Consider the following 72,089-nt stretch of genomic DNA (forward strand, 5'->3'; position numbering starts at 1 on the left):
TCAAGATGAAGGAGGAGATCGCCATCCACGAGGAGCTATGCACGTCCCTGGAGCTATTCAACCTGGCGACCAAGTGCGCAAGAGCTGAAGAGGGGCGCCTCTCCCTCCTCGAGCTCCCGGCTGCGGACCCGAAGGAGAAGAAAGCCAAGGCCAAGGACGTGAAGCGCAAAGGAGCAGCCGTGCTCGCGGCGGAGCCGGACACCAAGCATGGCAGAGACCAGCCCGAGTCATCCAAGAGCAGCCGACCGTTCTGCGCCTTCCATAACCTGCATAGCCACAACAACAGCGACTGTCAAGAGCTTAGAGCCATTCGAGAAGGACGCTTCGGTCGATGCCCCGAGCGCAACGACCGGGGCTACGGCCGAGGAGGAGGACGTGGTGGCGGACGCTGGGATGAACGCGGCCCGCGCCAGGAGTGGCGCGACCGGCCTCGTGAGGACCGCTGGCAGGATCAGCCTCGCGAGGGCGCCTGGAGGGACCAGCCTCGTGAGGATCGTCCTTAGGGCAACACCGGTCTTCCTCCACTACCGCCACCACCAAGAAGGAATGACGACCACCATCAAGACGAGCAGGCTGGGGGCTTCCAGGAGCCGCGTGCTATCGCCTGCATCTCGGGCGGAGCTCAAGCCCCAGCCTCGCAGCTTATCTTCAAACAGTTTGCTCATGAAGTGAATGCAGTCCTCCCCAAGCTCGAGGCCACGCGCCCGCTCAAATGGTCCAAGTGCGCCATCACGTTCAGTTCGGCAGATCAGCTCAAGTGCGGGGCTACCGCAGGCGCCCTCCCGATGCTTTGTTCCCCTGTCATCAGCGACGTACAAGTCACCAAGACCCTCATCGATGGCCGCGCTGGGCTCAACGTCCTGTCCGTCGACACGTTCGACAACCTCCAAGTGTCGTATGACCAGCTTCAGCCCACCAAGCCTTTCTCAGGAGTGACCGACGGTTCCCCCACACCGATAGGGCAGGTCCGCCTCCCTGTCACCTTCGGAGAACGCAACAACTACCGCACCGAGCTCATCGACTTCGACGTCACACACATCCGTCTGCCGTACAATGCCATCCTCGGGTATCCAGCCCTGCCAAGCTCATGGCGGTGACCCATCAAGGCTACAATGTCCTGAAGATGCCAGGAAGTGGTGGAATCATCACAGTCCCGTGCGAAGAAAGAGATGCGGTGTGCTCCCTCGAGCGTGCCTTCCAAGCCGCAGCAATCGACGACCCCGACAGCAGGAGGGTGGCGCCGTGAGTGGTACCTCGTCAGGATCCTCCAGCGCATAGGAAAGCGCGCCCGGCGCCCTTCTCGGGCAGGGCTCGGGGGCTCTCTTCTGGAGGGCCTCAGACCTTGCCAACATCACGAGGGAGGCGCTCGGGCACCACTTGGAGGCATGCTTCATGGCACGTTTCCCTCAGGAGAACACGGGGCGAGGAGCGCCCACCACTCAGGAGTTCATCACCAGGACCACTCAGGAACTGCAAGACGCAAGGGCCATGCGCGGCGACCGCCGCTCACCAGGTGCAGCTCCCCATCCAGGCGAGGATGTCGGGCTGTGCTTCTGCATCGACGTCCCAGGGCTCAACAGGGCCGCATCTCAGGAGCCCTTCTGGCCTTCGCGCGTGGGACGCTGTGAGGGGCCACCGCACAGCTACGTTCACATGCCTTTTGGCCTGCCGAGCGTGGCGTCCGCTTATCAGCGCGACTTGCGGCGCGCCCTGGCGACTCAGGAGGCCAGGCACCACGCCGTCCTGACGGAGATGGATACGGTCCTCAAGGAACCGCCTGGGGCTCCGGTGGCTCGTGAGGAGCAACCCCTTCGTCGCGTACCTTCAGCTGCTCCAACATCCCTTCATCAACAAAACCAAGTGACATTTTCCAAGTTTATTTAAGCTGGGAGCGCCCCCTGGGCAGCATCATTCCCAGGCCACGTGGGTCCGACCCTGTGGCATGTATCCCTTTTCATGTCTTTAGCTTACCTTGCTGGGGGCTCCCCTCAGGCTGCATCATCCCCAAGCCGCTCGGGCCTGACCCAGTGGCATGTATCTTCCCTGCATTTACTTAAGCCAGTTTGCTTTCCATGCTTAATCTACCTATAACCATTACCTACTTGATCGTCAACCATCATGGGAGCCGCGCGCCGGTCGTGTTTCTTCAGGATCCTTCGCATGAGTAGGTTAAGCATGGCATCTGTGCTCGGGCCCGTCCCTACAGCGTCAATAAATCCAGCGGCTGAGCTCTGTCTGGCGGGCCGGCCCCGTTCACGTCACCTCCTGGGGCCGTTGGTGCTTGGCCTCCTCACGCGGTAACCTCAGGAGATTCGTTCGGCGCAGGCTGTCTGACCACTTCCCAGGACCAGCGCAGCGAACAAGAACCAAGACCAGGCGCAACCCGCCTTGAGGTAGGGCCTCGTGAGTTTCGCGCTGGCTCACGAGTGCCCAGATACACCTCGTCTAGCCCTGCCGTGCAAGCCACGTGTCAGGGCGGGGCTGTACACGCCCCGGGGGCTCTCCGCAGTAGGGAGTACCCTCCCATCCACCAGCGGAAGCACCATGCTCTGCGCTGGCCGTCGACACTGCCAAGGAGCGGCTATGCCCGTGCACAAGCAGAAGCAATATGCTCCGCGCTGGTGATAAACAACTGAGGGCGGCCTCACGGCCGCACAAACCTCAGGGAGCCCCAGAGCTCAGTGTCCGGCCTCACCGCAACACCCTCCCCTCGGGAGAGTCACGCAAGGGGGCTGGGCACGGGGGCTGCTCTCGGGTCACACCGAAGCGTACGCCACCCAGCCAGGTCCCCCGGACTTGGTCGTCGCGGCCCCTCCCGAGCCGAGCCTCGGCGAGGGCAAAGGTATGAAGGTTGTTTGCACGTCAAGGGGGACTCCTGAGCATCGCGACTCAGGAGCCTAAATGGTCACGTAGCCCCTCACTCCTTGGGTCTGTCCTGGTCTCCGGTCGGTCCAACAGCGGTTGAGGTATGCGTGGGGCCGGGCTCTACCGACGTAGAACACTAATCCTATCATCGCGTCTCCTTCCTATAAGTTGTTTGCGCGTCAAGGGGGACTCCTGAGCATCGCGACTCAAGAGCCTAACTGGTCACGTAGCCCCTCACTCCTTGGGTCCGTCCTGGTCTCCGTTCGGTCCAACGGCGGTCGAGGTATGCGCGGGGCCGGGCTCTGCCGACGCAGAACGCAAAGCGAATAGGAAGAAAAATCGCAAAATCTCAAAGCAGATATTACAAGACATATTGTTCTCACAATATCAAACACAAGTTTAACACCTCCACGAGACATGATGCATGCTGCAGGAATAAAACAGGAAAGGAGCCGCAGGTCATCCCTGAACACAATCGACGCCCGCGAGAGGCACTCCTCGCTTGATGATGTCGCCTTCGTCTTGGTCACCGGCCGGAGCTGCAGGAGTGGCGGCGCCTCCGGTCGGAGGCGCGGAAGTGCGGAAGCGAAGCCGCGGAACTTCTTCAGCAGAGCCTCCATCTGACCTTTCACGGCTGCGGCGGCAGCCGTGCAGTGTTCATCAGCCACAGGCACCAGCAGCTCGTCAAGACGAGCGCTGGGGTCATGAAGGTGCAGATGGCTGAAGACACGCGTCAGTGCAGCTAAAGAAAGGACACGAGCCTCTTCCTCTGCCATGGGACCGATGCCCTCCACGACTTCCTCGAGCGCCTTCACTAAGTAGGAAAGCAGCTGGGCGGGGCCTTCCTCATCGGTGTTCAGCGGCCTCTCCAAGCCCTTCTTGTAGAGTGACTTTAGAGCCTCGCGGGACCTCTTCTCGAGAAGCGCGAAGGCCGCGCGGTCCTCTGCCATGACCTTTGCCTTGGCGTCAAGATCGACCTTCTTTGCCTCCACCTTCCGCTCCAGCTCCTCCAGCCGGCCGCGTTTAGCGGCCTGCGTCTTCGCCAACTCCCCCAGCTCGGCGTCGCGGTTCTTGATGGCGTCCATACGGGCCCTCATCTCCTCTTCCTTCGCCTGGCGGCCGCGAGCCTCTTCCGCGCGCTCATCACACAGACTCTTCAGCTCGTCCTCCAGCGCCCGGCAGCGGTCGTGGGTGGCTATGGTGTCCTTTAGCGCCGCCTCGCGGGCGGCCACAGCTTGAGCGGCGGCCCGCTTCTCCTTCTTAAAGGTCGTCGCGGCCTGGCTCAGTGTCGCTCGGACTGCTGCGTCAGACTAAAGCCAGCCGGAGGCCAGCTCCAGGCGCCTGGCTACCACGGGTGGATCCACGCCAAGGAGATCTTTCCACAGCTGAGTCATCTCTGAAAGGGCATGCTCCAAGATAGCAGAGGAGGCAGAAGAACCTGGGAACAATGGCGCGGCAGGAGAAGGAGGCGACGCCGTCACCAGGGCCTGGGAGACCAAGGGTTCCTGAGCCTTTGGAACCTCGGCAGACGAGCCAGACATCGGCACTTCCGGAGCCAGCGGGACCTCGGGGGCTGACTCCTCGTGACGACACTCCTCCTGGTCTCGCGAGGGTGACCGGGCCGGGGAGGCGCGAGAGCTGACGTTTCCTTTCCCCACGGAGGGGGGCGCGGCCACTGAAGAAGGTTCAGTCCCAGGCGTGGGTACTGCATTCTCCTTCCTCTTCTTCGCCGAAGGCGGCGGCCTGGTCGAACAAGGATGAACGTCAGGAAGCAGCAGTATAAGCAAGAACAAGATGGAGCTCAGGCACTTATTGGTCCACAGCAGTGTAGTCCACCCTCCGCTTGGTGAGCTTGAAGCCTGAGAGCCTCGAGGCTTGAGGTATGAGCGCGCCGGCTTCAAGAGCAGAAACTAGGGCAGCGGAGGGGCTAGAAGCGGCACCAGTCGGCGCCAGAATAGAAGTAGCATCCCGGGAGATCAGCGACGATCTACCCCTCGTCGCGATAACGGGCAGCTCCCCCTCTTCCTGGCGGGTTCGTCGTCAGGAAAGGCGCGAAGCATGTCAGCTTTGCTCAAGGGGGAGGTCTCCCCCATCCCTTCGGGAGTCACCTCCGAGTCTTCGTCCTCCCCCTCTTCCTCCCCGTGGGACTCACCTGAAGACAGCTCCACCGGCTTCAGTGTTGTAGGGGCCCCGGTAGGCACCGGCGACACCAGCCCGCGCCCGTCAAAAGTCGGCCTGGAGGCCACGACCTGCGCCCCGTCCTCACGATGAAACAAGGGGGTGAAGATGCTCGGCGGGTACTCCTGGTCATCCCCAACCAAGAGGCGGAGAACTGTGGCCAGCTCACCGTCGGACAAGGCTTTCGGGCTCAGGCGAACCTTGTCATGTTCGTCCCCAACCTCCCACAAGGGGCGCGTACGGGCGTGAAGCGGGGCTACGCGCAGCTCCAGGAATTCCCTCAAGAGCATGGCCCCTGTCACCTTTGCCGCCTTCGCGTTGCCCGGCTTCAGGTCGGTCTTCATCTGCTCCAGCACCAACGTCACTCGCTCGTCGGTGAGCTTCGCGCAGGACCACCCCTTGTCAGACTGGGGCATCTCCATCGGTAGCGTCAAGCGTGGGTGGACGCATTTAGCGTCCATCATGGCCCACTTGCTCCGGAAGCCTTCAGCTTTCTTCCCCGTCTTCGAGATCGAGTTGGCCTTGCCGGCCGCGATGAAGTTGGCACACCCGGAGGCGTGACCCTGCTTGACGCGGAGGAAGAAGAAGTGGCGCAGAAGAGCCACGGACGGCATCACGCCGAGGTACGCCTCACAGTAGTAGGCGAAGATGGACAAGAGAAGAATTGAGTTGGGATGAAGATGCAGCATGTGCAGCCTGTAGTGGCCAAGGACCTCGTAGAAGAAGTAGGAGAAGGGGGGACCAACCCGGCGGCGATGGCGCTTGTGAAGAAGGGGAAGAAGGTGCTTCCCTCGGGCTCCGGCAGGTCGGAGGCGACCCGAAGCCCCGTCTTCCCCCTCTCGTTGCTTTCCCCCGCCGTCAGCACACAAGTGGCGGCGAGGCTCTTCTCCGAAACGTTGGGGGCTTCGAGGGCTGGCTCGTACCAAGCCGGCGGTGAAGCAGACTTGACCTTGCGCGGCGCCATTACTCGCTGATGCGGTAGAAGATGGAAGCAGATCTGGAGATTTCGGAGGCAGGGCGCAAGAAAGGGGATCTGAGCAAGGCGAAGGAAGCAGTGAAGGCAATCCCAGTCTACGCCAGCCTTTTGACAGTCGGGCAGTGGCCGAGGCAGCGTGGGGAAGCGGAGACGCCCACGTCCAATCAATCGCCATGCGTCGACCGAGGCCGCAGGCTATTGGGGCCCACGGCGCTCCGCACTTGACCTTTGGCTTCGCCTCGAAGACAAGCCCGAGCGCACCTTGGGCCCAGGGGCTATTGTCGGCATTCTGGGAACGGGGGTCCCCAGACTTGCCTGCCTGCGGCCCACGGCGTGGCTCTGCGAGCGGGCCCATACGGCCCATCTTCACCAACAAGCATTCAAGACCCTCGCGAGGGGCCAAGCCTCGCGAGGCGGACGACAGAAGACCTCCTCGGGAGCGGCCTCACCAGGTTGGCTCACGAGGGGCGGAGAGATCAAGGCAAGGCAAACCTCGCGCGGTTCTCGTGACGTGAGCAATAACGACCGAGACAAGAAGGGCGCGAGGCGAGCGCCAGCGCCCGCAGTGTCCTTGTTTCCTCTTTGGTGCTAAAGGGGCAAGCGCAGGCGTGGGGTACCGAGGCGTCAAGCAAAGGTTTCCATATCAGTGCAACGAGACCAAGACCAGCAGGACGGCAGGACGGAGGTCACCATGGAGCCCAAGGCGGCGTCACCACCAGAGCCTTTTACAGGCGAAGACTGCTTTTGTCAGGATAAGCTGTACTAGTTGTCTCTTTTCAAATTGGCAGTTGTTGGCTCCCTTCCCGCTCAATATTTGGGGAGAGGACCAGGGCCTCTATAAATAGGACTGGCCACCACAGTAGGAGGGGGACGGAGCCCCAGGCATCTTATCAGAAGCCAACCCTTAGCCACACACCGAGCACAAGAACACCTCAACCTCAGGAGGCTATTCTTCCCTTGTAACTGTTCATCCTCAGCCCGAGAGGCAATCCACCACCACCACACTGGAGTAGGGTATTAAACCACAACGGTGGCCCGAACCAGTATAAATCTTGTGTCCTTTGTGTTGCGAGTTCGTTGAGTTAGTCCTTGAGATCTTAGCGAAGCTAGGACGTGGATCGATAGGGGGAGATCTTCGTCCGCACCCCAGTGTTCGAACCTTAAGGGTTTTGCTGGAACCCGTGATCCGACATCCTGTTCATCCAGCTCCACCGACTACTGTTGAACCAGCCCTCCACACGGGGTCCTGTTCAACCAGCCCTCTACGGGGTCATGTTCATCCACCCCCAACCAGCTCGGGTGTGTGGCGGCCTCCTCTCGATCGGGGTCATGTTCATCCAGCGTCAACGGCCTCTACTACCACGGGGTCCTGTTCAGCCAACCCCCACTGGGAGCTATTCATCCAACCCCCAACAACGCTCACTGTTCATCAAGAGGCAGCAGGTTCGATCGGCTTCAGTTAGCAGCAGTAGCGAAGGAATCGCTCGATCGGGTTCAGTTAACAGCCAGGGATCGATCGATCGCTCGGGTTTAGTAATGAGTAGCCAGTGCAATCGGTCAGTTTCAGTAGGCAAACGCCTCGCTCGGGTTCAGTTAGAGCCCAACGCTTCGCACCCACGCGCGTACGTGTACGAGAGAAACTCGCAATCCCTCCGTGCATCGCTCGGCCCCGAGCACCCACCGTAACCAGGAACTCCCTAATATTTTCCTCGCCCTCGCTTCTACCATGGTTTTTTCTATCATGGACGGCCCAAAGAATGTCTTGCAGCTGCGTCTCCAGCCCGCCCAGGACGAAAAGCCCATTTTCTATCATGATTTTTTGTCATAGAAGTAGGAGCCCACCACATCTATGATGATACCTGGTTTTGTCACAATTATCATCGTAGAAGTGTCATAAGCATGACAGAAAAAATTTCATTCGGCCCAAAATGTCATGGATGTGTCTTTTTTTGTAGTGCAAGTTTATCCCTTTTCGTCTTCTACAGGAGAACAAGCAAGAACTATGCAAAAAGATATTAATACTAGAGCAGGAGGTCGGTGACCTGAAGGAGGAAAATTCCATCCTCAACCGTAAGCTGAGGAAAAAGGGCAAGCCTAAAACATCATCAACTCCATTATCACCACCTCTGAAGAAGACGCTCTAAATACATGGGTATGGGCACTCCCCTTGGCAAATGCCAAGCTTGGGGGACGTGCCCTGGTATCATATCACCATCACATCTTTACCTTTATCGTTTTTCTTAGTTTGATCCTTTTGGTTATATCCTTATCTAGTAGAGTAAAAGTTTTTAGTGTGATCTAGCTTTGAGTTTTGCTTTGAGATCTATCTATGTAATCGAGTCCGTGAGTTATATAATAAAGAGTAGTTTTGAGTCGAGGGCTTTGCTTCCTTGCTATGATCTTGACGGAATAGAGAAAAGAGGAAGAATAAAAATAAATAAAAACATCATATAATGATCTTATGGAGAGTGATGAATTCACATATAGAGTATGATGAATAAAAGTTGTTGAGAGTTAACAAACATTGTTTTGGTCATAGTTGCAATTAATAGGAAGTAATAAAGAAAGAGATGCTTCACATATAAATATACTATCTTGGACATCTTTTGTGATTGTGGGCACTCATTAAAATATTATATGCTAAAGAGTTGGTGTTGGACACGGAAGACAACATAATCAGTTATGTTTTCTTATATCCGAATAGAAGTTAAATTGTCATGGATCCTCCAGCAGTTGAGCTTGCTAGCCAAATCTTCCGCACCATGTAGAGATACTACTTCGTGCATTCAAACATCCCTTAAACCAGTTTTGCCATGAGAGTCCACTATACCTACCTATGGATTGAGTAAGATCCTTCAAGTAAGTTGTCATCGGTGCAAGCAATAAAAATTGCTCTCTAAATATGTATGATCTTTTAGTGTGGAGAAAATAAGCTTTATACGAACTTGTGATATGGAAGAAATAAAAGCGACAGACTGCATAATAAAGTTATTTATCACAAGCGGCAATATAAAGTCACGTTCTTTTGCATTAAGATTTTGTGCATCCAACCATAAAAGTGCATGAAATTACAACCTCTGCTTCCCTCTGCGAAGGGCTTATCTTTTTCTTTTACCTTCTACCCTTATACAAGAGTCGTGGTGATCTTCACCTTCCCTTTTTATACTTCTTATTTTTGGCAGGAACTATGTGTTGGAGAACGATCCAGATATATATATATACACTCGGATGTAGGTTATCATAAAGTATTATTGTTGACATTGCCCTTGAGGTAAAAGGTTGGGAGGCAAAATTATAAGCCCGTATCTTTCTCTGTGTCCGATTGAGGCGTTGAACTCATAAGTATCGCGTGAGTGTTAGCAATTGTGAAAGATTAAAAGATGGTTGAGTATGTAGACTTTCTATACAAAAAGCTCTTACATTGACTCTTTCCGATATTATGATAAATTGCAATTGCTTCAATGACTGAGATCATAGTTTGTTAGTTTTCAATAAAGTTTCTGATTCATCCTTTACCTTGTGAACGAATTGTTACTTTAGCATAAGAGATTATATGACAATATATGTTGTTGTTCTAAAGATGATCATGATGCACTCATGTCCGTAATTTATTTTATTGATACCTCCATCTCTAAACATGTGGACATATTTATTGACTTCGGCTTTCGCTTGAGGACAAGCGAGGTCTAAGCTTGGGGGAGTTAATACGTCCATTTTGAATCATGATTTTATATTGATATTCATTGCATTATGGGTTGTTATTACACATTATGGCACAATACTTATGCCTTTTCTCTCTTATTTTACAAGGTTTACACAAAGAGGGTGAATGCTGGCAACTGGAATTCTGGACCGGAAAGGAGCAAATATGAGAGACCTATTCTGCACAACTCCAAAAGTCCTGAAAATTTACGGAGAATTATTTTGGAATATGTAAAAAATATTAGGCGAAGAAAATACCAGAGGGGACCCACCAGGAGGCCACAAGCCTGGGGGGCGCACCCTACCCCCTAGGCGCCCCCCTGTCGGTTGTGGCCCCCCTTGGCAGGCCTCCGGTGCCTATCTTCTGCTACATGATGTCTTTCGATGTGGAAAAATCAAGAGGAAGCTTTCAGGGCGAAGCGCCGCTGTCTCGAGTAGGAACCTGGGCAAAAGCAATCTAGGGCTCCGGCGGAGTTGTTCTGCCGGGGAAACTTCCCTCCCGGAGGGGGAAATCGAAGCCATCGTCATCACCGATGATCCTCTCATCGAGAGGGGGTCAATATCCATCAACATCTTCACCAGCACCATCTCCTCTCAAACCCTAGTTCATCTCTTGTACCCGATCTTTGTCTCAAAACCTCAGACTGGTACCTGTAGGTTGCTAGTAGTGTTGATTACTCCTTGTAGTTGATGCTAGTTGGTTTATTCGGCGGAAGATCATATGTTCAGATCTTTAATGCTCTTCAATACCCCTCTGATTATGAACATGAATATGCTTTGTGAGTAGTTACGTTTGTTCCTAAGGACATGGGAGAAGTCTTGTTATAAGTAATCATGTGAACTTGGTATTCGTTCGATATTTTGATGAGATATATGTTGTCTTTCCTCTAGTGGTGTTATGCGAACATCGACTACATGACACTTCACCATGATTTGGGCCTAGGGGAAGGCATTGAGAAGTGATAAGTAGATTATTGGTTGCTAGAGTGACAGAAGCTTAAACCCTAGTTTATGTGTTGCTTCGTAAGGGGCTGATTTGGATCCACATGTTTCATGCTATGGTTTGATCTAACTTAATGGTTCTTTCGTAGTTGCGGATGCTTGCGAGTGGGGTTAATCATAAGTGGGAGGTTTTTCCAAGTAAGGACATCACCCAAGCACTGGTCCACCCACATATCAAATTATCAAAGTGACGAACGTGAATCATATGAGCATGATGAAAACTAACTTGACAATAATTCCCATGTGTCCTCGGGAGCGCTTTGCTTTATATAAGAGTTTGTCCAGGCATATCCTTTGCTATGAAAAGGATTGGGCCACCTTGCTGCACCTTGGTTACTTTTGTTACTTGTTACCCATTACGAATTATCTTATCACACAACTAACTGTTACCGATAATTTCAGTGCTTGTAGAGAATACCTTGCTGAAAACCGCTTGTCATTTCCTTCTGCTCGTCGTGGTTTAGACACTCTTACTTATCGAAAGGACTACGATAGATCCCCTACACTTGTGGGTCATCGATAGCCACTATCGAAGACTTAACCGACATGCTAGACTATGCCTCCGAGGAGGCCGATGACATGGATGACGACAACGAGGCTAGCCCACAAGGACACCGCCCCTCTCGTCACTGGCCGATGGACGGCCACATCTATCCACCTACAACATCTACATGGTGGACACCCCAAGGACAACGGTGGTGGTGCTAATGGGGACGACACCCCCAGAAGGGATGGTAACAAGCCCAGAGAGTTACAGTTGTGCTGTGAACAATTGCCAGCAGGAGGAAACATTACAACATCTCTTTTGGACCTGCCCCTTTGCAGCTCAATGCTGGGATCTAGTCTGTCCCTCAAGACAAGCCAATGTTTCAGTTCTGGAAGCTTTTGCTGACCTCAGACAGAAATTGCATGTGCCTTTCTTCATGGAAGTTATTATATTAGCATCTTGGGCCATCTGGATTTCAAGAAACAACCTCATCTTCCAAGCCATCCTTCCTAGCATTCAGAGGTGGAAAGCCATTTTCTTGGAGGATCTCAACTTGCTCAGGTTTAGGATTAAGAAGAGCTATGGTCGGGCTTATTGCTTCTGGCTAGATAACCTAGTCTTGTAATTTTTGGGTAGTTAGCCCTTTTTTCCGATTCTTTTTATTCTTTCTTGGCTTATCTCAAGCCTTTTGTAATTTAAGACAGTGGTCTATTTTTCTCCTTTAATAAATGAAAAAAAATGTAGTGGGGTTTTCCCCTACTTTGTATAGTAAAAAAACAAGCCCGGAGAGGAGCCCCCCCAGACACCGAAGACAACGCCGACGATCTAAAGGGAGATGTAGCAGGGAAAGCAACACGGGCACCGGAGAAGGCGACACTCCAGACAACGCGGAAGACCTCGGCGACCCCGCCCCGAGCACTAGTCCGATGGCTCAAAGGGGCATGAGGATCAGTACAACCCCGAGGACCCCAGCGATTCTGAAGACATCAAGTACATGCCCCTCTCCGAAGAAGAGGCCAGCCTTGGAGCTGAAGATTTTATCGTCCCAGAAGATCCACTGGAACAGGAGAGCTTCAAGCAACAGCTCATAGCCACTACGCGAAGCTTAAAGAAGTAGCATCAAAGGATAAAGGACGAACAAGAAACCCTCAACAACAGATGGACCAAGGTCCTAGTAGCTGAAGAAGCATACGGCTATGAACGGCAAACAAACAGCTACCCCAAACGCAAATTGTTATCGCAATTCGACGACGAGGCTGTCGAGCCCACACCACCCAAACGAACTCAAGGCAACCAGCCTGATCGCCCCCCTCGAGGAAGGGACAGACCGGCTGGCGGGGCCGAATACCCACCTGCCCCTCCTCGTCGTAAAGACAAGGAGGCGGCACAACCAGAATATCAATATGATCTTCGACACGACCTGGCCGCTAGAGCCGGTGAGTCAAGGTCCATTTATGGATCAAAACGTTATCCTCCCGATAAAGAGATGCGTACCAGGCATGGCTCGACCGAGACAATAGAGTTCGGGATCAACACCGGGCTAGGATGGAATCCGACGTCTGACACGATGTCGCCCGAATAAGGGGCGCCGCTCACCCAATGCGCTTCACCGATGAGGTCATGCAACACCAATTCCCAGAAGGGTTCAAACCCTTGAACATCGAGTCGTACAATGGAACTACGGATCCGGCTGTGTGGATTGAGGATTTTCTTCTCCACATTCATATGGCACGAGCAGATGACCTCCACGCCATCAAATATCTGCCATTAAAGCTCAAAGGACCGGCCCATCATTGGTCGAACAGCCTCCCCAAAGACTCCACAGGGAGCTGGGACGAGCTCGGGGATGCTTTCCGAGCCAACGTTCAAGGCACATATTTCCGGTTTCCAGATGCCAATGACTTGTGCCACGTGGTCCAATAGTCCGGTGAGTCGGCCAGGCAATTCTGGAACCAGTTTTTGACCAAAAAGAACCAGATAGTCGATTGCCTGGACGCCAAAGCTATAGTCGCATTCACACAAAGTATCAGGGACGAATGGCTTGCATGCCAGCTTGGCTAGGATAAGTCGAAGACAACGGCCGCTCTCACATCCCTCATGACCCGCTTTTGCGCGGGCGAAGATACTTGGTTGGCTCGTAGAAGCACCAACCCAGAAGACCCCGCACTTCGGAAGTCCGAGATGGCAACGGAAAGCCACACGACAATAAAGATAAGCGTCAACACAATGGCGCCGAGGCCGACAACACGACAGTAAATTCCGAATTCCATAATTCCAAGTCAGGGCCGCAGAAGAAGCCCTCTAAAGGAAACCAGGACGGACCCACTAAGTTGGATGTAATCCTGGACAGGCCATGCCAGATACATGGCACCACAGACAAGCCCGCCAACCACACCAACCGTAATTGTTGGGTAATTAAGCAGGTCGGCAAGCTCACAGCCGATGACATGGGCAAAAGCCCCCGCAATAAGGACGATGAGGAACCCCACAGACCGAACAGTGGAGGCCAGAAACAATTCCCTCCGAAGGTTAAAATAGTGAACATGATCTATGCCACTCATATACCCAAGAAGGAGCGGAAGCGCGCACTTCGGGACGTCTACGCCATAGAGCATGTAGCCCTGAAATTTAACCCATGGTTAGGATGTCCGATTACCTTCGATCGGAAGGACCACCCGAACAGTATCCATCATGGAGGATCGGCGGCCTTGGTCCTAGATCCCATTATCGATGGATACCACCTTACCAGAGTCCTCATGGACGGAGGCAGCAGGCTCAACTTGATCTATGAAGATAGAGGCCGAAAAATGGGTATTGACCCGTCAAGGATCAAACCCAGTACCACCAACTTCAAGGGGATCATCCCCGGCATTGAAGCCCCTTGTTCGGGCACTCTCACTCTGGAAGTAGTATTCGGCTCTCCGGAGTGAAGACTTGATCTTCGACATCACCCCCTTCTGCAGCGGCCATCACGCCCTCCTAGGCCAAACGGTGTTCGCTCGTTTCAACGTCATCCCCCACTATGCCTACCTCAAACTGAAGATGCCCGGACCAAGAGTCGTCATCACAGTCAATGGTAACATGGAGCGTTCTCTTCAGACGGACGAACATACCGTGACCTTGGCGGCCGAATACGAAGGACCGGAGTGTCAACCTGCCATCAAGGTGCGAGAGGCGAACAAGCGAGCACGGGCCCTATCTCCAGCCAAGGGGCCTCCCTGCGTTCGGTGTACATAGGAATATGCCTCCCATGGCCTGCCCAACCCATCAGCACACTACGTGCCTCGATATCACAACTTCGCTATCAACATACCATGGGTAGCTATAGGGCTTAACTACCAAGAGTTCGGTTCGACCGTACCATGGAACAATGCATCTTCGGGCGACAAACAGGTACCATCTAGGACCTATGCGGCATTAAGCCTCACCAATGCAACGGTCTCTCGGAGACTCCTCATCAAGTACATGCCGCCGGACAACTGATGACCCACAACCGATTAGTAAGAGTGTCAAACCCAACGAGGAGTAGAAGGAAATGATAAGCGGTTTTCAGCAAGGTATTCTCTGCAAGCACTGAAATTATAGGTAACAGATAGTTTTGTGATAAGGTAATTTGTAACGAGCAACAAGTAATAAAAGTAAATAAAGTGCAGCAAGGTGGCCCAATCCTTTTTGTAGCAAAGGACAAGCCTGGACAAACTCTTATATAGAGAAAAACGCTCCCGAGGACACATGGGAATTATCGTCAAGCTAGTTTTCATCACGTTCATAAGATTCGCGTTCGGTACTTTGATAATTTGATATGTGGGTGGACCGGTCCTTGGGTGCTGTCCTTACTTGGACAAGCATCCCACTTACGATTAACCCCTATTGCAAGCATCCGCAACTACAAAAGAGGTATTAAGGTAAACCTAACCATAGCATGAAACATATGGATCCAAATCAGCCCCTTACGAAGCAACGCATAAACTAGGGTTTAAGCTTCTGTCACTCTAGCAACCCATCATCTACTTATTACTTCCCAATGCCTTCCACTAGGCCCAAACAATGATGAAGTGTCATGTAGTCGACGTTCACATAACACCACTAGAGGAGAGACAACATACATCTCATCAAAATATCGAACGAATACCAAATTCACACGACTACTAATAGCAAGATTTCTCCCATGTCCTCAGGAACAAACGTAACTACTCACAAAGCATATTCATGTTCATAATCAGAGGGGTATTAATATGCATAATGGATCTGAACATGTGATTTTCCACCAAATAAACGAACTAGCATCAACTACAAGGAGTAATCAACACTACTAGCAACCTACAAGTACCAATCCCAGACTTAGAGACAAGAATTGGATACCAGAGATGAACTAGGGTTTGAGAGGAGATGGTGCTGGTGAACATGTTGATGGAGATTGGCCCCCTCCCGATGAGAGGAGCGTTGGTGATGACGATGGCAATGATTTCCCCCTCCCGGAGGGAAGTGTCCCCGGCAGAACAGCTCCGCCAGAGCCCTAGATTGGTTTCGCCAAGGTTCCGCCTCGTGGCGGCGGAGTCTCGTCCCGAAAGCTTGCTTATGATTTTTCTTCGGACGAAAGACTACATATAGCAGAAGATGGCCACCGGAGGGCCAACATGGGGCCCACGAGGCAGGGGGGCGTGCCCAGGGGGTAGGGCGCGCCCCCCACCCTCGTGGCCAGGGTGTGGGCCCCCTCTGGTATTTCTTCCGCTCAGTATTTTTTTATTATTTCCAAAAATAACTTCTGCGGAGTTTCAGGACTTTTGGAGTTGCGCAGAATAGGTCTCTAATATTTGCTCCTTTTCCAGCCCAGAATTCCAGCTGCCGGCATTCTCCCTCCTTATGTAAACCTTGTAAAATAAGAGAGAATAGGCATAAGTATTGTGACATAATGTGTAATAACAGCCCATAATGCAATAAATATCGATATAAAAGCATGATGCAAAATGGACGTATAAACTCCCCCAAGCTTAGACCTTGCTTGTCCTCAAGCGGAAGCCGATAACGATAAATATGTCCACATGTTTAGAGGTAGAGGTGTCGATAAAATAAAATACGGACTTGAGGGCATCATGATCATTCTTATAACAGCAACATATATGGATATTGTGATATGATTTTGTTATGCTCAAGTAATAATCTATTCACAATGCAAAGTATGAATCAGAAACTTCATTGAGAACTAACAAACTATAATCTCAGTCATTGAGGCAATTGCAATTTATCATAACATCAGAAAGAGTCTATGTCAGAGCTTTTTAGCAAGTCCACATACTCAACTATCATTTAGTCTTTCACAATTGCTAGCACTCATGCAATACTTGTGGTTACGGAGTTTAATCGGACACAGAGAAAGATAGGGGCTTATAGTTTTGCCTCCCAACCTTTTACCTCAAGGGTAATGTCAACAGTAATAGTTCATGCTAACTTACATCCAATTAGATATATATATATATATATATATATATATATATATATATATATATATATATATATATATATATATATATATAAGGATCTTTCCAACACACCGTGCTTGCCAAAGGATAAAATGTAAAAAGGAAAGGTGAAGATCACCATGACTCTTGCATAAGGTAGAAGATAATAGTAAAAGATAGGCCCTTTGCAGAGGGAAGCAGAGGTTGCCATGCGCTTTCAGGGTTGGATGCACAAAATCTTAATGCGAAAGAACGTCACATTATATTGCCACTTGTGATATGAACCTTTATTATGCAGTCCGTCGCTTTTATTTCTTCCACATCACAAGATCGTATAAAGCTTAATTCTTTCCTCCACACTAATCAATCATACATATTTAGGGAGCAATTTTTATTGCTTGCACCGGTGACGACTTACTTGAAGGATCTTACTCAATACGTAGGTAGATATGGTGGACTCTCATGGCAAAACTGGGTTTAAGGGTATTTGGAAGCACAAGTAGTATCTCTACTTGGTGCACATAATTTGGCTAGCATGAGGGGGTAAGGCAAGCTCAACATGTTGGATAATCCATGACAATATACTTTATTTCAGATATAAGAAAACATAACCCATTACGTTGTCTTCCTTGTCCAACATCAACTCTTTAGCATGTCATACTTTAATGAGTGCTCACAATCATAAAAGATGTCCAAGATAGTATATTTATATGTGAAACCTCTCTTTCTTTATTACTTCCTATTAATTGCAACGATGACCAAAGGTATGTTTGCCAACTCTCAACAACTTTTAATCATCATACTCTTTCTATGTGAAGTCATTACTCTCCATAAGATCGATATGATCTCTTTGTTTCTTTTTATTCTTTTCTATTTTCTTTTATTCCCTCAAGATCATGGCAAAATAATCAAGCCCTTGACATGACACTAATCTTTATTATATAGCTCACGGACTCGATTACATAGAGGGATCATAAAGCAAAACTCAAAACTAGATCATGCCCTAAACTTTGTTCTACTAGATCAAGATATTACTAAAAGGATCGAACTAAGAAAAACGGTAAAGATAGGAGTGTGATGGTGATACGATACCGGGGCACGTCCCCCAAGCTTGGCAGTTGCCAAGGGAGTGCCCATACCCATATGATTATGTCTCCCTTGCTGGTGAAGAAGATGGTGGTGATGATGGGTAGTCGCACATTGAGTGTAAGAGATCCTCCAACTTGCGGATAATGCCCTTGAGTGCCACGATATGCTCCTTCAACAAAATATTTTCACGTGTGAGATACTTGTTTTGTATACGAGCTAACTCAATCATCTCGAAAGCTTTGATCTCCGTTGGGGTAAGAAGATTGTGATCAAGTTGAAGGATGTCTTCTGTTGCCGGAACATGGTCCTCCGTGGCCTTCTTGATCCCTTCATCCTTATTGATCTCCATGGGTTCTTCCCTCTTCAGTTCTATCTTCATTAGCCAAGCATCGTTGTCACCATTGTTGGAGGAGGGGGACGACATGATGCCTGGCCTTCACAACACTGACAGAAAACAGCTCCAAACAAGAATAGAGGACAATTGCGTGATACAGGAGTCAAAACCTTCAGGAGATTATATAGTGAATTTTTACTGACCAAAATACGTATCGTGCAAGAAAACGGAGTCCGGAGAGCACACGAGGTGCCCACGAGGTAGGGGGCACCCACAGGGGGGTAGGGCGCGCCCTCCACCCTCGTGGAGCCCTCGTGTCCTTCCCGGACTGCTTCTTATTTTTCTATTTTTCTAAATATTCCAAAACGGAGAAAAATTGCCTTTAGAACTGTTTTGGAGTCGGTTTACTTACCGTACCACATACCTATTCCTTTTCGGAGTCTGAAACGTTCTCGAAAGTGTCTCTTATGTATTCCTCCAGGGTTACGGTTTCAATAACATTAGTTTCAACATTTATAGGGTTACCTGAGATATAATGTTTGATTCTTTGACCGTTCACCACCTTCGGATTTGTGCCTTCGAAGTTGTTGATTTTTATGGCACCAGAGCGATAGACCTCCTCGATAACGTAAGGACCTTCCCATTTAGAGAGAAGTTTTCCTGCAAAAAATCTTAAACAAGAGTTGTATAGCAATACATAATCACCTACATTAAACTCACGCTTTTGTATTCTTTTGTCATGCCATCTTTTAACTTTTTCTTTAAACAACTTGGCATTCTCATATGCTTGGGTTCTCCATTCATCAAGTGAGCTAATGTCAAATAACCTCTTCTCACCGGCAAGTTTGAAATCATAGTTGATCTCTTTAATAGCCCAATAAGCCTTATGTTCTAGTTCGAGAGGTAAGTGACATGCTTTTCCATAAACTATTTTATACGGAGACATACCCATAGGATTTTTATATGTGGTTCTATAAGCCCATAATGCATCATCAAGTTTCTTGGACCAATTCTCTCTAGATCTATTAACAGTCTTTTGCAAAATTAATTTGAGCTCTCTATTACTCAATTCTACTTGACCACTAGACTGTGGGTGATATGGAGATGCAATTCTATGATTAACATAGCTTCTACCCACTTAGTAACGTAATCAACAACAACTAAAATATGTGTATATCCATTAGAGGCAGGAAATGGTCCCATATAATCAAAGCCCCAAACATCAAATGGTTCAATAACAAGTGAATAATTCATAGGCATTTCTTGACGTCTACTAATATTACCAATTCTTTGACATTCATCACAAGATAAGGCAAACTTACGGGCATCCTTGAAGAGAGTAGGCCAATAAAAACCGGATTGCAATACCTTATGTGCAGTTCTGTCTCCAGCGTGGTGTCCACCATAAGCCTCGGAGTGACACTTGCATAGGATCTGTTCCTATTCATGCTCAGGTACACAACGTCTAATGACACCATCTACTCCTTCTTTATAAAGATGTGGGTCATCCCAAAAGTAATGTCTCAAATCATAGAAAAACTTTTTCTTTTGCTGGTATGTGAAACTAGGTGGTATGAATTTAGCAACAATGTAATTAGCATAATCAGCATACCATGGAGTAGTACGAGAAGCATTTATGACATTTAATTGTTCATCAGGAAAGCTATCATCAATAGGTAGTGGGTCATCAAGAACATTTTCTAACCTAGACAAGTTGTCTGCAACGGGGTTCTCAGCTCCCTTTCTATCAATAATATGCAAATCAAATTCTTGTAGCAAGAGAACCCATCTAATAAGTCTAAGTTTAGCATCTTTCTTTTCCATAAGGTATTTAATAGCAGCATGATCAGTGTGAATAGTTACTTTAGAATCAACAATGTATGGTCTGAACTTATCACAAGCAAATACTACTGCTAAGAATTCTTTTTCAGTAGTAGCATAATTTCTCTGGGCACTGTCTAGAGTTTTACTAGCATATTGAATAACATTTAATTTCTTATCAACTCTTTGCCCTAGAACAGCACCTACGGCATAATCACTAGCATCACACAAGATTTCAAGGGTAAATTCCAATCAGGTGGCTAAACAATAGGTGCAGAGATCAATGCTTTCTTAAGTATTTCAAATGCTTCCACACAATCATCATCAAAGACAAACGGTATATCTTTTTGTAATAAATTAGTCAAAGGCCGAGAAATTTTGGAGAAGTCCTTAATGAACCTCCTATAAAATCCGGCATGACCAAGGAAACTTCTTATACCTTTGATGTCCTTGGGACATGGCATCTTTTCAATAGCATCAACTTTAGCTTTATCAACTTCAATGCCCCTCTCAGAGATTTTGTGCCCCAAGACAATACCTTCATTAACCATAAAGTGGCACTTCTCCCAATTCAAGACAAGGTTAGTTTCTTCACATCTCTGCAAAATTCGATCAAGGTTGCTCAAGCAATCATCAAAAGAGGATCCATAAACGGAGAAATCATCCATGAAAACCTCACAAATCTTTTCACAAAAATCAGAGAGTTTAGCCATCATGCATCTTTGAAAGGTAGCAGGTGCATTACATAAACCAAAAGGCATACGTCTATAAGCAAATGTACCGAAAGGACAAGTAAATGTGGTCTTAGCTTGATCATCAGCTGACACAGGTATTTGAGAGAAACCAGAATACCCATCTAGAAAGCAAAAATGTGTATGTTTGGATAATCTTTCTAGCATTTGATCAATAAAAGGTAAGGGGTAATGATCTTTTTTAGTGGCCTTATTTAATTTGCGGAAATCAATTACCATCCTATAACCTGTGATAATTCTCTGCGGAATCAAATCATTAGGAACGACAGTAATACCTCCCTTCTTAGGGACACAATGGACAGGACTTACCCACTGACTATCAGCAACGGGATAAATTATACATGCCTCAAGGAGCTTTAGTATTTCCTTTCTTACCACTTCTTTCATCTTAGGATTCAGCCGTCGTTGATGATCTATAACTGGTTTGGCATCTTTCTCCAAATTTATTTTTTGTTGGCATAGAGTGGGACTAATGCCCTTAAGATCATCAAGAGTATATCCAATAGCAGCACGGTGCTTCTACAGAGTTTTCAATAATTTTTCTTCCTCCTTCTCTGAAAGGTTAGCACTAATAATAACAAGATATATCTTCTTTTCATCCAGATAAGCATATTTAAGAGTATCAGGTAATGGTTTAAGCTCAAACACGAGATCACCCTTGGGTGGAGGAGGATCCCCTAAGATTTCAACAGGCAAGTTGTGTTTCAGAATAGGTCCCTGTTTAAAGAACACTTCATCTATTTCCGTTCTTTCATTCATAAACATATCATTTTCATGGTCTAGCAAATATTGTTCTAAAGGATCACTAGGAGGTACGGCAATAGAAGCAAGACCAGTAATTTCATCCTTACTAGGCAATTCCTCTTCACGGTGTTGTCTACAAAATTTAGAGAAATTAAACTCATGATACATATCACCCAAACCAATAGTAACAACATCCTTTTCGCAGTCTATCTTAGCATTAACAGTGTTCAAGAAGGGTCTACCAAATATAATGGGACAAAAGCTATCTTGTGGGGAACCAAGAACAAGAAAATTGGCAGGATATTTAGTTTTCCCACACAAGACTTCATCTCTAACAATTACAATTGGTGATATAGTATCTCTATTGGCAAGCTTAATAGTGACATCAATATCTTCTAACTCAGCAGGTGCAATATCATGCATAATTTCTTTGTATAAGTCAATAGGTATTGCACTAGCACTAGCACCCATATCACATAAGCCATGATAACAATGATCTCCTATTTTAACGGAAATAACAGGCATGCCTACCACAGGTCTATGTTTATCTTTGGCACGAGGTTTAGAAATTCTAGCAGTTTCATTACAGAAATAAATAACATGCCCATCAATATTATCGGCCAAGAGATCCTTAACAATAGCAATATTAGGTTCAACTTTAACTTGCTCAGGAGGTGTATAAGTTCTAATATTGCTTTTGCGAACCTTAGTTGAAGCTTTAGCATGATCCTTTATTCCAACCGGGAAATGTGGTTTCTCAACATAAGCAGTAGGAACAATAGGATCATTATAAGTGATAGTCTTTTCTTCAACTTTAATAGGTGCAGCTACTTTTACTTCTATGGGAGGATGATATTTAAACCACTTATCCTTAGGGAGATCAACATGTGTAGCAAAAGATTCACAGAAAGAAGCTACTATCTCAGAGTCAAGTCCATATTTAGTGCTAAACTTACGGAAAACATCGGTATCCATAAAAGATTTAACACAATCAAACTTAGGTGTCATACCTGACTCCTTACCTTCGTCGAGGTCCCAATCTTCAGAGTCGCGTTTAATTCTTTCCAATAAATCCCATTTGAATTCAATAGTCTTCATCATAAAAGAGCCAGCACAAGAAGTATCGAGCATGGTGCGATTGTTGTCAGAAAGCCGAGCATAAATTTTTTGAATAGTCATTTCTCTTGAGAGCTCATGATTGGGGCATGAATATAACATTGATTTAAGCCTCCCCCAAGCTTGAGTGATGCTTTCTCCTTCGCGAGGCCAAAAATTATATATATAATTACGATCACGATGAACAAGATGCATAGGATAAAACTTCTGATGAAATTCCAATTTCAATCGCTTCTAGTTCCATGATCCCATATCATCACATAGCCTATACCATGTCAATGCATCTCCCTTCAAAGATAAAGGGAAGACCTTCTTCTTGATAACACCGTTGGGCATACCTGCAAGCTTAAATAATCCACAAACTTCATCCACATAGATTAGGTGCTCATCAGGATGTAATGTTCCATCTCCTGCATAGGGATTAGCTAGCAGTTTTTCTATCATACCCGAAGGAATTTCAAAGTAGACATTTTCATTTTCAGTAGGTTCAGTAGGTTGAGGAGCAACTCTTTACTCTACTGGTCGGGGTGAAGATACACCGAACAAGCCCCTCAGAGGATTACTTTCCATAGTAACAAGTGACAGTAAATTTTAGCACACTATATAAATTTTTCCTTACCAAATTCCACCTACCAAAGGCGGTTCACTCCCCGGCAACGACGCCAAAAAAGAGTCTTGATGACCCACAAGTATAGGGTATCTATCGTAGTCCTTTCGATAAGTAAGAGTGTCAAACCCAACGAGGAGCAGAAGGAAATGATAAGCGATTTTCAGCAAGGTATTCTCTGCAAGCACTGAAATTATAGGTAACAAATAGTTTTGTGATAAGGTAATTTGTAACGAGCAACAAGTAACAAAAGTAAATAAAGTGCAGCAAGGTGGCCCAATCCATTTTGTAGCAAAGGACAAGCCTAGACAAACTCTTATATAGAGAAAAGCGCTCCTGAGGACACATGGGTATTATCGTCAAGCTAGTTTTCATCACGTTCATATGATTCGCGTTCGGTACTTTGATAATTTGATATGTGGGTGGACCGGTGCTTGGCTTCTGCCCTTACTTGGACAAGCATCCCACTTATGATTAACCCCTATTGCAAGCATCCGCAACTACAAAAGAAGTATTAAGGTAAACCTAACCATAGCATGAAACATATGGATCCAAATCAGCCCCTTACGAAGCAACGCATAAACTAGGGTTTAAGCTTCTGTCACTCTAGCAACCCATCATATACTTATTACTTCCCAATGCCTTCCTCTAGGCCCAAACAATGGTGAAGTGTCATGTAGTCGACGTTCACATAACACCACTAGAGGAGAGACAACATACATCTCATCAAAATATCGAACGAATACCAAATTCACACGACTACTAATAGCAAGACTTCTCCCATGTCCTCAGGAACAAACGTAACTACTCACAAAGCATATTCATGTTCATAATCAGAGGGGTATTAATATGCATAATGGATCTGAGCATATGATCTTCCACCAAATAAACCAACTAGCATCAACTACAAGGAGTAATCAACACTACTAGCAACCTACAAGTACCAATCCCAGACTTAAAGACAAGAATTGGATACAAGAGATGAACTTGGGTTTGAGAGGAGATGGTGCTGGTGAAGATGTTGATGGAGATTGGCCCCCTCCCGATGAGAGGAGCGTTGGTGATGACGATGGTGATGATTTCCCCCTCCCGGAGGGAAGTGTCCCCGGCAGAACAGCTCTGCCAGAGCCCTAGATTGGTTCCGCAAAGGTTCCGCCTCGTCGCGGCGGAGTCTCGTCCCAAAAGCTTGCTTATGATTTTTCTTCGGACAAAAAACTTCATATAGCAGAAGATGGCCACCGGGGGGCCAACAGGGGGCCCACGAGGTAGGGGGTGCGCCCAGGGGGGTAGGGCGCGCCGCCGCCCTCGTGGCCAGGGTGTGGGCCCCCTCTGGTATTTCTTCCGCTCAGTATTTTTTATTATTTCCAAAAATAACTTCCGTGGAGTTTCAGGACTTTTGGAGTTGTGCATAATAGGTCTCTAATATTTGCTCCTTTTCCGGCCCACAATTCCAGCTGCCGGCATTCTCCCTCCTTAAGAGAGAATAGGCATAAGTATTGTGACATAATGTGTAATAACAACCCATAATGCAATAAATATCGATATAAAAGCATGATGCAAAATGGACGTATCAACAACCACCCCATGATGTTCCTTCTTCCAACAGAAGCAAAGACACAGATGTGCAGTCGGACACAGTTTAGGAATTAACCCGCACATCAAGGACCTACATAAACCTTTCATTTATATTTTTTTTGAAAGAACATATCATTTTGGTGCTTTGTTCGGCAGTTCAAATTATATGACTAAACATCATGAGCCTATGGGAAATAATGCAAGCCTTTTCAGGTCCTTATATAGTTATTCATACTACGCTCTTTTTCCCCGTTCTTCGATCTTGTCTTGAACCCATATGGCGTATATGCACCCTCACATGCTAACCGTCTAATAGACCGGGGGCTCGGCCGTAATGCTTGGCTCACATGCTAAGTCCGGCACCCTACTTTCTAACGTGTCCGGCGTCTCGGATGTTGCAATATATGCATAAGTTCCGACTCATGTCTTGGGTCAATAGTTGGGTTGCCCTACTCCTGTGCTTACCTTCTTACATTCCGCATGATCTGCTAAGAAGGTAAAGGGAGAACCACTATGATTGTACTTCCGCCTTGTCCGGTTAAGTACCTCAGTGGAAAAAGCCGAAAACTAACTGTCATAATAGGCGAGAACGGGTCAACGATGCGATGACTGGTATCAAACCCAAAATCATTGGTGATAAGATCATGTAACATGAAGTGTTTATCCTTGCAGACACCACGTGGTAGATTCCTAACCCACGGGCTCGTCGCACGTCACCTCACACTGGGGGCTGGTCACCAGCCCCCGCAGTCAAGCTCCTATGGCTAAGTGAAAATCATAAAGCCGCATGGTCCGATTGCCTGGTTCCCCTCCTACACTATCGCCTCCAGGCACCGAGAAGTGGGCTAAGGGTTACAGTATGGAGGACGAGACACCCCTCGTAGCATCTACGTGGCGGCTGAAGCCGACGAGTGGTAACTTTCAGAATAAAATGGCCACATAGGAGTCAAAATCAACATAAACATATGCAAGTATGATAAACCATACAAAACACAACCTCATCATAAAGCATCAAGGTTAAACCACTGTTTAATACATAACGGTGCAATTACTCAAGGAGTTCATCCTTCGAACTGTTGGAAATATGCCCTAGAGGCAATAATAAATGGTTATTATTATATTTCTGTGTTCATGATAATAGTCTATTATTCATGCTATAATTGTATTGTCCGGAAATCGTAATACATGTGTGAATACATAGACCACAACCTGTCCCTAGTAAGCCTCTAGTTGACTAGCTCGTTGATCAACAGATAGTCATGGTTTCCTGACTATGGACATAGGATGTCATTGATGACGGGATCACATCATTAGGAGAATGGTGTGATGGACAAGACCCAACTTAAGCATAGCATAAAAGATCGTGTAGTTTCGTTTGCTAGAGCTTTTCCAATGTCAAGTATCTTTTCCTTAGACCATGAGATCGTGCAACTCCCGGATACCGTAGGAGTGCTTTGGGTGTGCCAAACGTCACAACATAACTGGGTGACTATAAAGGTGCATTACGGGTATCTCCGAAAGTGTCTGTTGGGTTGGCACGGATCGAGACTGGGATTTGTCACTCCGTGTGACGGAGAGGTATCTCTGGGCCCACTCGGTAATGCATCATCATAATGAGCTCAATATGACTAAGGCGTTAGTCACGGGATCATGCATTGCGGTACGAGTAAAGAGACTTGCCGGTAACGAGATTGAACAAGGTATTGGGATACCGACGATCGAATCTCGGGCAAGTAACATACCGATTGACAAAGGGAATTGCATACGGATTGATTGAATCCTCGACACCGTGGTTCATCCGATGATATCATCGTGGAACATGTGGGAGCCAACATGGGTATCCAGATCCCGCTGTTGGTTATTGACCGGAGAGGCGTCTCGGTCATGTCTGCATTTCTCCCGAACCCGTAGGGTCTACACACTTAAGGTCCGGTGACGCTAGGGTTGTAGAGATATATGTATGCGGAAACCCGAAAGTTGTTCGGAGTCCCGGATGAGATCCCGGACGTCACGAGAGGTTCCGGAATGGTCCGGAGGTAAAGATTTATATATGGGAAGTCTTATTTTGGTCGCCGGAAAAGTTTCGCGCTTTATCGGTATTGTACTGGGAGTGCCGAAAGGGGTCCGGGGGTCCACCAAGGGGGTCCACCAGCCCCGGGGGGGCCACATGGGCTGTAAGGGGTGCGCCTTGGCCTATATGGGCCAAGGGCACCAGCCCCAAGAGGCCCATGCGCAAGAGATAAGAAAGAAGGGAGAGTCCTAAAGGGGGAAGGCACCTCCGAGGTGCCTTGGGGGGGAAGGACTCCCCCCTGGCCGCACCCTTCCTTGAAGGAAGGGGCAAGGCTGCGCCCCCCCTCTCCCTTGGCCCTATGTATAGTGGGGAGAAGGGAGGGCAGCAACATCTAAGCCTTGGGCGCCTCCCTCCTCCCCTGCAACACCTCTCTCTCTCTCGCAGAAGCTCGGCGAAGCCCTGCCGGAGACCCGCTACATCCACCACCACGCCGTCGTGCTGTTGGATCTCCATCAACCTCTCCTTCCCCCCTTGCTGGATCAAGAAGGAGGAGACGTCGCTGCACCGTACGTGTGTTGAACGCGGAGGTGCCGTACGTTCGGCACTCGGTCATCGGTGATTTGGATCACGGCGAGTACGACTCCGTCATCCACGTTCATTGGAACGCTTCCGCTCGTGATCTACAAGGGTATGTAGATGCACTCCTTTCCCCTCGTTGCTAGTAGACTCCATAGATGCATCTTGGTGAGCGTAGGAAAATTTTAAATTATGCTACGATTCCCAACAGTGGCATCATGAGCCAGGCCTATGCGTAGTTACTATGCACGAGTAGAACACAAAGAAGTTGTGGGCGTTGATGTTGCCAATTCTTCTTGCCGCTACTAGTCGTTTCTTGTTTCGGCGGCATTGTAGGATGAAGCGGCCCGGACCGACCTTACACGTACGCTTACGTGAAACAGGTTCCACCGACTGACATGCACTAGTTGCATAAGGTGGCTAGCGGGTGTCTGTCTCTCCTACTTTAGTCGGAACGGATTCGATGAAAAGGGTCCTTATGAAGGGTAAATAGAAATTGGCAAATCACGTTGTGGTCATACGTAGGTAAGAAAACGTTCTTGTTAGAAACCTACAAACCACGTAAAACTTGCAACAACAATTAGAGGACGTCTAACTTGTTTTTGCAGCAAGTGATATATGTGATATGATATGGCCAGAAGATGTGATGAATGATATATGTGATGTATGAGATTGATCATATTCTTGTAATAGGAATCACGACTTGCATGTCGATGAGTATGACAACCGGCAGGAGCCATAGGAGTTGTCTTTATTATTTTGCATGACCTGCGTGTCATTGAATAACGCCATGTAATTTACTTTACTTTGTTGCTAAACGGTTAGCCATAGAAGTAGAAGTAATCGTTGGCGTGACAACTTCATGAAGACACAATGATGGAGATCATGATGATGGAGATCATGGTGTCATGCCGGTGACGAAGATGATCATGGTGCCCCGAAGATGGAGATCAAAGGAGCATGATGATATTGGCCATATCATGTCACTATTTGATTGCATGTGATGTTTATCATGTTTTTGCATCTTATTTGCTTAGAACGACGGTAGCAAGTAGGATGATCCCTTATAATAATTTCAAGAAAGTGTTCACCCTAACTGTGCACCGTTGCGAAGGTTCGTCGTTTCGAAGCACCACGTGATGATCGGGTGTGATAGATTCTTACGTTCGCATACAACGGGTGTTGACGAGCCTAGCATGTACAGACATGGCCTCGGAACACACGCAATACACTTAGGTTGACTTGACGAGCCTAGCATGTACAGACATGGCCTCGGAACACGGAGGACCGAAAGGTCGAGCATGAGTCGTATAGAAGATACGATCAACATGGAGATGTTCACCGATCTTGACTAGTCCGTCTCACGTGATGATCGGACACGGCCTAGTTGAGTTCGGATCATGTTTCACTTAGATAACTAGAGGGATGTCTATCTGAGTGGGAGTTCATTAAATAATTTGATTATATGAACTCAATTATCATGAACTTAGTCTAAAAATCTTTACACTATGTATTGTAGATCAAATGGCCCATGTTGTCCTCAATTTCAACGCGTTCCTAGAGAAAACCAAGCTGAAAGATGATGGCAGCAACTATACGGACTGGGTCCGGAACCTGAGGCTCATCCTCATAGTTGCCAAGAAAGATTATGTCTTAGAAGCACCGCTAGGTGAAGCACCAATCCCTGAGAACCAAGACGTTATGAACGCTTGGCAGCAGCGTGCTGATGATTACTCCCTCGTTCAGTGCGGCATGCTTTACAGCTTAGAACCGGGTCTCCAAAAGCGTTTTGAGAAACATGGAGCATACGAGATGTTCGAGGAGCTGAAACTGGTTTTTCAAGCTCATGCCCGGGTCGAGAGATATGATGTCTCCGACAAGTTCTTCAGCTGTAAAATGGAGGAGAACAGTTCTGTTAGTGAGCACATACTCAGAATGTCTGGGTTGCACAACCGCTTGTCTCAGCTGGGAGTTAATCTCCCGGATGACGCGGTCATTGACAGAATCCTCCAGTCGCTTCCACCAAGCTACAAGAGCTTTGTGATGAACTACAATATGCAGGGGATGGAAAAGACCATTCCCGAGGTATATTCAATGCTAAAATCAGCGGAAGGGGAGATCAAAAAGGAACATCAAGTGTTGATGGTGAATAAAACCACTAAGTTCAAGAAGGGCAAGGGTAAGAAGAACTTCAAGAAGGACGGCAAGGGAATTGCCGCGTCCGGTAAGCCAGTTACCGGGAAGAAGTCAAAGAATGGACCCAAGCCCGAGACTGAGTGCTTTTATTGCAAGGGAAGTGGTCACTGGAAGCGGAACTGCCCCAAATATTTAGCGGACAAGAAGAAGGCCGGCAACACCCAAGGTATATGTGATATACAAGTAATTGATGTGTACCTTACCAGTACTCGTAGTAGCTCCTGGGTATTTGATACCGGTGCGGTTGCTCATATTTGTAACTCAAATCAGGAACTACGGAATAAACGGAGACTGGCAAAAGACGAGGTGACGATGCGCGTCGGGAATGGTTCCAAGGTCGATGTGATCGCCGTCGGCACGCTACCTCTACATCTACCCACGGGATTAGTTATAAACCTCAATAATTGTTATTTAGTGCCAGCTTTGAGCATGAACATTGTATCTGGATCTCGTTTAATTCGAGATGGCTACTCATTTAAATCTGAGAATAATGGTTGTTCTATTTATTTGAGAGATATGTTTTATGGTCATGCCCCGCTGGTCAATGGTTTATTTTTGATGAATCTCGAACGTGATGCTACACATGTTCATAGTGTGAATACCAAAAGATGTAAAGTTGATAACGATAGTCCCACATACTTGTGGCACTGCCGCCTTGGTCACATTGGTGTCAAGCGCATGAAGAAGCTCCATGCAGATGGACTTTTGGAGTCTCTTGATTACGAATCATTTGACACGTGCGAACCATGCCTCATGGGTAAGATGACCAAGACTCCGTTCTCCGGAACAATGGAGCGAGCAACCAACTTATTGGAAATCATACATACCGATGTGTGCGGTCCAATGAGTGTTGAGGCTCGCGGAGGATATCGTTATGTTCTCACTCTCACTGATGATTTAAGTAGATATGGGTATGTCTACCTAATGAAACACAAGTCTGAAACCTTTGAAAAGTTCAAGGAATTTCAGAGTGAGGTTGAGAATCAACGTGACAGGAAAATAAAATTCTTACGATCAGATCGTGGTGGAGAATATTTAAGTCACGAATTTGGTACACACTTAAGGAAATGTGGAATAGTTTCACAACTCACGCCGCCTGGAACACCTCAGAGAAATGGTGTGTCCGAACGTCGTAATCGCACTCTATTGGATATGGTGCGATCTATGATGTCTCTTACCGATTTACCGCTCTCATTTTGGGGTTATGCTTTAGAGACTGCCGCATTCACTTTAAATAGGGCACCGTCTAAATCCGTTGAGACGACACCGTATGAATTATGGTTTGGGAAGAAACCTAAGCTGTCGTTTCTAAAAGTTTGGGGATGCGATGCTTATGTCAAGAAACTTCAACCTGAAAAGCTCGAACCCAAATCGGAAAAATGCGTCTTCATAGGATACCCTAAGGAAACTATTGGGTACACCTTCTACCTCAGATCCGAAGGCAAGATCTTCGTTGCCAAGAACGGGTCCTTTCTAGAGAAGGAGTTTCTCTCGAAAGAATTGAGTGGGAGGAAAGTGGAACTTGATGAGGTGATAGTCACCCCTTCCGAGTCGGAAAATAGCGCAGCGCGGGAAAATGTTCCTGTGGTGCCTACACCGACGGGGGAGGAAGTTAATGATGATGATCATGAAGCTTCGGATCAAGTTGCCACTGAACTTCGTAGGTCCACAAGGACACGTTCCGCACCAGAGTGGTACGGCAACCCTGTCCTTGAAATCATGTTGTTAGACAACGGTGGACCTTCGAACTATGAAGAAGCGATGGCGGGCCCGGATTCCGACAAATGGCTAGAAGCCATGAAATCCGAGATAGAATCCATGTATGAAAACAAAGTATGGACTTTGACTGACTTGCCCGATGAGCGGCGAGCCATAGAAAACAAATGGATCTTTAAGAAGAAGACGGACGCAGATGGTAATGTGACCATCTACAAAGCTCGACTTGTCGCTAAGGGTTATCGACAAGTTCAAGGGGTTGACTACGATGAGACTTTCTCACCCGTAGCGAAGCTGAAGTCCGTCCGAATCATGTTAGCAATTGCCGCATACTATGATTATGAGATATGGCAGATGGACGTCAAAACGGCATTCCTTAACGGCTTCCTTAAGGAAGAGTTGTATATGATGCAGCCGGAAGGTTTTGTCGATCCTAAGAATGCTAACAAAGTATGCAAGCTCCAACGCTCAATCTATGGGCTGGTGCAAGCATCTCGGAGTTGGAACATTCGCTTTGATGAGATGATCAAAGCATTTGGGTTTACACAGACTTATGGAGAAGCCTGTGTTTACAAGAAAGTGAGTGGGAGCTCTGTAGCATTTCTCATATCATATGTGGATGACATATTATTGATGGGAAATGATATAGAATTCTTGGAAAGTATAAAGGCCTATTTGAATAAGTGTTTTTCAATGAAGGACCTTGGAGAAGCTGCTTACATATTAGGCATCAAGATCTATAGAGATAGATCAAGACGCCTCATTGGTCTTTCACAGAGTACATACCTTGACAAGATATTGAAGAAGTTCAGTATGGATCAGTCCAAGAAGGGGTTCTTGCCTGTATTGCAAGGTGTGCAATTGAGCACGGCTCAATGCCCGACCACGGCAGAAGATATAGAAGAGATGAGTGTCATCCCCTATGCCTCGGCCATAGGGTCTATTATGTATGCCATGCTGTGTACCAGACCTGATGTAAACCTTGCCGTAAGTTTGGTAGGAAGGTACCAAAGTAATCCCAGCAAGGAACACTGGACAGCGGTCAAGAATATCCTGAAGTACCTGAAGAGGACTAAGGATATGTTTCTCGTTTATGGAGGTGACGAAGAGCTCGTCGTAAAGGGTTACGTCGACGCTAGCTTCGACACAGATCTGGATGACTCGAAGTCACAGACCGGATACGTGTATATATTGAATAGAGGAGCAGTAAGCTGGTGCAGTTGCAAGCAAAGCGTCATGGCGGGATCTACATGTGAAGCGGAGTACATGGCAGCCTCGGAGGCAGCACAGGAAGCAGTCTGGATGAAGGAGTTCATTACCGACCTAGGGGTGATTCCCAATGCGTCGGGCCCAATGACTCTCTTTTGTGACAACACTGGAGCTATTGCCCTTGCGAAGGAGCCCAGGTTTCACAGGAAGACCAGACATATCAAGCGTCGCTTCAACTCCATTCGTGAAAGTGTTCAAAATGGAGACATAGATATTTGTAAAGTGCACACGGACCTGAATGTAGCAGATCCGTTGACTAAACCTCTCCCTAGGGCAAAACATGATCAACACCAGGACGCAATGGGTGTTCGATTCATCACAATGTAACTAGATTATTGACTCTAGTGCAAGTGGGAGACTGTTGGAAATATGCCCTAGAGGCAATAATAAATGGTTATTATTATATTTCTGTGTTCATGATAATAGTCTATTATTCATGCTATAATTGTATTGTCCGGAAATCGTAATACATGTGTGAATACATAGACCACAACCTGTCCCTAGTAAGCCTCTAGTTGACTAGCTCGTTGATCAACAGATAGTCATGGTTTCCTGACTATGGACATAGGATGTCATTGATGACGGGATCACATCATTAGGAGAATGGTGTGATGGACAAGACCCAACTTAAGCATAGCATAAAAGATCGTGTAGTTTCGTTTGCTAGAGCTTTTCCAATGTCAAGTATCTTTTCCTTAGACCATGAGATCGTGCAACTCCCGGATACCGTAGGAGTGCTTTGGGTGTGCCAAACGTCACAACATAACTGGGTGACTATAAAGGTGCATTACGGGTATCTCCGAAAGTGTCTGTTGGGTTGGCACGGATCGAGGCTGGGATTTGTCACTCCGTGTGACGGAGAGGTATCTCTGGGCCCACTCGGTAATGCATCATCATAATGAGCTCAATATGACTAAGGCGTTAGTCACGGGATCATGCATTGCGGTACGAGTAAAGAGACTTGCCGGTAACGAGATTGAACAAGGTATTGGGATACCGACGATCGAATCTCGGGCAAGTAACATACCGATTGACAAAGGGAATTGCATACGGATTGATTGAATCCTCGACACCGTGGTTCATCCGATGATATCATCGTGGAACATGTGGGAGCCAACATGGGTATCCAGATCCCGCTGTTGGTTATTGACCGGAGAGGCGTCTCGGTCATGTCTGCATTTCTCCCGAACCCGTAGGGTCTACACACTTAAGGTCCGGTGACGCTAGGGTTGTAGAGATATATGTATGCGGAAACCCGAAAGTTGTTCGGAGTCCCGGATGAGATCCCGGACGTCACGAGAGGTTCCGGAATGGTCCGGAGGTAAAGATTTATATATGGGAAGTCTTATTTTGGTCGCCGGAAAAGTTTCGCGCTTTATCGGTATTGTACTGGGAGTGCCGAAAGGGGTCCGGGGGTCCACCAAGGGGGTCCACCAGCCCCGGGGGGGCCACATGGGCTGTAAGGGGTGCGCCTTGGCCTATATGGGCCAAGGGCACCAGCCCCAAGAGGCCCATGCGCAAGAGATAAGAAAGAAGGGAGAGTCCTAAAGGGGGAAGGCACCTCCGAGGTGCCTTGGGGGGGAAGGACTCCCCCCTGGCCGCACCCTTCCTTGAAGGAAGGGGCAAGGCTGCGCCCCCCCCTCTCCCTTGGCCCTATATATAGTGGGGAGAAGGGAGGGCAGCAACATCTAAGCCTTGGGCGCCTCCCTCCTCCCCTGCAACACCTCTCTCTCTCTCGCAGAAGCTCGGCGAAGCCCTGCCGGAGACCCGCTACATCCACCACCACGCCGTCGTGCTGTTGGATCTCCATCAACCTCTCCTTCCCCCCTTGCTGGATCAAGAAGGAGGAGACGTCGCTGCACCGTACGTGTGTTGAACGCGGAGGTGCCGTACGTTCGGCACTCGGTCATCGGTGATTTGGATCACGGCGAGTACGACTCCGTCATCCACGTTCATTGGAACGCTTCCGCTCGTGATCTACAAGGGTATGTAGATGCACTCCTTTCCCCTCGTTGCTAGTAGACTCCATAGATGCATCTTGGTGAGCGTAGGAAAATTTTAAATTATGCTACGATTCCCAACACGAACATAGTGCCTCTACGGCCCGAGCACCGTCCATCACGGCGGAGAAGTATCGCTCCGGGCGCCTATGCTCCTTCCCAATTGGGGGAGGTCCGGTGGCCATCTCGACAGGTTTGATCTTCGGCCAGTGCACCATAGTCTTCGAGAATGCCATCTGAGCCCCATTGATGCATACCGAGCGCTTCACGGTCTCAACATGGGCAGCGGCATCACACAACTTCGCCACGGGACCAAAATAGCTGCTCGGTATGGGCTCCGAAGGCCATAGCCGGACACAGAGGTCCTTCATGGCCGGCTCTGCCATCTGATGCAGCTCCATCAACTGCTTCATCTGGTTAACAAGGAGGGGAGGGTGCTCGGGCGCTTGGAACTGCGCCCAGAATAGCCTCAGATCCGCGTTACCTTCCCGAGCTGCATAGTACCATGACGCATCTTCCACACTCCTCGGGAGCTCCGCAAAGGCGCCTGTGGAGCGCCAGACCAGAGTAAGCAACGCGAATCTTTTGCCACCGAAGACACTTTGTAGTAAGTACTACTTACCATCCGCAATTTGCTTCGCCTGTCGAAGCTCTTCCCATGCACCTCGCGCCTCTGTTCGCGCTTCCTGGACCTTCGTCTTCATTTTCTCTAGCTCGGTGGCATGCTCCTTACTCTTCTGCTCAAGGTCCCACTACAAAAAAATACACTTCCGTGATGATACGTGTTTGTCATAGTAGGTCGCATTTTTTGTCATGCATGTCCATCCATGACAATTTTATGACAGAATCAAGATAGTCATACCTGTGCTGTCGTAGAAGTGTTCCGTGACCAAAATTATCATCACGGAAGTGTCCACTTCCATGACGATAAATCGCACGTCACAGAAGTGCTTTCGTCAAGGGTGACCGACACGTGGCATCCACCGTAATTGAACGCCGTTAAGCTATCGGGTCCGGTTTTGGATCCGATAACCCATTAGCAGCTAGGACCAATGGGGATTTTCCACGTGTAAAATCATCATTGGCCGGAGGAAACAGGTGTTGCCTCACCGTTGGGACAGATTTCATCCAGTCATTGGACAGGAGGCGCCTATGATAGGTCGACACATGGCACGGCCCAACAGTGGCCCATTCCGGTGAAAAAGGCCGGCCCAGTAAAAAATAGCAGGCCGGCCCATATAAGGCCTACTTGTGTTAGGTCCATTTAACCCCACGGCCCATATGAGATGTGCCAATTCGGCCCGTCAACGGCCCGTTAAAGATTTGACACCATTGCAGCCCATCGTCAGTTCGAGCCCGTTAACAGCCCGCTATATATTTGGGCTCAATATCGGCCCGATGAGATTTCGGCATGTTAACGGCCCATCCAGTGGATGGGCCAATTTTCACGATGTATATCTGTCGGCCTTTTAGCGACCCATTTAAATATTGGGCTAATTTCCGGCCCGGTGTGTCTTTCAGCCTATTGACGGCCCATAAATCAGTTGGGCCATTTGTAGTCGGACCTGAGTTTCGGCCTTTTAGCGACCCATTTAAGTGTTGGGCCAATTTCCGGCCCGGTGTGTCTTTCAGCCTGGTGACGGCCCATATATCTGTTGGGCCATTTGTAGTCGGACCTGAGTTTTGGCCTTTTAACGACCCATTTAAGTGTTGGGCCAATTCCCGGCCCTGTGTGCCTTTCAGCCTGTTAACGGACCATAAATGAGTTGGGCCATTTGTAGTCGGACGTGAGTTTTGTCCTTTTCACGGCCCATGCCCTTCATGGTCCAATACCAGCCCAGTTTCTCTTTCGGCCTGCTAAAGGCCCACAACACAGTTGGGCCATTTACAATACGACCTGACTTTCGGCCTCTTACAGCCCATGCTCTACATGGTCCAGTACAAGCCCGCTGTCTCCTTCGGCCTGCTAAAGGCCCATAGTATAGTTGGGACATATGTAGCCCGAACTTAGTAACGGCCTGTTAACGGCCCGTGAAATCAATTGGGCCCACCTGTTGCCCGCTTTGATGTCAGCCTGTTAACGGCCCGGGAGTTAAGAGGGCCGACCATTAACTTTCGGCCTGGTAACGACCCATTATCTTAATGGGCCCACTAAAGTTCGTACATGTCTTTAGGCCAAATTAGATAATTTGAGCCCATTACGACGAGCAATTATGCACAGGACCAAAACCGATCAAGCAAAGGTATGACATACAGGGAAAAACGTTGCACATCCAGCATATATTACAGGAAATTACATCCACTGGGCAATGAAAGATTGATGCCAGTGCAAATAAATGAACAGAACCTAACGATCTACAACGTCACAATCTGCAACCTCAGCACGGATGACGCCCATAAGCATGTGGGCAAGTTCTTGCTGCTTTGCTACACTGTCTCTGAAAACATTGATCAGGTGTTGTGTCGCACGACTCTGCACCTCTGATTCCTCCACCATTTCCATCATTCCTCCAGCCATTAATTGGTTCACAAACATACATTTTTTCCGTTGCATTCGAGACAGAGGATACTGAACAGATTCATATGGCGATTTTGGCAGGCTTGTATTATTGATAGTGGAGAGTGTCTCGACCACTGCATCATAACATAAATTAGGAGGGGAACCAAACAGATTAATCATGAGTTATTGGCATATTACCTGGCCTAGATTTATTGGAAAGAAACAATGGGGTTGCCTTGCTGTTTTCAGAGTTTGTCTTCTTATCTTCAGCAGGCTGCACCAAATTAAGACACTAGCATTGCTATCATTGGCCAAGTCAAATAATAGAAAAGCAACATTGGCACCATGAACGTTTGGGCAATTAGCCAACATCAAATTAACACAATATGGCACAGCTATCATCAGCCAGGTAAGGTAATACAAAAGCAATATTGACACAATGAATGAATGGGCAACCAGAGCAGCACTACAATTCAGTAATGTGCATGATATGAGATAGTACACTCATCCAGCTAAGTATGCAAAACTACCAGGCAGTTTTCTTTACAAAAATCAACATTGGTGCCTTTAACAATTTGCTACAACAAATTTTAGATCATACAAAGGTCGGATTCACGCCGATTAAAAAAATACATGCTGATGTAAAAATATACTGATATACAACAGGTACTTACATCAGCATTGGAGCACAGAGAATTCCCGCAAGATATTTTCCTCGAATACACTGCCAATGAAGGAAATCTTCTATAATTTAACCTTATTTTCTAAAAGAGAGATGGGTAAGAAACATGTAGAAAATTTGATCAGAATGCTATAAAATTTCATGATGCGAGGATACGCACACGCTTCTTAGAATGGAGTTGACATTCTTTTGCTGGACTGGAGCGGACTAGGTCTTTGGCCACTGGAATCTGCTTATTATCAGTGGGAGTTGGGTTTCTCTGTGCTGGAGCAGTATCGATGAAAAATGGAGTTGGTTTATTATCTCCTGGCGTTTGGATCTTTTACAAAGACCTGGTTTGTAACCCTTCAGATTCTAACATAGTTGTCTTCCCCTTGCATGCCTTATATAGAAGAATGGTGCTTCAATTATAAAACATGCTACAGCAGAGATGGAATAGGTACTAAAGAATAAAAAGGCATGACATATTGACATGTATTCCCTCCATCCGGAAGTAAATGGATGGGTCTAGGCGTATTTCAGTTCTAGATACATCCAGTTTTATCCATTTCTGCGACATGTAATCCGGACGGAGGGAGTATGATGTAAGAGCTAGGGATATGACAGGACAACACAGTAAAAAAACACTGAAAACCCACTACAGAACCAAAGTAATCAAACCCACTGATATGAGATAGTACACTCATGCAGCTCAGGATGCAAAACTACCAGGCAGTTTTCCTTACAAAAATCAACATTGTGGCCTTTAATCATACATTTTTCTACAACTAAATTTAGATTAGATAAAGGTTGGATTCACGCCGATTAACAAAATACATGCTGACGTAAAAATATAGTGATATACAACAGGTACTTACATCTGCATTGGAGTACAGAGAATTCCTGCAAGAATCTTTCCTCATAGACGATACCAGTGCAGAAATTCTTCTATCTGTTAAGCTTATTTTCTAAAAGAGAGATGGGTAAGAAACATGTAGAAAATATGATCAGCATGCTATAAAATTTCATGATGCAAGGATACGCACACGCTTCTTAGAATGGAGTTGACATATTTTTGCTGGACTGGAGCGGACTAGTTCTTTGGCCACTGGAATCTGCTTATTATCAGTAGGAGTTGGGTTTCTCTGTGCTGGAGCAGTATCTATAAAAACTGGAGTTGGTTTATTATCTCCTGGCGTTTGGATCTTTTGCAAAGACCTGGTTTGTAACCCTTCAGATGCTAACATAGTCGTCTTCCCCTTGCATGCCTTGTATAGAAGAATGGTGCTTCAATTATAAAACATGCTACAGCAGAGAGATGGAATAGGTACTGAAGAATAGAAAGGCATGACATATTAACATGTATTCCCTCCATTCGGAAAAAAATGGATGGGTCTAGGCGTATTTCAGTTCTAGATACATTCTTTTTTATCCATTTCGGCAACATGTAATCCGGACGGAGGGAGTATGGTGTAAGAGCTAGGGATATGACAGGAAAACACAGTAAAAAACACTAGTTGAATGTAAAACTGTATGCTAGCGGAATACATACAGAAAAAACTAAGGCAACATACATGTGTATGATTGGGAAACTAAGATGGCATTGCAACAGAGCACTAGAACATCACTTCAATGTAAAAAAACACGGTATGGTAGATAGATGAAGTACATACTGATGAATAACAATGCATAAGATATTCAGAAGCATGATGTCCAAATTAAGCAGATGGCATTGCGATAGAGCAAGGACCTTGTGGGGTGAAGAGGATTCAACATCTTTCTGCAAGTCTTCTGAAGAACTGCCTTTACATGTTCCATCATATTGGGTATCATTGACATCAAGTTTATTGGCCTTTACATTGCTCCGTGAGGTTCTTGTGGATATATCAGTGTGTGCAATTATATCTGACATGCATGGAAGACAACTAGTAGTTAGATTTATGTAATGAGTGCCTGTAGGAGACGACATAAATAGTAGGACTGGGGTTAACTAGCAGCAACAGGTCTCAAAAACTAAAGGGAGAACAGAGATGAAAGCTACAGAATATGTATCGTTTGTACTCGAGATTAACTAGATGGCACACAAAAGTATTAAAGAACAACATAGGTAATACTAGAGGTGTTATAATACTATAATCACCAGCCTGTGGGATTGGCTGATGGATAATAACTATGGAACAACGTTACCTAAAGAACAAGTATCTTAGCTGAACTATGGAACAACGTTAACTCTTGAACAAGACCCGTAAGGGATCAGAATGAATATACAGTGAAATGTGATAATCTATTTTCCATGCTTAGATGAATAACGAAGCCATAAATGTTGCACACAAGTAAGATGAGGGTACAACCTATCTGGCCGCCATCCATAGGAGTGAGCATCATATGCTGACTTGTCGAGGGCCCAGCAGTTGTTGTGGCTGTCCATGTCAGGCACGCGCATTCGATGCAGGGAACTGTTGAGTGGGGACTATAGCTCCCTTCTGGTGTATGCTTCCCTTGTTGGAGCAACTGCGGTGAGTCGGAAGACGGTGTGGCTGAAGATGCAGATAACACATAATGTTAAGAATGACACATCTCTTTGATCTGAAGAAATACACTAAGAGATCAACAACAAGGTACGAGAGTGGTCACACGTTTGTTGATTGAGACTAAATTGGGGTCACACGATTTTATTTTATTTTGGTACTGTCCGATCTACGCCAGATGGCTTGATGGCCGTCTTGTGCCTCCCGGCTGACACTGTTCGGAATCTTCCCCGAAGAGCCAGCGACCAACGGCAGAGCGGCTTGCCTCCGTCGTTCGTGGCCCCGGCCAAAACCCCGCTCCCCGCCCCACCGCACTGCCGTGGTTGCGCCGCCCCCGTGCCAATCCACAAAGAATCCCCGTCATCCAGATCCGGCAGCGGCAGTACCTTGAACCCAAGCAACTCTAAGATAGCCATCTAAGCGCTGCTTCCGCGGCGAACTTGCGGCCCCGCACCCTTACGTTAGACACCAGGCAACCGGCAGCCTAGGAGCTCCGCCGCCTCGAGGGGAATCGATTGGCCCAGAATAAAAATTCAGACAACTGATGCCTGAATAAAGTGATTTGAGATGAGGGTGCAACCTATCTGGCGGCATGGTGAAGTAGGTAGGTCCAGCTGCCGAGTCGGTGAGGCCAGCGCGGTTGCGGTGGCCACCGGCGGTAGGGAAACAGCGATGTCGCGACGGTCTACGGCTACGGGGAAGGAGCGCCGGGACTCTGGACGGATCCGAAGTTGGAGCCGCTCCGGCGCCGTGAACAACGGCGGGGGTAAATCGGCTCTGGTACGGTTCACGCGGCCGTCGTCGAGGCAGCTCCAGCAGCACGGAGTAAGAGGCACATGGCCCAGTGCACGACGGCAAATGGACAACGTCTCCAGCGTTAGGGAGGAGGGCGGCTGTGAAATTGGTGTGGTGGGGGCGCCATGGAGGAGGGGCTGAGGTTTCGCGGCTCGGGAGAAAGTGATTTGGCGCCCACGAGGTATGAATGGGGGGGATTGGGAGGGGAGTGGAACCATGTTTTACGGACACATTTGTCTGAAATGTGAGGGGGAGTTACAGTTCTACCCCTGCCTTTAGGCTTCTCGGCTTGGGTCTGTGTACTGAGGGTCGGGGATAGTAGAGTAACTTTGCTTCTCCCCAAATACTGGGCGGGAGCGATTTCGGGCGAGGAGAGCGTGTTTTGAAATATAGTGGGCGCGAGCGATTTTGGGCGAGGAGAGCGTGTTTTGAAATAGTGGGCGCGAGCTATTTCGGGCGAGGAGAGCCTGTTTTGCCGACCATGGTTTATGAATTATTCGGCACATGTCATTTCGGCCGAGGAGAAGGCGCGCTTGGATGAAGTTACGAACCTACCCTCGATGCACAACGGGCCAATTAATGCGTCTCCCACATAGGACGGTAATTTCGCGTCTCCCATTTATTTGCTCGGGCGAATTCCACTGAGTAGAGGATGTTTAACGGTTCGTTCAAAATTTGGGAGAACGAGCATCCACGTCTACCTTACCAAGTCGATTCGAATCAAGCTAAAAAAAGTTGATTTGAATCAAATTTAGAAATATTAGCTTGCCACTTCTTTTTTAGATGGAGAGATGATACTCGGGAGTAATGTGTTTTTACATGCTCGTTGCTAGCGATTTACTATATGACAAATAGTTGACCCACTCAAAAACGGAAATCAAACCCAGAATGAAATATCTCGATTAAATGAAATAGCTCGTTCACCAGGTCAAAATAGTGAACTAAATCCAAAATTGAACACCTCAATCGAATAGCATGTTGTACAGTATTATAGTGCTCCATGAACATGTTGAAAGTCAAATTAATGAACTTGTTTGATATACGCATATATCCTTTCATGTGTGGATTGCAGACAACATGTTCTCCAATTTAAATATTTGAATACAAGTTTATATCGAAACATGGTTTATATCAGTCTTTAATGCATAAAACGCGACCTCCCCCTCTCCCGGACTCCTGCTCTCTCTCTCTCTCTCTCGCCGACAATCTTCAATTCTATCGCACGCATCCAACACACAAACCTTGTTGGTCCTCTCTCTTTCTCTCCATCTCTCTCTCTCTCTCTCTCTCTCTTTGTGTGTGTGCGTGGGGGGGGGGGTTCTTTCTAGTTTGCATGCATATATACACCATCTATAGGTCTCTCTCGCACACTATGTATGATTCTCTAGTCCAAGCTAGATATCTTGGGTGCACTCATTGTACGCACACAAATTCCTTGGCTCGTTGCCCGTAACTCTCTCACGCACCACTCTGTCGTCTTGGAGCTCTTCCCCCTCTCTCTCAAACTCTCCATCTACCTGGGTCACACATACACATGCATATCTCACACGCACTCGATAGGCCCATCTAAAACTCTATCTCTCTCCCTCGTTCTCTCTCCATCTCACATGCACACACACACACAATCTCATGCCTAGCTAGCCAAGTATGATGGTCTCTCACTCAATTGTAGGCACACGCAGTCCCCCCTATATGTATATGACTAGCTAATCTTAGTCTCCATCACAAACATGTGCATGGTCTATCTCGATTTCTCTCGGGGCATCTTTCTATCGCGCACGCACCTCCCTCAATCTCCCACCCATATAGTCCCCTCACGATCTCGAGTGGGTCTCTCTATCACAAACACACCCTCTCGCCCTCCCCATGCGTCCATGTTCTCCATGTGTCCCTCTCGACCTTTGTTCCTTGTTGGCCAGACCTCTATTGGACATGTGCTATAGGGGTGTCTCTCTCCGTTGCAAACAATCACACACTAGCTATCTTCGTGTATCTCCTCGCCTCGCTTTTCTATCTCGGAGATGCATGCGTGATATGTTCGCCTAAGAAACGAAAAAACACACACTCTCTCTCTAACTTATCGTTTGTTGTCACTTTCTCTTTCACACACATACTCTTTTTGCACACTTACTCATTCTCCTTCACACGCACTTGATCCCTCTCGACTTAGGCACTCTCCTCAGTCCATAGCATATTGATTTATTGAGAAGTCAAACATCACAAAGTTTGACCATGTACGTGGAGAAAAACAATTACATCTGGAACGGCAAACATATACCATTAGATTCACCATGAGATGTAGTTTCGTATGATGTATCTTTGGTATTGAAAATATAAATAACATTTGTGTAAACCTGATCAAAGTTTCCAAAGTTTGACTTCTAAAAAAGTTACATGCACTGCATTATCGAGCGGATGGAATATCTCTTTCCCCCTCTCAGCTATCTGACGCACCACTCAGCCTTATCGGGGCTCCTCAATCTCTCTCAAACTTTATATCTCCCTGGTTCACACATACACATGTCTCGCTCGCCCTATACATATAGACCCTTCCAACACTCTCCGCCCTTGTTCTCTCTCTATGTGACACGCACCCCCCTAATAAGTACCATAATCCCTCACTCCATCATATGCGCAAGCACTCCCCCCCTAAGTATGATTATCTCTCACTAGCCATCAGGAACACACGTATTGTCTCCTTCCATCCATACGTCTATCTCGATATCTCTCGGGTTATCTTCTATCGCGCACACACCTTGTCACTCGATCTCCCACCCATGTAGTCCCATCACGATCTCCAAGGGATCTCTCTATGACAAACATACACTCTTCCTCCCCATGTCTGCATTTTCTCCGTACGTCTCTCTCGACCTCTGTCCCTTGTTTGTCAGACCCCTCTTGGCCAGGTGCTAGGGGTCTTGCTCTTTCGGTTGCAAACAACCACACACTATCTCCTCACCTTGCTTCCGTTGTCGAAGATGCATGTGTGATATGTTTGCATAAGACACACACGTTTTTTCTCGACTTTTATCGAGTGTTGTCCATGTCTCTTTCACACATGCACACACACTTTTTTCACTCACTCTTTCTATCTCTCTCTCTCTCTCTCTCTCTCTCTCTCTAGTTAGGGACTCTCTCACGTCCATAAGCATATGGATGTTTTGAAAAGTCAAACCTCAGAAAAGTTTGACCAGGTATATGTGGAGAAAAACATTTACATCTGGAGAGATCATTAGATTCATCACAACATGTACTTACTTCATACTATCATTTATCTTTGGTATTGTAGATATAAGTAATTTCTTTATAAACTTGGTCAAAGTTTCAAAAGTTTGACATTTAAAAAAATGTTGGAACTACATTATCGAATGGAGGGAGTAGCTCTTTCTCTCTCTCTCTCTGCTATCTCTCATAGGCCTCCCCTCTCACACGAACACTCTATACCGACGGATTATACACTCACTGTGTCAGCGTATAGCTCCGTATATTGTTTAGTTAACCGGTCAACCAGTCCACATGCTGCCTTGTCAGCTCATGTTCTGTATCTTCGTGTGCTGGCCCATGTGGCAATGGGTGAAAATAAGTAAACTAGAGGCCCATCTGACACGCGGTGAAGTAAACAAAGTTGAAACCACTCGGGGTAGCACCCCGCACGCTAGTAAATTGAGGGCGCATTGAGGACACACTTCTTCCGCATGGAGGACGCACTCGCGCACAATTCACCACTGCGCGGCGGCATGCACAGAAGGACGCACTCGCGCACACCCAGCACACAACACACACCGGCACACGTGTACACCGGTGTCGCCGCCGGTTGAGATGGACGGCGAGGCAGCCAACAAGCAGAGGCGGCTCGAGCCAAAACCGCATCCGGCGAGCCTGGACTTCATAAGCAGCCTTCCCGACGACATGCTGCTCATCATCATCGGCCTCCTCCCCACCAAATCTGCCGTGCGGACCGCCCTGCTCTCCCGGCGGTGGCGCCCCCTCTGGCGCCGCGTCCCCCTCAACCTCACCGTCGACAGCTGCCTCTGCGACGGGGATTGCAAACGCATGGCCGCAGTCTCCAAGATCCTTTCATCGCACCCTGGGCCAGCCAGACGCCTTGACATCCGCATGTTCAGTACCAACTGCAAGGTCCAACCCAAGTTCGACAAGTGGTTCTTATCCCCCGCCCTAGATCAGCTCGAGGAGCTCAGCTTTGAAGCTGGACGATGTCGCTCTCTGCCGCCATCCACGCTCCGCCTCGCGCCAACACTGTGCCGCGCCAGCTTCAGCTCCTGCTATCTTCCCCAGATTAATGCCGCGCCCGCCCTTCTTCTCCCTCAACTCAAGCAGCTCGACCTCTTCGACGTTGTCATCTCGAAGAAGGCTATGGAGCACCTGCTCCGCAGCTGTACTGCGCTCGAGTACCTTCGCCTTGAGCAGATCCACGGGTTCATTAGCCTCCACATCGCCTCGACGAATCTCCGGTGGATTTACGTGTCTTGCTGGCCCCGCAACAAGACATCAATTGGGAAGAGATCACTCCAGCTGTTCCATGTTATGGTCATTGAGAATGCGCCTTTCCTTGAGAGATTGCTTGTATCGAATCTAGAAGGCCCAACAAAAATCAGGGTCATTGACGCGCCGAAATTGACAGCATTGGTGCACTCGTCTGCCAAATTCTCCGAACTCTTTATTGGATCCGTAATCGTTCAGGTACAACACTCATCTTCTTCTCCGTCTTTTTGAAATTCACATTTTTAAATTTCTTCTTGATGTATTTACGACCATCTTCCAGAAAATGATTCCCACAAGCTTGACCCAGTCTATGCGCACAGTGAAGATCTTGGCAATAAAATCTATGGGCCCCAATCTGGATCAAGTTGTTGGATTCCTTACATGCATTCCGTGCACGGAGAAGCTACTCATCAAGGTGAAACTTCTTTCCTATTAGTAAACGGTAATCACAAGGTAGCTCAAATTTTTCGTAATTTTCCCAAATTACGATGACAAGTGTAGTGTTCAAAACTGCATCTACGCACTGCACCGAAAGAAATGTTTTTAGTATTTTTTTCTCACGTGATCACCTGCATCATTTTGTTGTTGTACTACTATAGTAGCCTAGGCTAGTCATAGTGGAAAGTAACTTAGACTACTCCAGTAACTCTATGGTTACCCTAAGAGCAAGTACTACCTCCGTCCTGGTTTACTCTTCCTATTTTGTAGTATCAAAATTTGACCATAGATTTAACTGACAAAATGTTAATGCATGTCACTAAGAACTATATCGTTGGATTCGTATTTGAACATAATTTCAAATGGTGTAATTTTTAGTGACATGCATTGGCATTTTCTTACATAAATATATGGTCAAAATTTTATACTAAATAAGAGGTAGTACAAAAGTGGGCTATAACGGGCTCCACTATGTAAGCCAAAACACGTGCCAAATTCACTTGTGATGCATTTGGCATCGATGCCCCTCCATTGCTCACCTAGTGCCCCAATCTGGATCACCTACTTTGCTCCGGTGCCAAATTAACTCACACAATGAAAAAACACTTGCGTGGGGGAGAGAGAGGACTGAGGCAATAAAAAACACTTGTTTGGGAGAGTGAGAGGCTGGTGTTGTTGGTTTGATTGATTTGTTTATACATGTGGGTCTGTGTGCACAGCGGTGCCAACTCTCTCACATCGTGAGAGCGGTGCCAAAATCTTTTGATTTGACATCGATGCGTATTATGTGGCATACTTTTGCGAAATATGGCATCGGCCACATAGTGGAAGGCAACAAATGCCCAAGCTCTTCACGTACTCCTAGGTAAATGAGAGGAAAGAGAAAGAGAGAGAGAGAGAGTGAAAAAATATCACTAGCCAGCCAACCCTATCGTATGAGCGAATGATATTGGTACCTCTTGATGACACGGCAATCTTATATAGCCAGCTGCTCTAATATGTTCTCTTCTTTTGCAGATAAAAAAAGACCCGAAAGTGAAAAATGTGCTGCACTATAACAATCTCATCAAATGCCTTGATCTCCATCTTACATAAATTGATTTGATCGACTACCGAGGCAGCACATCTGAGATTAAATTGGCCAGGTTCTTTTTTCTGGAGGCAAGTGTGCTCAAGGTAATGAGGTTTCGCGTTCTCTGGCGCAACAATGAATGGCGTGCTGATCACCGCAAGCGTCTAAGCCTAAATGACAAAGTCTCCGCAGAAGCTGAATTTGTTTTTGAAACATCAAGTGGACAGAGACTTGAAAACTTATTTGCCCATTAGTGACTTGTCAGGGCGGTGGATTTTAGTTTGTACGATAATGCTGCATCCACCTAAAGTAACGAAAGTTCTTACGTAAACTTCCTAGTAATTCCCTCTTCGTAGGTGCAGCATTACTCCTAACATTTGTAATATCAGTTTGAAACTTGTAATATTGCCGTGTCCTATTCCTGCGTTTTCAAAATCCTACAACTCAAACAGGTCCTGAGTTGGTGATGATGTTGTGCCTGCCATCTTTCACCAGTAGCCGTCGGATCTAGATCTGACGCATACAAACCAAACTTCTCCAGTTTTGCAAAAAAGCCCGCACTTGTTCCCTATTTACAAACAACTCCTTGTCTCTCACAATCAGCCTTATCTCCTCCCCACCACATCTTGAAGGTCATGGAAAAATCTGGCGCGATGGCCGCTGACGGCGCCGTCCACCCCCCAATCTTGGTGTTCTGTGCAATGCACAGGCATCTACGCACGGGAAATTATGTCGAACACGGCTAGTTGTAAGCAGGCTAGGTCTACAGCCATGATGATAGTGACTGCAGATGGTGAGGCTGACTATGGTATGCCGAACACGGCGCCTATAATCAGGTGTCATCTCCGGCGTAGGGTCTTGTCACTTCACTGTGAGGAGCAACACGTAATAATTTGACCAACGGTTAGTACAGTGCTACTACATTGGTAGTACTACTACTACTAGTACTAGCACCACCATCTGGACTTAGTAGTACTACCACGTCCATCAGGATTTAGTATTTGACTAGCAATATCTAGTAATGCATGTCACAAAAATTGTACAACTCCCTCTGTAAATAAATACATGGTGTATTGTTTTATTCCTATCGGCGAGATAACTTAATGTCTTTTTGCTACTTAATAGGATTACATGCAATGAACTAACCACTGCATATGATGTTTGGTAGTCTCAAGTCATTGAAAGCATGCACGGGCACGGAGGGGGACGCAGCTTCATTGACTTACTGCACCTGCCTTTGGGTGTATGACACGTGGGCCCAACGGGTGGCTGGCCAACCTGTCATACAGCCAAAGGCAGGTGCAGTAGAGGGGCGAGGAGCAGATGGCCAACACGCACGTGAATTCAACGCAGTCTACACTTCTCATATAAAGGCTCCCACCAGCCCAATCTACGAAATCCTACGCACCTACACACCCAAGGGCAAGAGTGATCACTCCAATCGCAAGACCAGTTGACTGGAAGCTAGACCCATGGAGGCGATGAGCGCGAGCATCAGCCGGCTGTGCCAGATGGTCCATGACGCCGGCCTGCGGCCTGGCACTGAGGAACATCTCCTGGTAGTGCTTGAGGCCGCCAGGGCGAGGGGCCGCTTGGACGACAGCTTCGTCTCCTTGTTCGACGAGGTCCTCGTCGGCTTCCTCGACAAGTTTACCATCGTCAAGAAGCTTGCGGACGACCTTGACGTACGCCTCTAGCCCACGTGCCCAGGCTCTGCGATGCCTGCCACCCTCAACGGCCTCTATGGTGACAACCTCTTCGACGCACTGGTGGCCCTGCGACTGCCCACCGTCGCACCGGAGAATGTCCACCTCGAGGTCACGCTCGCCGCGCAGCGCCTAGCGCAGCAAGACACCATCGACATAATCACCCACGTCTACGCACAAATCGTCCACAAGGACTACTACATGCAAGAGGAGGACAATAGGACGCTGGCCTTCTTGGACCGCAGGGCAACCTTGGACGGCATTGTTCAGAAGCACGTTGAGCTTGCCGCCAATGCCGCTGCTCCTCACACGTCGGTTGGTGACCCGGTGCACTAGGGCGTGAGGATGTCGTTGATGGATCCGTATGTATCTTTATCTTTCCGTCAAATCCATGTAGTATTATATGGTACTACTAGTAATTATCTTACCTTTCGCATCAACTTCATAATTTTCCTACGTACTCCATGCATGAACCGCGCCAGAACCAAACTTCTCATTACTCTAGGGAAAATCGTTATTTCTATCTATCGGTCGCGCCATGGAGCAGAACCAAATTTTACAAGTTACAAGTTCAAAAGGAAAAGCCTGCCGTGTTCGTGTCGCACCGCCACACGGTTGCTCCGGCACGCCGTTGAAGAGGGAATGCGTGTTGTGTTGCATTTTCACTTACAAGTGGGACTGCAGTTGAGCAAACCGACTATCGGCAAACCCCCACCCCATGCACCGCGCGATGGCTGAGAAAACAGAAGGGAGAAGAGATGGCTGTAGCACGGACTCCAAGAAAATTGGTGTCGGATGGGACTCGTGTGGGTGGCGTGTGCCGTACTGCTAGACATGAATGCTAGTTATGGCCCATGCCACCCCACTTATCGAGGTGCTGGTTACGTAGAACAAATTTCCTGGAGTCCGTGCTCAGCCCTCCTCTATCTCTCTTCTTAGCCAGCCAGCAGACGCGCGGAGCCCATTGTCTGTTTGCTCATATGCGGTCCCACATGTCAGTGAAAACGCAAGAGGACCCACTGAACCTGCACATCTTTCACCTCGACGTGTTGGTGATGAAAAACAAATCCAATAAAGATCTTCGGTGGCCGCTTTTGGAGTTACTCAAGAGTAGTAAGATTCTATTTACAGTTTAACCCAAGATGCACATCACGTGGCTTCAACTACCACTCTATTTTCTTGCATGACACGACCTGGATGCTGGATGTCCCACGTGTCGGCAGAAGGAGGAAGAACTCGACCAAATATTCGGTTGTGCTCTCGGATTAGACTAGTTGTGCTAACTTAAAATGTTATTGTGTAGAATGGATGCAAGTTTTGGTATTGGGAAGAAGAGTACAACGATATATTGATAGAGCGCAATTTAGTAGATGTTCTAGCACTTTTAGCTAGCATAGAGGCTTTGAGATGAGACTAGTGCACTTGTTGATAGAATAGAGGCTAGACACGTCTACTTCTTTACACTCGAAGAAGAAAGAAGCATGCAAGATCGAGCCTCCGCAGATCAAAAATGAATGCATCGAGAAGGCACTAATCCAACTTACAGGAGCAGTTATGAAAGTTGGATATCTTCTAAAATGTATTCTTGTGGTTCTTGTTTTCTTTGGTCTTGCTTTTCTAGTCAAAATTTTGGTGATGTATTTCCATGTACCAAAAAATCAATGATGAAAAAAAGATATGTGTTTGCAAAGAAAGATGTACGCGGCCGGGATGCGTCCGCGCGTTCGGCGCACGGCCACCGCATCCGAGAAATGGCCCGGACACGACCCCATTGCCCTACCCAAACGGACAGAATCCGGGCAAACCGGAGGTCCGTTTGGGGTCGTGCGTTGGAGTTGGCCTTACAAGTGGGACCGCAGTTGACGAAACCGACTATCGGCAAACCCCCACCTCACCCGCCGCGCGATGGCTGAGTTAGAGAAACGACGAGGTTGAAGAGATTGCTGTAGCACGGACTCCAAGAAATATGGTGTCAGATGGAAGTCGTGGTGGTGGCGTGTGCCGTACTCCTGGACGTGAATGCTTGTTCTGGCCCATGCTGCCCTACTACTCCTATTACTACTTATAGTAGTAGTATCGAGGATTCGAGGTGCTGGTTATGTACAGCGAACACATTACATATGGCCCACCACACACTATGGCCAAATTTCCTGGAGTCTGTGCTAGGTTAAAATGTGTTCTTTGTGAGGATGGGTGGTTGGTCTCAAGTTTAAAACTTGTTGTATTACGTACATAGACGTAGAGATAGTGCAGCATGTGAAGCTAGTACAAATAGTGTACTATTGTTGATTGGCCTCATCCGATAACCTGTTGCAATGCACGTACAATTATGTATTCGGAAAATATTTTTTTGCCTCGTCGCAGCACCCACTCAGAGAAGCGACTCGAAAGCCATTCATAAATTTAGTAAGTTTATCACAGACATATCATTTTATTACATACAAGAGGTCATCAACCCACAATGACAACGTGGATACATTATAAATACTAAAGTTTTCATCACACAACAAATAACAAGCAATGAAATGAACTTCAACTCAACCAATCCTCGGCGTTGGAAACGTTTGCTTTGAACCACAAGTGATTCTCTGGGAAGGGCCAGCTATTGTAAATCTCGAGGCCAACGCAAGACTGATCATCCAGGCTGAAGCGGCCTACTATATCACGACCAGGGTAGGTAACCACCGAAATGTCCGATGTATAGATACAGTTGCTTCTCATAAATGGTAGTAACGTTGTGTCAACAGCAGCTGGATCGGCTTTCACCATCATTGGATAGTTTTGTCCAAGGAAGAGCGAGTTTTCTCCAAGTCTATCAATACTGTACCAGGGAGAAGGTGTTGGTGCTAGCACAGTAGTATCCATCCCGAATACCATGCAACGGGTGTTGGAATAGGTCCGGAGAGTACAACCATGGGAGACAACACCTGCTTCCTTAGTAGTAACATTAGTAGTGGGCTGTATACAGACAAGAAGGGGTGATCCATCGGAAGTTGCCAGACGCCACTGAGTATATGGGCCCTCCTCATCCTCATGCTCGTGATCATCACCATCGTCATCTCCCCCTTGGTTATAAATTTTTTCAAGTATAGGTGGTGGAATGTTCACAGGACCTTGGAAACACAAGAAGAAGGTCAATTAGTAGAGAAGGGAAACTTGCTAACTCGCATGCATGTGGATGAAACAATTATAATTACGGTGGAAGACGAACGTACCGAAACTACAAGGATCCCATGCAAAAACAGGGCCACGAGTGGTGGCAGCAAACACAAGACCCTCGTATTGAATTGCATCACAGTACATATCCGTGTATAGAAACTGATTTTTGAGCAATATCCATCCAGTCAAACCACGAAGGACGGCAACAAGCTTGTCGAAGATAGCAACAACTTCATAGTTCTTGTAATTCCAAGAGCGGTCGGGAACTCGACAAATTGCTATCTTCCGTGGACGACAGCCACCATGATCGTATTTGAACGTACGTAGATCATCTGTGTGCTCAACCTGGCACTCTGAGATTTTTGGAAGTGGAATCCGCTAACGAGTGTACACATTCACAAGTTCCCACTCGCAATTGTACCCAATATAAACAACCCAATCTCCATTTGCGCCAGCCCTGGCCTTACCCTGAAGCGATGGCATCTTGACATCACACGTATCATTATCAAGCAGCATCAACTTGCACAACGCGAGGTCTCCGTCGTCCGCTCGCCAGCGAGCAGGGTCATGGCAAAGAAGATAGGGGAGATCAAACCGCTCCTTGACCCTTGGGTTCCTTGTACTGATGTTATTAGTTGAGTCGAGAATGGGCTTGAACGAACCTGCCATGCTAGCCGAGGTGATGATGTCGCACCGATCAATGAGTTCCTCCACCACGTCATCTTTCAGATCAGGGCAAGAATAACGGGGTCGTTTTCCGGCTTGTTCCCTCCATGGAGAAGACGATCGAACAATGGCAGAAGGAAGGGTGAAGGCAAATGGAGGAGGGACGAAGAGCGTGCGACAGCAGTTCCAAATCGAGAGGGAAAGGCGAAGAGTCGGTGGACGGTTGCCAGTTTGCCACGGTACACGAAGAGGCACCCCGGCCTACACGTCCTTTCGGAAATTGTACAAAAGGACTTGCCGTCGTCTCACTGACATGTTGGAACGGGACCACATGTCAACGAAACATGGTGTGTAATTTCTCGTGCAAAATGCGATCTGGCCGCGTTGGCCCGAGGTGCTGCACTAGTTATCGACCTTTATTTTTTTAACATACAATCTGAGTGGATAGCTCCTGTGGTCATCACACGTGAGCGGATATATAGGTGGGCTAGGTGGGCAGGCAGTAAGTACTAAAAGAGTTGATCTTGTAAAAAGAGTTGATCCAATGCTTGATTTTGTTTGGATTTTCCAACTATGAACATTGGATAGAGTGAATCAATGGCTTACGAACTTGCAGAGATTTGGTTGATTTTATATCGCTGAATAATATAAAATATTATGAGTGCAGACACTCCACCCCGAGGTTTGTTGCTCCTTCTCGGTCGTCGGGAATCTATCTTCTTCCACTCTTTTGTTTAAGACATGAGCTTTGTTCATCCTTTTGCCGACACACGGGACATCTATATGCCTCCATTTTACAAAATCATACTATATGCCTCCATGACACGCGGGAAATCTAGCATCAAGGTGGCGTGTCATGCAAGAAAATGGAGATATGCAGTGCGTAAGTGAGTCGTGCACTTTGATGGCACCTAGTACTACGCAATATTTTTTCTCCTCGATGGCAGGTGAATAGTGCATGTACTCAATGACAGAGCACGGGATGGTAGCCATGGACTTGGTCGGCCCTTTTTGAAGAGAGCACTAATAAATAACTTTGATGTGTCCCGTCAACTCGCAGAACGACGAGAAGCTTGCTTACTACACCTTCTCCCTCGCCAACGCGTGTGCGGTGGCTCACAGCACGAGGAGAAACTTTTGCTTACAAGCGGTGGACGTGCATCAATTCATTTGGTGTCAGATTGCCAGAAGTACTATTGTAGTACCATCATTATTGTTCGACTTCTGGAAGAGGAGAAGAGCCAAGCGCAAGGTCAACTACTAACCTAGTATACAGTACTACTATAGCCAAAGCTGGTCCACCTTTTTAGAGCATGGTTAATTAATATAGGCGGCTCTTGCAGTGGCACATCATTTAGAGCAAGTACTCTCTTCGTAGGAACAAAGGAAGTGCAACAAAAGTTGGAGTGGATGCTAGATTGCCAATTAAAACATGATTACATAGGAAAAAATCCTATAGCATTCTATCCTATGAATCAAACGACCAATGTAGGAAAATTATGAGGGGGGTCTCTCCAACAGTGTTCCTGGGCTCGCACCTAGCATCACGATGGTCGAACTTGGAGTCATTCATCTGGTACACGTGGCATCTCAGATCTGGACACAAGGTGACGCGACCTCTCACTTCCTCCGCCATTTAAAGCGGCGCGCTGGTGGAGGGCTAGCATACTCCAATATTAGGTTGGCTCTATGTGATGTGGCAACTTCATATACTAACCGGATGCTGGCTATACTACTACGGTACTCACACTCCAAGAAATGACTCGAAAACCATTCATAAATTGAGTCTATGACATGCATTTGCAACTGAAATGTACCATTCATTAAATACAACAAGTCATCAACACACAACGACAACGAGGATACATGTTGGATTATAGATTATTTCCAACAAAACATTCTAGCAAATACTAAAGTTTTCATGACACAACAAATAACAAGCAATGAAATGATTTCAACTCAACCAATCCTCGGCGTTGGAAACGCTTGCTTTGAACTATAGGTGCTCTGGGAAGGGCCAGCTATTGTCAATGTCGAGAGCGACGCAGGACTGATCATCCAGGCTAAAGCAGCATATATCAGGACCAGGGTAGGGAACCACCGAAATGTCCGAGGTATAGATACATTTGCTTCTCATAAATGGTAGTAACATTGTGTCAACAGCAGCTAGATCGCCTTTCACCATCATTGGATAGTTTGGTCCAAGGAAGAGCGAGTTTTCTGCAAGACTATCAATAATGAACCAGGGAGAAGGTGTTGGCGCTAGCACACTAGTATCCGTCCTGAATACCATGCAATGGGTGTTGGAATAGGTCAGGAGAGGACGACCATGGGAGAAAACACCTGCTTCCTCAGTAGTAACAGTCTGAGTGCACTGTATACAGACAAGAAGAGGTGATCCATCGGAATTAGTTGCCAGGCGCCACTGAGTATATAAGTTCTGCTCCTCCTCATTCTCATGATCATCACCATCGTCATCTCCCCCTTGCTTATAATTTTTTTCAAGTATAGGTGGTGGAATGTTCACAGGACCTTGGAAACACAAGAAGAAGGTTACTTAGTAAAGGGAAACTTGCTAACCCGCATGCATGTGGATGAAACAATTATAATTACGGTGGAAGACAAACGTACCGAAACTATGAGGATCCCATGCAAAAACAGTGCCACGGGTGGTGGCAGCAAACACAAGATCCTCATATTCAATTGCATCATAGTACACATCCGTGTATAGAAACTGATTTTTGAGCAATATCCATCGAGTCGAACCACGAAGGACGGCAACAAGCTTGTCGAAGATAGCAACAACTTGATAGTTCTTGTAATTCCAAGAGCGGTTGGGAACTCGACAAATTGCTATCTTCAGTAGACGACTGTCACCATGATCGTATTTGAACGTACGTAGATCATCTGTGTGCTCAACCTCAGGGCACCCTGAGATTTCTGGAAGTGGAATCCACTGACGAGTGTACACATTCACAAGTTCCCACTCGCAATTGTACCCAATATAAACAACCCAATCTCCATTTGCGCCAGCCCAGGACTTACACTTAAGTGATGGCATCTTGACATCACACGTATCATTATCAAGCGGCATCAACTTGCACAAGGCGAGGCCTCCGTCGTCCGCGCCCATGCGAACAGGCTTATAGCAAAGAAGATAAGGGAGATCAAACCGCTCCTGGACCCTTGGGTAACTTGTAATGATGTTATTAGTTGAGTCGAGAATGGGCTTGAAAGAACCTGCCATGCTAGCCGAGGTGATGACGTCGCACCGATAAATGAGTTCCCCCACCACGTCATCTTTCAGATCAGGGCAAGAATAACGGGTTGTTTCCGGCTTGCTCCCTCCATGGAGAAGACGATCGAACAATGGCAGAAGGAAGGGTGAAGGAAAATGGAGGAGGGAGGAAGAGCGTGCGATAGCAGTTCCAAATCGAGAGGGAAAGGTGAAGAGTCAGTGGACGGTTGCCAGTTTGCCACGGTACACGAAGAGGCGCCCCGGCCTACACGTCCTTTCGGAAATTGTACAAAAGGACTCGCCGTCGTCTCACTGACATGTTGGAACAGGACCACATGTCAACAAAACATGGTGTGTAATTTCTCGTGCAAAATGCGATCTGGCCGCGTTGGCCCGAGGTGCCGCATTATTTATCGACTTTATTTTTTTAATGGCGTGCCATTCAGTTTTGAAGCATGACTAACTGGTACTGTTTGCAGAGAAAATATAAACTACTCTATCACTACTCCACCTCTAGTACTAGTAGTATAAAAAAGATATATAGGCTGGAGCTTCAGAGCTTTCTTGCTAAGGGCTGCCCACTTGCTTCTCACACTATCACCCTCTCTCCAGATCTAAAAAAGACGGCCTCTCTCTCCCTCCTCACTGGTGGTCACAGATCCACCGGGGAAGAAAAGGACGTGCAGCGTTGACGCACTCGTCGTCGATGAGCGAGGTCACGCACTGACGACAAGGCCGTCCTCTCAGACCTAGCGCCCGGGCGGGATGGCCTCCATCCCCAAGCTCGCTGCCGTAGTGCGTGCGGAGGACGACGACCATGAACGAAGCCACTTCCCACCAACCCTCAGGTATGCTACCTCTTTTCGAACCATACCCTTGTTCTATTGCCCCATCTGCCACGAGCGTAGAATTTTGTTTGGGCAAAAACAAATTAATTTGGCAGCACTTAGATCTTGCCCAGGCTCTAAACTTGAGCTGGCTCCGCCACTGTCGCTACATGTGGATCTTTTTCCACTCCACCATCTTCCCAATTTCCTGTCCTCTGCTCTGCTGGTCATGCAGACGAATACCTTAATTTGCACTATTAAAGGAAACCCTACTTTATGCAGACTAATCCATGTGTGGGTTGAATAAGGAAAGGAAGGGAGACTGTACTGTCCAAGAGAGTAGGCATCGAACCCGCATCTAGGTTAAAAAGGGGAAAATCAGTAGTTAAGGAACGAGTCTCGTGTGTCTTGGTTGAAGAAGGGTAGAAAGGCATGACAACACAATAGAGAATGACCAGGTCGATCGGTTTGTTGTCCTCACATAGGAAAAAGGTGGCTAAAGAGAACAAAAATGGGACGTAATCCACATATGCTGCCTGGATATTTGTTGCTCTAGGCAACCATACCTCCCTCACCACTCTATGCGTCCGTGGAGGTACAAAGTACTGGTGCGCCCACTGTCCGAATGGGTCTCCCATGCTCTTATTGCCACTTTTTTGCTGTTAGTATAACGCTAGTGGTAAAGTCAACCAATGCTACTGCTAAAGTGATGCCACATTTAACTAATGCCGCATTCAGTCTAATGCCACCGATAAATTTAAGCAATGCCATTTAATGTATCTGGATTATTTCAGGGTTAGCTGTTGATTGTGGACGTATTAAAGATTTTTCAGCTAAGGCATTCTAATGTTGTTGCACAGCCAATATACCAACGATGAAACTTGTTACTACCTTCAAATTTTTGCACTGTTAATGCTTATAGATTACATACCTCACTTTCATGAGATAAGTCAATTTTTTTGTACAGTGTCACCAAAATGCCAAGGCGTTGATGTCATTTTATTTTCGTTAAACTGCACAAAAAATTATGAAGACAAGAGGAAAGGTCAAGAGTGGGCACCTCCTCCTTTGGCTATTGTATTGATTTGTTCGATCCGGTTTTTATGTTTGATCGATTATCAAGATTGGGATAGCAATTTTTCATGTCCACTCGAGTTCGAAATGATATTTACCTTGAAGGTACATGGTTTGCAATTTTTTAATACTGTCATTAGTTAATAATGCTAGTTACCTTCAGAATTTTGTATTTGGTTTAATGCTCTTGCACAGCTAGTATACCAATGCTGAAACTTGTTACCTTTACATTTTGTATTGTTAATTCTTATAGAAATCTTCCAGTGCTAGAGCTTATGGAAATTTGTTCAGTAAAACCATTGTACTGTACCCTGTAATAAAATAACTACTCTACTATTGCACTAGCCACTGGATTAGTGTATATTTGTACTATTCGAATGGTGTTGCATTAGCGTATGGTCATATATAAAGTGTGGCAAGCTTTCCCAGATATGTGCTCAAGAAAACTACTACCTGTTTTTTTAAATACTGAACATTTGGGTACTTTAAATTGAACTGCGAAAACGTCTTATATTAAGGAACAGAGGGTGTGGAGTTCACTCAAATTATCCCGGTAAAGCTAGTCACACCTTTGTTAAAATTAATGTTCATTATGTTATCGGAGGAGGTCCGTATGTTTGTCTCTAATGCCTGTCGACTACATACTGACATCATGATGTAATGTTAAGTCATTTCCTTTTGTACAGTGTCACTGAATTGTCAAGGCGGTGATGGCATTTTATTTTAGTTGAACTGCACAAAATATGCTTAAAAGAAGATGAAAGGTCAGGAATCGGTCATTCTTTCAGAAAGAACTATATATGCCTTTCTGACATCAGCCATTGTTGCCTTATTTATTCCTTGAAACAGGTGGTTAGAAACAGTCTTGCTACCTTTTCCCATTAAGAAATTGGAATGCTTATATTTGTGAGTCTATGCTTCAACTAGTGCCACTTTTATAGTAATCACACTTTCAATATCTATGCAAACAGGGATGCTCGATTTTAGTGGAACTGCACAAAAAGTCCAACTGGTTCAACATTAGGAGCATGTTTTCTTCCAAACCATTATATCCAATTGGTGGCACTATGAGCTGTTCATTATGAAGGTACATGGTTTGCTACTATCTTGCTACTCTTTTTGTACTATCATTAGATAGTAATACTAGTGGTTTTCATGTGAATTTATTGGCAGGGTGGACCTACATTGGAGGTGCAGGACAGGATTCAATGATTGGATGCTCAATTTCGGTTGTATCAATTTCACCTCTTCCATCACTGAGAACATGGATATCCTTGGTCTGATGAAGAATAGGCGCTATATTTCTGCTCTGAACCAGCAAATCAATTCAGTATGAAATTGTCCAGGGCAAAACATGACTGTATCAAATTGTCAAGTGCAAAACATGACAGATGCTAAGAGGAAGAGACATGTTTAAACCGAAAATACAAGGTGGGGTATATGTTTACTAGCTGCTTGATATTTGTGCAGACAAAGATGTTTGCCCGTTGCTATTTGGCAAACACAGAAAGTGACCGCAATTTTGGTTGAACTGCACAAGAGAATAGTATAGTCACTGCATGCAGTGCCATTTGAAAATAGACACAGAAAGATTGGATAGTCACTTCATGGACTGCAGAAAAGTAGTACTGTACTATTTATTGGCCAACACTAGGTGCTTCATTGCTTTGGTGTTATTATACAATGGGCATCATTTTGCCTAAGTTAAAGTTTGTATTCCAAAAATAGTCTCGCCGTGTGATCGAGAGAAGACCAAATCATATTGCAGCGGATGTTCCTCCATCATGTGTGGTTCATTCTCATGGTTCCAGCTGTTGGTGAAACCACTTACGTTTGCAAGAGGAATTGTAGACTTCACAAAGAAATTTGTCTTTCAGTCTGTACTGAATGTTGGCCAAGAGAAGCATCCATGTTAGTAGGAAGAACAGATGTTTTTTCTACATCTTTGCTTTTGGAGCTACATATTTATATATGATCTGTGAATCATTGAGATGCAGTAACATGTTGATCATATGTATGGGAATCGTAGTAGTTGGTTTTGAATTTGGGCTACTAATGTGAACATATTACAATGCCAGGCCTGTGAGTCTCGTGTGAACATTTTGAACGGATCAGCTCTTACTGCTGTACACAACATGATCCTTATTTCCGTGTTCTCAGTGTTTACAAGTTACTAACAGTTCAATATTTCTGTTCACTCAGTGTTTACAAGTTACTGATCGATCACTAGCTAGACTACTAATGCGCTCCTGGCAGTTTTAGTTCCGACGCAAGATCCAAAGTGGTAGTTTTTTGAATAAAAATTCCTACCTCTGAAGAATCTGACAAGCTGCTCTGAAGAAAATGCCATGCGAATCTGAAGAAACTGCTAGCAAAATCGTTCGCAAATGCCTTATCTCCCAGCGAACGTTCATCAGCTAATGCGATCGTACACGTACACCATCCGACCTAGTCGATCCTACACGTACACTATCCGACCTACTCAATCATACACGGATAAATAGCGGATCACGCACGTACTACCTCCTTTCCGGTTTGGAGGGCTCAATTCAAAAAACTACCTAGTCGATCCTACACGAATAAATAGCGGATCACGCACGTACTACCTCCTTTTCGGTTTGCAGGGCTTAATTCAAAAATCTAATCAACCAAGGTAGATGATGAGTGGTAGAATCATTTTTGACAAGGAGGGAGTACCTCATCTGGATGATTCGAGTGCACTCGTTTGACCGTCGTGCCGGCGTGCGACCCAGCACGGACGGGACGCACCACTGAAGGGACGGGACGACATAGTCATAATTTCAGTTTTACTAGTTTTCCACGGCAAGCTGGCGCGCTAAGCCATGCCTGCTTATGCATTGAATTCCGATGACAACGATGACCGTCGCGTTTCCCGCGACACGCTAGTTCGCCTACCTTCCGCCTATAATTACTGTTTCTCGGGCTTCTCCGGTGGCATCATCACCCAACTCGCCCTATCCTCATAAGCCCCCACCGGCCCGACGTCGCTCGCCACTTATCCTCGCTCTCGCCACGTCCGCCATGCCCCCGCCCGTCCGCGATAAGCGACACCGGAGGCGGTCACCGCCGGAACTAGTGTTCGGTTTTTCACCGGAAGGCAGACGGAGGGAGGAGGCATTCTATCGGTCTTTAGATGGCAATGCGGAGATCGAGGAGTTGTTGGAGCACGATCGCCTAGCGGAGGAGCAGGAGTTGTTGGAGCACGATCGCCTAGCGGAGGAGCAGGAGTTGTTGGAGCACGACCGCTTGGCGGAGGAGCAGCGTATCGCTGATTTGCGCCGCTAGCGGGACATGGACTAGCAGCGCACCGATGCTCTGATTCGCGAGTAGAGCGCCCGCAACTGGGCCGACTACGTGGAGGCCGGCGCCCGGCAAATAGCCCTAGAGTCTGTCGGGCACGCACGCGTTCGCGACGCCGATTTTTACTACCAGCTCGTCAAGTGGGTTTCCCGCTTAGAAGCCGAAGCTTCGGTGGACCACGCCGGCATGGAAAGGGCCAACGCGCGCGAGCAACGCGCCCTATCGCACCTCTGGCAAGTACCGCAGATGGCGGCCGGCATCGTCTAGTTAGTACTTGTACGCTACTAGAGTATTAGTGGGAGTAGATAGTTAACTTGGCTATGATGGTTGTCAACGTGGAAGTTCAGTACTATATATGTGGATCAGACTTGTTACTTTGCTCTGAATGTTGAACTTTCCGTTTGAACGTATGAAATGGGCTGTTATTTTTTTAAATGGGTTGTATTTGTCCTCCACGGGTTTAGAGACTGACTTGTGGGCGTACCAAGTTGACGCGTACACAATCAGGAGATGATAGTACATGGAGAGGATGACAACAGGGACCTGCCAAGGTCATGGCAGTACGCAAGCAAGTGCTCCTTATTTCAAGCCAATAAAAAATGGCTCCTCCTAATGGATTTCTGACATCTGGGTCCCATGCCATTGTCAACGTAGTCAATAAACGAGAGAATTGCACAACGAGCGGCTGACACCAAGGACCCAGCAGCTCGCCCAGTTATTTTTGTTTTTGGTTAATTTGATAAATGCCACTCCAAATCTGGTGTTTCCGAGAAATGCCACTGCAATTTCCAAACTTTGAAAAATGCCATTTCATGCCATTTCCAGTGGCATTTTTCGAAGTCTGGCGTGGCGTTTTTCAAAGTTTGCAAATTGCAGTGGCGTTTTCCAAAGTTTGCAAAAATTGAGTGGCATTTTTCAAAGTTTGGAAATTGTAGTGGCATTTTTATGAATCACCATAATTGGAGTGGCATTTATCTATTTTTTTTGAGACAGAAGCAGGGTGTCAACTGGGCTGTGCGGGGCACTCTGGCCTGTCTAGACAGCCTTCTCTTTTATGTTTACCACAGACCAGCCTAGTAGTTTTTTTTCTTTCTGAAAATGGCTAGCCCAGTTTTATTTTCTGATTTGCCAAGTAAGTCGCTTTGTCAGGCCTGTTGGGCTGCAAATATTTCAAGACGAGGAGAGCTTCATTCGGCTAGACGAGAAAATGGCCTATCAGTAATGAGAAATGGGCTGTACATTTTTAAAACACATCAAACCAGCAATTAGTTTCAAATTTGTTTTTTTCATTTCGAGATTTTAAATTGCATTAATTTTTATGCGTGGAAAATTTGTTGGATTTTATATTGATATACATTTATTTTTAAAATCAGTTTGAATGTGACTCGAAATTTCGGGATTAAAAACAGTTCGGACCGCATCGAAATATGCAAAATTTCGTATAATTTTTTAACCGTGGCCACAATATGGGCTGTAATGCTAACAAAAAGAATATGGGCTCCAAAAAACCTTAAGAATTAGCAAATGGGCTGTAAATTATTAGAAATAATGGCAAATGGGCTGTATGCTGTTTTCCACATATTTGAGGCTTTCCTAAAAAAAAGGTTGACGCACAAGCAGTGACTGTTGGATGTCCATCCAACGGCCGTCGTGCTTCTTTAATCTCTGCTCTTCCTGCTCCAGCCGCTCAAACAAGCGCCGGCGGGACTGCCTGCTCCCTCCTCCCCGCAGCCGGCTATGCTGCCGCGCAGGCCTAACCGCCCCACCGTACTCCCATCGCTGGCCTAGCCATCCCTCTACTCACCCACACCTGCTGTTATTCTCCGGCGACGGCAGACGAACCAGTAAACCCTCGTACAGTCGTACTCCCCTACGCGTGGGAAACAACTACCGAGTCTTCCCTGCCTCCGTGTTGTTCCCTTCCTAGGCCTCGCCGTCGTCCACCGGCCTGGTGCTCTCGGCGCAGCCTGGTCAACGTGGTCAACGACCGACATGCATCTGAGTGGACTGTACGTGGAGAGGCCGACAGCTGGGTCCACGGCCGCACGCAAGGAAATGCCTCCTTATTATGCGCAAAATAATGATTCCTCCACCTAACATCTGGGATCCACCGAAAGGGCCTCTGTATTTTGCGAAAAAATGTTACCGCCGCTGACAGCTCGGACCCACCAGCTATATCTTCGCACGCAAGGAAGTGCGTCCTTATTATGCACAAAAAAATGAATACTCCCCCTGCTAGCTGGGACCCAGTATAGTGGCAGGCTGACTTGTGGGCCTACTAAGTTGACGGGGACGGAGGGCTTTGTCGACTTAGTCAATATGCACGATTCTAGCTCCAGTGACTGTACGATGTCCATCCAACGGCCGTACGTAGTGCTTCTTCAACCTCTGGTCTTCTTGCTCCAGCCGCCCAAACCAGCGCCGGTCGTGCCTCGTGCTCCTGCCTCCCGTGGCCGGCTGTGCTGCCGCGGAGGCCTCACCGCCCCTACTATTCCCACCACTAGCCAGGCGCTACGGCGACGGCAGTCTCACATCGCAGCCAAACCAGTGAACCCTCGTACTCCTCTCCGCGCGGGCTTCCACTGCCGCGTCTTCCCCGGCTCCGTGTCGTCCCCTTCCTAGGCCTCGCCGTCGTCCACCGCCCTGGTGCTCTCGGCGCGGCATGGTCAACGTGGTCAAGGAACGACTTCCATCGGAAGAGTACTGTACGTGGAGAGGCTGACAGCTGGGTCCACGGCGGCCGCATGGAAGTGCCTCCTTATTACGCGCAAAATAATTATTCCTCCACCTTGCAGCAGGGACCCGCCGGACGGGCAACTGTATTTCGCGAAAAAACGTTTCCCCTAACTGCTGGGACCTACCAGCTACATCTTCGCACGCAAGGAAAAGCGTCCGGGCAAAAAAAATGATTCGCCCCCCGACTGCTGGGACCCACCAGCTACATCTTCGCAGGCAAGGAAGTACCTGACAGTCGGGACCCACCTGGTCGAAGCGTACGTAGCATTGTCATTCTGGTCGCGAACGTGTACGTACATACTGGTCGATGTAGAGGCACGCACGTGTCGTAGTAGAGGCGCGTGCGTAGCATGTACACGTACGTACAGCGGCCAGGGTGCAAGAAAGTAAATACGGCCACGTACGTACATACGGGCGGGGTCTCGAACGCCTACTCGCGCGTACGTACGGCCAGGGCTCGTGTACATGGCTGGGTCAGAACGGAGAAACAGCGTCGTCGTCGTGTTCATGGGGAGCCAACCGGCTGGGTCGGAATGGAATGCGTCGTCGTTTTCATCGGGAGGGCTTGGACGGAAGAGCCGATGGAAACGAGGCCCGGCGTACCGCAGAACGAAGGAAACGGCCTTGTGTTCGACCGGCCATGTTCGAAACGGGATCCTGTTCATCGGGAGGGGTCTGGCGTACCGCAAAATGGAGGAAACGGACCTCCTACGGTCGAAACAGGGGTCCTGTTGATCGCGAGGGGTGTGGCGTACCGCAAAACGGAGGAAACGGACTTGTGTTGGAGCGCTACGGTCGAAACAGGGGTCCTGTTCATCGGGAGGGAAGTGGCGTACCGCAAAACGGGACTCCACGGGATACTGTTCATCTCCACCGTCGACCCCCTCCAGCCTCCACGGGCTACTGTTCATCCACCATCGACCTCCTCCAGCCTCCACCTGCGACTGTCCATCCACGGGCTCCTGTCCATCCAGCCTCCACCGCGCACTACTCCACCGGCTACTGTTCAACCAGCCCTCACCACGGGCTCATGTTCAACCACCCCTCCACGGGCTACTGTTCATCCAGCCCTCCACCATCTACTATTCATCCTGCCCTCCATGGGGTGGTCCTGTTCATCCTGCCCTCCACGGGGTCCTGTTCATCCAGCCCCAACCGGCTCGATCGATCGGGGTCCTGTTCATCCAAAGGCAACACCACGGGGTCCTGTTCATCCACCCCCGCCGGGAACTGTTCATCCAACCCCCCCCCCCAACATTCACTGTTCATCCAGAGGCAGCATCGACCGGCTTCAGTTAGCAGCAGTAGCGAAGGAATCGCTCGATCGGGTTCAGTTAACAGCCATCGATCGATCGCTCGGGTTCAGTAACCCGTAGCCTGCAGTGCAATCGCTCGGGTTCAGTTAGAGCCCAACGCCTCGCTCAGGTTCAGTTAGAGCCCAACGCCTCGCACACACGCGCATACATACGAGAGAAACGGGCATCGCTCGGCCCCCGACCACCCAGTGTAACCAGGGACTCCCCGATATTTTCCGCGCCCTCGCTTCTACCATGGTTTTTTCCGTCATGGATGGCCCAAAGAATGTCATGCAGCTGCGTCTCCGGTCGGCCCAGGACGAAAAGCCCATTTTCTGTCATGATTTTTGTCATAGAAGTAGGACCCCACCACATCTATGATGATACCGGGTTTTGTCACAATTATCGTCATAGAAGTGTCATAAGTATGACAGAAAAAAAATTCGTTCGGCCCAAAATGTCATGGATGTGTCTTTTTTTTGTAGTGTCCTCACATTTAGTGACAGTATCCTTGAGCTCTTGCTGCACCTTGACCACTCTGGCCTCATGCTTCTCACTATCGGTTTTCACCAACGTGAGCGCGACGGTCGCTTGCTTGGTCGCCGCCTTCTGTTTGGCTGCTTTGGCTTTGGCCTTCTCCAGCTCGGCCTTGAGGCTCTCGACCTCCATGGCAATAGCTGCAATCATTCTCTTCCTCAGGGATCATGCAGAACACTTTACTTTACGCGAAATATGCAAAGGACCGTGTTTCGAACAGACTAACCTTGCACCTCGTCCAACCGCTTGTTGACGAGATTGAGCTCTTCATCAGAGCTCGTTAACTTCTGATTTATCTCAACAATCTCCGCGACATTGGCAGCAGCCGCCAACGTCGAAGCTTGTAAAATAAAGTAAACATGACACTTAGGCCACTGTCCTCATGATTTTTCGATCCACTGCCAGGTTCTTTCACAACCTGTCAGAGTCTCGGGGGCTGCTACATATAAGGTTGCTCAAATTTTACTTACAAAACTACTCTTTATAAAAAAGATTACTTTGTTTACCTCAAAGCCAGTTAAGAGGCCACCAAAAGCATCTTTCAGTCCATTGTTGACAAACCGAACGCTTTGCAAAAGCGCACCCATCGGGGTGTGGTGTTCTGCGACTATGGAGGAGCTGTTCATCGCCTCCTCCATCATGTCCAGTCATTCAACCACGACTCGACCCTCGGTGTTCGGCACCGATGGTGGGGCACTGGATCCCCCTTCAGTCGGGGCGGCTGAGACGCTTCGGAGGGTGATGAAGGCCCCGAAACTGTCTTTTGAGGAGGCTTGGCTTGCCCAAGCTCCCTCTCCTGGTCTTTGACGGCTGAAGCATTGGCTTCGGCCTTGTCAATGTCCCCATCACCCCCCGTGTTCGGCATGGGTGGGGTCCTTTGGGAACGCACCTCCCCGGTCTATCCGATGACCAGAGGAGGCGCGGAGTGTGATGCATGATAACCCACAAGTATAGGGGATCAATTGTAGCCTCTTTTGATAAGTAAGAGTGTCGAACCCAACGAGGAGCTAAAGGTAGAACAAATATTCCCTCAAGTTATATCGACCACCGATACAACTCTACACACGCTTAATGTTCGCTTTACCTAGAACAAGTATGAAACTAGAAGTACTTTGTAGGTTTTTTTGGATAGGTTTGCAAGATAATAAAGAGCGCGTAAATAAAAACTACGGGCTGTTTTAAGTAAAGAAGCAATAAGGTTAGTATAGCGAGTGTGGAAAAGTGATGGTAGGAGTTGCGAAATTGTCCCTGAGCAATTGACTACTTTACTAGACCGATAGAAAGTTTTATGTGGGAGAGGCCACTGCTAGCATGTCATCCCTGACTTGGAATTCTATGCACTTATGATTGGAACTATTAGCAAGCATCCGCAACTACTAACGTTCATTAAGGTAAAACGCAACCATAGAATTAAGATATATTGGTCCCCCTTCAATCCCGTATGCATCAATTTCTAAGCTAGGTTGAAGCTTTTGTCACTCTTGCCCTCCAATACATAGTCCTATCAACATACAACTAACCCTATGGTGTTATCCACGCGCGCGCTCATATGATGGGCACCAAAGGACAGCAACATAACCACAAGCAAATTAAACCAATCATAGCAATTCACCAATTACCGATAGGACAACAAAAATCTACTCAGACATCATAGGATGGCAACACATCATTGGATAATAATATGAAGCATAAAGCACCATGTTCAAGTAGAGGGTACAATGGGTTGCGGGAGAGTGGACTACTGTAGATAGATGGGGGAAGGTGATGAAGATGTTGGTGAAGATGACGGAGGTGTTGGTGTAGATTGCGGTGATGATGATGGCCCCGGCGGCATTCCGGCGCCACCGGGAGAGAGGGGAGAGGGCCCCCCTTCTTCTTCTTCTTCTTCTTCTTCTTCCTTGACCTTCCCCTAGATGGGAGAAGGATTTCCCCTCTGGTCCTTGGCCTCCATGGCGGTGGAGGGGTGAGAGCCCCTCCGACATTGGATCTCTCTCTCTCTCTCTCTTTTTCCTTCTGTTTCTGCGCTCCCTGATTCTGCCCTTTCACCGTTTCTTAAATTCCCGGAGATCCGTAACTCCGATTGGGTTGAAATTTGGACACGATTTTTATCCAGACAGCGGCGAAAGAAGGGAATGAACCGCCTTACGGAGTGGCCACGAGGGCCCAGGGCGCGCCTAACCCCCTGGGGCGCGCCCCTCACCCTTGTGGGCCCCTCGGGCATCGTCTCGCGTTGATTCCACTTCGCAAAATTCACATATATTCCAAAAAAAAATCCCCGTCAGTTTTTATCCCGTTTGGACTCCGTTTGATATGGATTTTCTACGAAACAAAAAACATGCAACAAACAGGAACTGGCAGTGGGCACTGGATCAATATGTTAGTCCTAAAAAATAGTATAAAAAGTTGCCAAAAGTATGGAAAATTTGTAGAATATTGGCATGGAACAATCAAAAATTATAGATACGACGGAGACGTATCAAAATCTCCAAGCATAATTCCTGCTCGTCCTCGAGTAGGTAAATGATAAAAAAATTGATGTGGAATGCTACCGAGCATAATCTTGATCACATAATCTAATAATGGCATGAATATTAAGACACGAGTGATTCAAAGCAATAGTCTATCATTTGACATTAAGACAATAATACTTCAAGCATACTAACAAAGCAATCATGTCTTTTCAAAATAACATGGCCAAAGAAAGTTATCCCTACAAAATCATATGGTCTGGCTATGCTCCATCTTCACCACACAAAATATTCAAATCATGCACAACCCCGATGACAAGCCAAGAAATTGTTTCATACTTTTGACGTTCTCAAACCTTTTCAACTTTCACGCAATACATGAGCGTGAGCCATGGACATAGCACAGTAGGTGGAATAGGATATGATGGTGGAGGTTGTGTGGAGAAGACAAAAAGGAGAAAGTCTCACATCGACGCGGCTAATCAACGGGCTATGGAGATGCCCATCAATTGATGTCAAAGTGAGGAGTAGGGATTGCCATGCAACGGATGCGCTAGAGCTATAAGTGTATGAAATCTCAAACTGAAACTAAGTGGGTGTGCATCCAACTTGCTTGCTCATGAAGACCTAGGGCATTTGAGGAAGCCCATCGTTGGAATATACAAGCCAAGTTCTATAATGAAAATTCCCAATAGTATATGAAAGTGATAACTCAAGAGACTCTCTATATGAAGAACATGGTGCTACTCTGAAGCACAAGTGTGGTAAAAGGATAGTAACATTGCCCCTTCTCTCTTTTTCTCTCATTTTTTTGTTTAGTTTTAGTTTTGTTTTGGTGGGCTTCTTTGGCCTCTCTTTTTTTATTTGGGCTTCTTTGGCCTCTTTTATTTTTTTAAGTCCGGAGTCTCATCCCGACTTGTGGGGGAATCATAGTCTCCATCATCCTTTCCTCACTGGGGCAATGCTCTAATAATGATGATCATCACACTTTTATTTACTTACAACTCGATGTCTAGAACAAAGTATGACTCTATATGAATGCCTCCGACGATGTACCGGGATGTGCAATCACTACTAGGAAAAGGCCTGCTAGTGGCGCACCAGTTTTGCCTACTAATGGCGCACTACTGGTGCGCCACTAGCACCACGCCATTAGAATTAAATACTAATGGCGCACCCCTGGTGCGCCATTAGTATCTGGTATACTAATGGCGCACCACGCAGTGCGCCATTAGTATAGCCCACCGTGCGCCATTAGTATGCCTCCCAGGGGCCATATTTACCCATGTGCCTTGGCATACTAATGGCGCACTAGGGGGTGATGCGCCATTAGTGTCCTTTCTGCAGTGCGCCATTAGTGTGCTGAGTGGTGCACCATTAGTATGAATATTAGGGATTATTTTTTTTCTTTTCTGATATTTGCACAGGTTACAAAACATATTACTGCACATAATATAGAGAGCACAACATATAAACAGCAGATTTATCGAATACAATAGAAGATTAGTCTCCAAATACAATTCATCATATTAGTCTCCGAATTTCAAATACCGAACAAAGTTATAACATTACAAGTCTCGAAACCGCGAGTAGCGAGTTTGTCTTCACATTACAAGTCGATATCAATCATCTAAACTACCATCACATAGAAGAGAGCTGCGGTCATCATGATTAGCATCATCGTGATGAAACTGGTCTTCATCCGGTTCCTCCTCCGCTCCCTCCTCTCTCCCGCTAGATAGCGGTGTATCTAACTTCCGCCTCCGCCCTAGTGGTGTACCCTTTGTAACTGTTACCGCTGAAACGGTGAACCTGTCTCCCACACTCCTCCCAGTCGTCGTAGACTCCGGGAACCTTACCCTTGTACACGACATACGACGGCATCTCTATATATGCACTAGCCAAACAAAACGTTAGTAGCAATTCACAAACAATACATAAGCAATATATAAGTATGCAACAAAATGATCGGAAGAGAAAAGCAACAAATTAATAGCACGATTCATGGTCCTACTAATAAATAGCATCGATTACATATAAGTTGAACGACTGTCCAAACCAAAGAGACATACAAGTTCATTAAAGTTTAATATTACAACATGAGCCAATCGACATTTCAGAACTACATAGCATCACTACTTTCGACTCGACTCAGGGACCGGAGCGTGGATGAAGCCGCCGTCTTTCGTGATGGTCATGAAATCGCGGGCGTTGTCAGACTGCATTTGTAGCGTTGTTTCTATCTCACTGTTGGACGGTTGATGTCTGAGATAGAACTGCCCCGAGGTACGAAGGACATCTTGATGGATGATTTCCGCAAACTCCGACTGGATGCGAAAGAATTCTTGTCTGATGTCCGCGTCCTGGATTGCCGACAAGCGTGCGGCCCAATCTTTGAGATTATTTGGTAGCAGAAGGTGATTATGGTCCCGTACGATCGCCCGCATGTGATGGAGGGCGTAGTAGGCATCCTTCTGACCGCCAGGCGGCTGCTTGACGCAGGAGAACGTCGTATTGTGGCTGAAGATGTGCTTGCCGTACTTACGAACTGGCCTGCTGAAGGTGCCTCTAGATCTGGCGTAGCCAGAGAGAACATCATCAAGAACTTTCTTGATATTTGTGTAGTCTATCTTCGACTGACGGTCCGGGTCGAAATACGTGGCCATGGAATATTTCGGGCTTAAGAGGATGAGTGTGCAATGTGTGTCACTGCACAAAACACGGAATGTTAGAAAAAAAGAGAACGATCGAAATCTAAGAAATCATGTGTTACGGGGCGGTGAGGGGATGACTTACTCGGGAAAGTAAGGCACGAGGAAGTTATCCTTATCTGGGTTTGCCAGAATGACGCCTTCGAGGTATGAACTCGCGACTTGCCGGTCCCCAACGCTACCCAAGATCTTGGCACGCATGTAGAAGGGGTCGACTATCACGATGTCCGGGGTCTTGTCTCTAATGATCCGCATCTCCATACTCAGCGAAAATAGCCGAACGAAGGTGTAGTGCAGCGGATGAAGGTTAAACATAGCGAAGATGTCATCAAACCGCAGGACGATCGTACCCCCGATGGCGCTATCCACAAAGCCCTTGCCCTCTGGCACCTTGGCCACGAAAACCGGGTATGCCACATCATTCTCGGAGAGACGCCGCTTCTCCAAAGAAAGAACACTGTCATGTAGATTCCGCATAGCACCGGTTGCAGCATTGAGCAAATTAGTTGGTAGCATCGGCTTACCCGCCACATGCACCCTCCTCGAGATATCCTTAGGTGAAGGTGGCCTGTCCTGAGCACGGATCGTACTCGGTGCCGGCTGGCTCGCACGACCCTTGTTATTCTTCCTCATCTCCTGTAATGGGATCTAGTTCTGCTCAGAGATCGCCTTCTTGAGTGTGTTGGGGCTGATAATATTCCGCACCTCGGCCATCTGAGGCTCGGTGAAGGCGGCAGCTGGAGGCGTCTCCTGAGAACTGAAAGCCAGACGACGCCTGTTGCAATTGGGTTTCTCCGCGGTACCAGCTCGATCGCGGTCGTCTTTTTCAGGGTTGGGTTCTTGAGAAGGAGGCCCGAAGAATTCGTCACCGTACCCATGTTCGGCAAAGTACTTATCGACGTTGGTAAATGTACCGTCGTCATTGTCGTCGTCGTCCGGATCCTGTGCCATATGCATGTCCGGATCCTGTGCCATAGGGATGTTCGGCATGTCCGGTAGCGTTGCGGCGGTCTTGCCATGGCTTGGCGCCGGCACAACTGGTGGTGTTGTCTGTGGGGTGGTGTCCCCCGCCCCCAAACAAATCTGGCTCTTCGGCCAAAGCAGGGGCCAGCTTACACAGGAGCTGAGGGTCATCACATCATCTTCGTCGGCCCCAGCGGGTCGAATCGGAGGTAACAACTCGTTGCAGACTGGCAGCACCAGAACCAGTTCAACCCTATACATGGTGGGTGGCATCGGATTACCGTGGAACACGGGGTTGCCCGGTTGAACAATTCTGCCCTTGGCGACATCGATCAACTCGCCACCCACGAAGTGCAGGAGAGTGCATGGAACATCGGCGGCGCCCTGCGAAAACATGTAGGGCATCAGGGATGCCC

Source organism: Aegilops tauschii, chromosome 2, assembly GCF_002575655.3.
Source record: "Aegilops tauschii subsp. strangulata cultivar AL8/78 chromosome 2, Aet v6.0, whole genome shotgun sequence".
Taxonomy (NCBI): Eukaryota; Viridiplantae; Streptophyta; class Magnoliopsida; order Poales; family Poaceae; genus Aegilops; species Aegilops tauschii.